The 55853-nt window shown below is 25.7% G+C and overlaps 4 protein-coding genes and 1 pseudogene across 6 annotated transcripts; 2 read left to right on the top strand and 3 right to left on the bottom strand.

The window, feature by feature from the left end:
- Positions 1–5398: 5398 nt before the first annotated feature.
- On the bottom strand, positions 5399–6965 carry LOC112690062 (neuferricin). The gene is made up of 4 exons (XM_025563972.1): positions 6479–6965; positions 6222–6362; positions 5934–6123; positions 5399–5867 (listed from the first exon to the last, which is right to left on the bottom strand). The coding sequence occupies exons 1-4, from the start codon at positions 6771–6773 to the stop codon at positions 5681–5683; spliced, it is 813 nt and encodes a 270-aa protein (XP_025419757.1). The 5' UTR covers positions 6774–6965; the 3' UTR covers positions 5399–5680.
- A 9296-nt stretch (positions 6966–16261) lies between these two features.
- Positions 16262–16837, bottom strand: LOC112690102 (annotated as a pseudogene).
- An 88-nt stretch (positions 16838–16925) lies between these two features.
- On the top strand, positions 16926–22684 carry LOC112690101 (amyloid protein-binding protein 2). 2 transcript variants are annotated; one of them, XM_025564024.1, is made up of 14 exons: positions 16926–17011; positions 17169–17326; positions 17415–17558; positions 17632–17823; positions 19613–19720; positions 19827–19953; positions 20020–20155; positions 20239–20410; positions 20483–20737; positions 20809–20933; positions 21612–21784; positions 21860–22044; positions 22145–22310; positions 22385–22684. In XM_025564024.1, exons 3-14 carry the CDS (start codon positions 17421–17423, stop codon positions 22630–22632), a joined length of 2025 nt encoding a protein of 674 aa, XP_025419809.1. In that variant the 5' UTR covers positions 16926–17011; positions 17169–17326; positions 17415–17420; the 3' UTR covers positions 22633–22684. The 2 variants fall into 2 exon arrangements, with proteins under 2 accessions (XP_025419809.1, XP_025419808.1); XM_025564023.1 differs by lacking the exon at positions 16926–17011 and having other exon boundaries at positions 17116–17326.
- Positions 22685–28424: 5740 nt separating this feature from the next.
- LOC112690050 (sodium-dependent dopamine transporter) lies at positions 28425–44851 on the bottom strand. The gene is made up of 12 exons (XM_025563949.1): positions 44708–44851; positions 42175–42413; positions 33563–33697; positions 33325–33479; positions 32765–32865; positions 32561–32699; positions 32353–32487; positions 30915–31018; positions 30065–30302; positions 29442–29670; positions 28641–28742; positions 28425–28554 (listed from the first exon to the last, which is right to left on the bottom strand). The coding sequence occupies exons 2-12, from the start codon at positions 42365–42367 to the stop codon at positions 28523–28525; spliced, it is 1563 nt and encodes a 520-aa protein (XP_025419734.1). The 5' UTR covers positions 42368–42413; positions 44708–44851; the 3' UTR covers positions 28425–28522.
- Positions 44852–44972: 121 nt separating this feature from the next.
- Positions 44973–52129, top strand: LOC112690051 (small integral membrane protein 14). Of its 2 annotated transcripts, none has more exons than XM_025563951.1 (5): positions 44973–45069; positions 48936–49036; positions 51059–51107; positions 51658–51833; positions 51903–52129. In XM_025563951.1, the coding sequence occupies exons 2-5, from the start codon at positions 48968–48970 to the stop codon at positions 51933–51935; spliced, it is 327 nt and encodes a 108-aa protein (XP_025419736.1). In that variant the 5' UTR covers positions 44973–45069; positions 48936–48967; the 3' UTR covers positions 51936–52129. The 2 variants fall into 2 exon arrangements, with proteins under 2 accessions (XP_025419736.1, XP_025419735.1); XM_025563950.1 differs by lacking the exon at positions 44973–45069 and adding an exon at positions 48668–48835.
- The last annotated feature ends 3724 nt before the right edge of the window (positions 52130–55853 follow it).

Genomic DNA, 55853 nt, shown 5'->3' with positions numbered 1-55853 from the left:
GTTCACGGTATAATTTACTCTACAGGTATCTGGGAAAATGTCCAAGAAATGAAACCGTCTATAAGTTATTAAATACTTGAATTGAGTGAGTTAATATTAGATAGTTATACTAACATTTCTGGTAAAATAATTTTACTTTTTCGTGTTCTATTGCTATAAATATAATAAGGTCTATTAAAAGTATAAGATATTCAAAAATGAGCATAATTAAATTTTTATACTAAAACAGAAATATTTATCATTAACATTTTTGTAATATTTTCTATAGCCAATATTAAATCAAAGTTTAAACAAAAAAATCTTTAATTTAATTTTCTTTCATTAATTGTTCTATATAGGTTAGATATGTTTACGTATAATAATATGTAAACGTTAACAAAATTCAATCAATTTACAAAATGAATACAATTAATTTGTCTTTTTAAGAAATATGTAATTTTAATGTTATAACTAATAAGAATTAACCTAAACATTTTTACACATTTAAACATACCTAAACGATTTATACACCGGTCATTAAACCGTATAGCTTTCTATAATTCTAAATTAAATTAATATACTTTTATAGTATAAATATATTTAAAATAGCCACACAGTATTTCTGTTTCATGAGATTAGTACCAAAGCTTGGAACCTTTATAATTTTTTCGGTTTCGGTTCTAGTTCTTAAAAATTATATAATTAAGGTTCTGGTTCTGATACCGGTTAATAACGGTATTTAAAGGGTTATTTTTTCAAAAATCATAAAAAAATCTATTATAAACATCATATATACTATCTAAAATTATAAAATCAAATTATAGCAGTCTTATTAGGTTAAAGGGCTTACCTAATAAGTTTAATATTTTGTTTTAAAAACATCCAAAACAAATTTTAAAAAATAGGATTGACTCATATTGTATGGAGTATTATTACTAACATATGACAAAATCGAATTATATTTTCTTACTATTACATATTATTATTTGTAATACTAATAATAAAAAATTATTACTGGATACTAAATTATAAGACATTATAGGAGTATTATCTTACTTGGTGTCGAAGCTCTTTAATAAGAAACTTTAACATGTAATATAATAGGAGATTGGAATATAATTTATTTTAATTTAGACTAAAAATAAAAAAAATAGTATTGTTGAAGGTTTAAAACAATAGTGCGCAATCTGGAGGTCCCAACATTTTAATAGGGGTCGCCAAAAATTAATCACCTAATTAAAAAGTGTTATACCAATATTTAAAATATTATATATTATACGTACCATGGAATGCTGGTTGGGATCGCCACATTGAAATAAATACATTTTGGAGTCATGGATCAAAAAAGGTTGCATACCATTAGTTTAAAAACTTTTAAGTCTTAACTCTAACAATTAAAGAAACTGTAGAATATTGTTCTATAAAGTTTTAAATCATAATATATTTTATAATAATTACAAATAAAACATAACATAAATTTTTTTCAATTTTTTCTCTTTTTTTAGACAACACAACTTATTGTTGTTCTTGTTCCTATTTGGATAACCTATATGTAATATCTAATGGATTTTAAATACTTGTTTTTCTACAAAAAAATTTATTTAAATAGTTAATATTATATTATATTAAATTACTAAGATATACTAAATAAATGAAAAAAAATAGTATACATATTTATTTTCATACAGCCTGTTAGTTCTAACCAGTAATTGATCTTTCAAATTTTTAGATGATACACTGGTTCGATAAGGTGACAATATGAATTTGAGCCCAGAAAACAATCTCTCCATACTTACTTGGGTAGAAGGAACAGAATAAATTATTTTTGCTAGTGTGGCAAGGTCTAGATATGTGGTTTCCATTTGTTTCCAAAACTTCAAAATATCCAGTTTTCACGAACTTCCGAATATGAATCAGTGACGTATCCAGGATTCATTTAACGGGGGTGTTTTAAAATTTAATAGACTTATGGTAAGTAGAGCCTCTGCTCCCTCCCCCATATTACATAAATAATTACCATGTATTTATATAAATGAAAATTATTACATTAAGACAGCATGTGAAAAATCTATAAGTTGTTTACAACGTTTATTCAAATAATCAAAATAAGTTTATAACTTGGTGAAATACCATAAAATAAGATCGATGGGGGTGTTCTAACACCCATATCACCCCCCCCCCCCCCCCCTAAATACGCCCCTGATAAAAAAACATCGAATAATTCTATAGCATTATACGAATGATTTTAGATATTAGTCCATGATAATAATTTATACATTATGGGTGTGTATTTTGATTGTTATAATAATTATTTTATTATTTATCTTTCTGCAACATTACAAGACGTCGTCGTCCAAAACTATTTATAATCATAATGACGGGTTTTTCCAACCGACGGCACCGTGCAAATAACAATTAACTATTATTATTTATTAGCTAAATATATAAAATAGAAATAAAACTGGAAGCGAAAAATTATCTTCAGAAAAATATCGGTTCCGGTTCACGTTTCAGTTCCTATAAAAATCAAAAAACGGTTCCGGTTCCAATATTTTCAAAAGGTTTGGATTAAAATACCGGTATTTTTAATTTCGGTTCCAAGCCCTGATTAGTACACATTTCTACACGAATATTTTTACCTAAATTTGCCACGGAAATTAAATAATTGATTGTTAAGGAATGTTTTGGTTAATAAATAAAAATACTGATGTTTAATTTAAGATTTATTAAAATCATCTTATAAATTTAAATGCAATGTATGGAAACTTTTTTGACTGAGTGTATGTATAAAACTGAAAACAAGCAAAAGTGGAAGAAATCTTTGTTACTGGTTGGATTTTAAACTACTTATTTAATCGTAATGCTGTTTTTTTTTTTTTTTTTAATTAAAGAGGGCATAATGGAGAGGATTTTAAGCATAAATATTAATTTTATCGAATAAAATTAATATTTAAATTGTTATTAATTAAATATATTGACGACCTATAATATTCTTCAGTATACTACATAGTAGCCGTGGCCGTCCTGGAATTTCTCGAAGTTTATAATATTTTTATAGAAAAAATAAGGTTATTGTTCGTACTCACCCGGCATGCAACCATATCATTACAAACCGTAATGTCTTCATTATCATACAGTTTATGATCGTCTTACGACGTCAACAGTGAAGTATGTTTGCTATCGATGTATTGCAATTATTTTTTGTTGCCAACAGCAGCGCTTTTTTATCTCCGTTATGGCATATCAGTTGTTGGTCTTAAGTTTCGCTCCATCGTGTTGATTGTTTTTCTATCGGTATTTTTGTTTTTAGGTTGATTTTTTTTAGTAATACATTTTGACTGATTTTATTATTGGTGGCGTAATGCCCATGTAGAAGAAATCGAACTATGGTCGTTCAACATAAAGTGCCAAGAATATGCACTTATTTAGCAATAATTATTCGCGAACGTATGATACAAATATAGTTAAAAATAAAAATAGTAATATACCATAACGTCAATATCAGTATTTAACAATTTTAATGCATTGAAATTATGCAATAGCACAAGGTAAAGGATAGTAACGATACAAAGAAACATAATTGGAGCTTAAACTCTTTCCGACTCAACCCAATGTCAAATTGTTTTTACTCCCAGGATACCTTAAGATGATTACTTATAAATACTCGTCTGAATTTAAAGGAGTCTAATTTTTTATACAGTTTTGTTTTGCCATATATACCAATAAGATACAGGGACAGACATTGAATGTAGTTTTTCAGCTTCCGTGTTGGCTCAGCAAAGAATCTATATTTACATGGGCGGACTGGGAAGAATCCAGCTCAGTTCATTCCAAGTTCATTAGTAACCCATATTACTTAATAGCTGACCCCTCTCCCATAACAAAAATAGTTTACTTTTATTCTATAACCAAGAGAATTAATCAGCCTACGTTAAACAAAATTTTAAAAAATCATAAGCAAACTATTGAATATGGATAACAACATTTTGTGAGAGAAAATCAATAAGTTGGAAAGTTGATCTAAAGCAGTGTTTTTAACATTTTTTGAAATCACGAAACAAAAAAGAATATTTTTTTATGTGGAACCCTTAAGAAAATTATCTTCAAAAAACTAAAGTACACATAACATGGCATTAAACTGTAACATTAGCGGTACACTAAATTACTAAATACAGAAAAATGGAATTTTATTATTTAGTAATGAGGTATCATAGTATTCAAGAAGTAACATTATATCTAAAGTCAATATCAGGAATAACAATAATAAAATTAGTGTATGGGGTGGAATGACAGCACACATTATTAATAACTAGAGTAAGATTTGTTAATGAAAGTCTTAGTGCCAGCATCAAATTTAAGTTATTTTGATATTTAGACTTGGTTACAGTGACTGCTGAGGTTTAACATGAGGAAGTAGAAAGGAAAGGAAGTAGGATTATTAATGATTTTTTATTAAACACCTCATATTTGTATTGAACTGTTAGGCACCGTGTTATCGCAAGTATAGAAAGGATAAAGGGTAAGGTCAATGGTCCAATTGAAACCAACCATACTTTTATCTGTAATAATTATATGGGCAGGTATTTTGTAAGTACTAATTTTTCGTGGTCATCAGTAGTTTTTTCTATCTTTATTATATTGTTTAAGTACAAAACACTATTATTAACTTTATATTATTATTTATTGTACATAGTACACTATAATTTCATATGTACTATTAAAATATTATAATATTTTTTTTATTAATGTGTACGCCTAACACGACTTTTTCCTCCTAGCCACCTCTGATCTTTAGTTACACTTTTTCAAATTAGTTTTTTTGAATATTATATGGTCTTAATCTAACAGTTTAAGAAACACTGATAAAGAGTAAAATTTAAAACAAATTAAAATTAGTTTTCAAAATCCTTAAAGAAAACCAATAGATACAAATAATATCATACTAAATACATAACAGATATTCATTCTTAAATAATTTAAATATTCTAAGTCTAGGTATTAGTAAATCATTTAAATAACTTCCACGAATTTGTAAATTTTGTGGTGTCATTAAAATCAGTCTATTGATTAAACAAATAACTATATATATGCATGTATGTATTAAAAATAATTATAATAAACTAATATTATCACCAATCAATGTTCAATAAGTTCAAATAATATGAATTGAACATTCTCATAAAATAATTAATAATAATTAATAACAATGATAACTAACTCAATAAAAAAATGCCTTAAGTATCTTATATGTATGAAAAAAAGATTAAAATTGCACAATTAATTAAATAGTATTATAATCTTATAGTTAAGTAAATAAAAAATGTTTATGTTAAACCTTATAAATATAATAGCACTCATATTTTATTAATTTATAATTTCATAGTTTTTTATGAAAACATTCTTATACTAAAATAATTAAAATTTTTTTTTTTTTATACTTAGACCATAACATTCAAATTAGATTAAAATAAGTAGTAAACTCATTCATGGAAAAGTCAGGATTATATACATATAAATATTAAGGAAACATTTAAAAAATATATTTCCTCTTATAACATATTGAAATAACCTTGAATTTAAAATATAATTCAAAATTGAAAATGGATCAGTAGATAGACCACAGAGTTAAAGTGTACCATGATCTACACAAGCTTACCTTTGAAACCACAACTTAATACAAAATAGCAATACACAAAGAAGATTAACTGATTTTTACAAAACAAACTGTTGAGCTAGCTTCACAATTATCATATTCTACAATATGCACTAATTCACTTTTACTTAATTCATCAAGTTGAACACATGCACAGCGAACAGATAAATTTCCATTTTCATCAAGAGTTTGTAATTTACGAGGTACTCCCGTCCATGTTCTTTTAACACCTCCACTATAAAAAATATAAACAAATTGTTATAATTTAAAATTTAAAAAAAATTAAAGCCACATTTTTTACCTTAATGTAGTACACCAGACTTTACTTCTTTGGTTTTCTTTAATATATTCTACATTACAACTTGGATATCGATTCATTTCTTTTTTTTTTGCCAATTTGGCCATTTTACTTACATTAATTCTTTCGTATACTATCTTACAATAGTCAGTTTTTTCACCAGATGAATCATAATATCGACCAATTAATTTTCCTTAAATAACATTATAAAGAAATAATAAATTAATAAAAATATAAATAAAATTATTTATATAGTATATATTACAGAAAAATTATATTTTATAAAAGTACCAATTTCTTTGTATTTTTTTTTATAAGTACTAAGCCAATTATCCAACCCTATTAAATCAGTTGGATCCATATCAATAACATGATCCGTTAAATTTTCTTCATCAAATAAACCAGTTATGAATGAACGACTGGCATCACGACCTATACATTTATCACATAATAATTAAAAGAAAAATATTTATTCTTAAAACAGATAATCAAGTTTTCAATAAAAATGCCTAAGAATAATATATTATAGTATTATTTCCATTATTTACCAGAGAATCCATGATAAGAACCACCAGGACCGTAGAACCGTCTACCTTCAGTTACATCAAATACAATACCCAGAATGGATAAATATATTTTACCTCCTCCAACACCTTTGTAACGACTTAAGCGGTAGGAATCAAAAAGAGAACAAACTTTGGGTGTGTTGAAAAAGAATCTTTCAAAAATCGCAAAACTGCACAACACATTTTGAGCAGGTTCGTAAAAACAGAGCATAGATATAACCAAAACTAAAATAGTTATAAAAGAGAAAAAAATATTTTTCAAATTGAAACTCTCCATAGTATCACAATTATTCAGTGATTGGCGTAGAAAGATGTTAAATTGCAATAGCAATAAAGGAAAAAAATTGTATTCAAAAATAATAACTTATGATTTGTGTTTTTAATATTTTAAATTTCGTTTTATATCTTGCAACCTGTTATCAATATCTAACGATATAAAACACGGAATAAGATATACAGGACGGGTCGGGTAATGATTTGACAGGAGAGTGATAGAGGACCGGCACAAAATGTTTTCAATAGGTACACGCAGGACACATAGCGCTATCTAGTAGCATTAGAGCTCTTCTAACATTTTTTTATAAATAAATTGGCACAGAAAAGTAAATTGCATTGTCTCATGTACCTATTTATATTCATTCCGTTAATAAATAGTAGATTATTTACTTACTATTTACTAGAATGTCTAGTAAATAGGTAGTATTATCTACTTGATTTATTTCAGCATTCGTATTTAAATAATAAAATTAAAATGCCTCGCCAATGTTCAATATTTTCATGTTCCAGTAAAAAAATATCCAGTGTTTAATTATTTAAATTTCATGAATCCAAATTCCATTGGTGGGAAGAAATTGTTAAGAAAACAAATGGTAATCATAAACGCAAAGTGACATACGTTTGTATAGAACATTTAGGAAAGAAGATTTGATTAACAGTTATAGTGGGTGTAATGACTTAGAAGTAAGAAAACATAATTATTTGTATTTAGCCATTTGGGTACTTTACGTACTTGGTCATTAAATATTATAAATTATAACTCAATAATTCTATATACAAGTTAAAATGAACACAATTAGACTAAAAAAAGGTGCTTTTCCATCAGTATTTAATGCACTATTTGATATTCATAACAATTATAATAAAAATTATATTGGCATTCATATTATTATTTTAATCCAATGCTGAGTATTGAGTTTTTAACTCAACTTAATAGATGACGCTGTTTGTCGGTGCTGTACCATATGAAAACATTTAAGTTCCACTGATAATACTCCGTTTCCAGTCCTGTGTATCTATCCGTGATATAAACCTAACACCTATAATATCGACCTTAGTATAGACACTAAACAATATATGTAGTATAGATAATATATTTACATAATAAAATTATGTCAATCAGTGACCAGGGGCAGTAGCGCTGAACCCTATTCTTAAGCTAACTCACGGCCAGACCACATTTTTAAAATAAGACCGGAAATCAGAGTGACCGATCTATGGTTTACACTATTCTGATCTCGCGATTATTCTCACAAGGAATGCCGAACGGACTCAGTCGGATTAATACATGTATTAACGGAATGGAAACGTTCAAATGTGAATTACCTAAATTAAAACACATAATAAAATATTTTGCGGAACGGTACAGTATGGTGTCTGTCGGTACGTAACTGACTATTATAAATCATGCTTAATAGATAGATTAAGTAATGTAAGAACACTTGTAATGTAATAGCACAAATTATTTTTCCATTTAAAGTAAAAATGTAGGCTTGTGGCTGCTGGAGTGCTTGAGACCGTTGCTCCGAGCTTTGCTTTTCTTCCAACTATTTGAGACCAGCCACCCTTGTCGTAAACCTTCACGGGTCTCAATTTTCTACATCTCCTACGCACACACCAACAGCTCTCACATAATTTTGAATCGTATCCAACCATCTCTTTTTTGGTCTTCATTTTCCTCTTTTTCCCTTCAACGTTCATTTTTATAACCACTCTTAATGCTTTTGTTTCTTCTTGTTTCATCACATGCCCAAACCATTGCACTCTATTTTTTCTCATCATGTCCACTATTGACGCTATACTAACACTACCTTCAATATACTCGTTCCTTATTCTATCTTTTCTTGTCATTCCACTCATCCATCTAATCATTCTCATTTCCGTAACACTCATACTCTTTTATTTTACAAAAAGATTTTTAAATATGATATTGCCGGCCATTAATGGTCCTCTTCAGTGACGTATACATAACTATTGTATGGGGGGGGGGACGATCATTTACAAACAAATCATTATTTTTATTTTATCATCATTTTTTTTTTTTACGTTTCTAACATCCTCAGAAGAAGAACATTATTTCATAACATTTAAAAAAAAACCTAGGGGGGATCTGACCCCCACATCCCCCCTTGTATACGCCACTGGTCCTCTCAATATATTATAAGTTATATAAAAAGTATAATACTCAATAATTTGTTTGTTTTGTAGCGGTTTCGCCTTATAAATTTATGGCAACCCTAACATATACACAACTCATAAGCTTTTTTGGTAAATTTTAATAGAAAAGCAGGAAAATTTTTCAAGAACAACTATTAAATATTTACAATTATATCTATTTAATGTTTAAATTTTAAGTGCTCTAGAGTCTAGATCAGCGGTCCTCACTAGAATTTTAGAAAGGGCAAAATGTAATTTTTGAAAATTACTTGCAGGCCGCATACATTTTTAATAATAATAACCGTAACATTGATTTTTTTTCAAAAAAAATTCCTTTTTTTTAATTCAACTAGTTTATCTTATCTTATTTTAGATGAGTGGGGATAATTTTTAGAAAATTCAATATGCTGAGTTGTGTAATGACGATTAATATTATAACGTTTTGGAATATTTATGATTTAACGATAAATTAAACATAAAGCAGTGTTTCTTACCAGAAATATAGAAAAATTCAATCTCCCAACTGTCTTGAAGTATTCTGTGTTCATCTTTGATTTTACGTTTCGCCATGATAGATAATTAAAATGTACGTGATAAAATACAAACGGACAATAAGCGATAATGGATAAACTTATCATACAAGACTACGCGGTGGAAATGAATAAACCCATAATCGTAGGTACCTGCTTATCTGTCCAACTGGTAATTCGATACAAGTTTAAAATAGAAAGATAAAATAAATAAAAATAATAAGATAAAAAAGCAACGTTCATTTTATTCTCTGTTTATAGAATTTTGGATTTAAAGTACAATTTAATTTTAGTGCGGGCCGCACTAAATTTGTTAAATGGCCGCGTAGTGAGGACCCCTAGTCTAGACCAGTGGTCTCCAACCGATGGTCCGTGGACCACTGGAGGTCCGCGAAAAAATTTAGATGGTCCGCAGAAAAATTTAAACGATACTTACAGAATCTTTTTGTCGTTATTTCCCCAAAAAATAAAACCTTAGACATGGTATTATGTGGATAATAGATCTATTTGCAGCAAAAAATTAAAATAACAAGTTAAATATGACCGAAAAAAAATACTTCATCGATTTATTTAACGGTATTTATGTATAAAGCTATTTGAAGCTAAAAGTGGTCCGTAGAATTTTGAGTATGTATTTAGTGGTCCGTGAGGTCCAGAAGGTTGGCGACCGCTGGTCTAGACGATTTAAGATTATTTTTATCGCATTCTAATTAATTATACCTGAAATAGTTAAGTACTTCAAACCAACGTAGTTAACAAACACAATAACTGATTTGTTATGAACAATTCATTTTTGTTACATAAGTCTTTGATTTCACTGGCTATTATTTTAACTCGTTCGTTTGTAGCAATAATAAATAATATTGGACTAATAAATTAATTATGAGTTGATATAATACATAAATGGGAATACGTTCAATAAAGTAATGATTTTATATTTTGAATATTGTCATATTGTTGGTTAGACAATAAAAATAAATACTCATTTTAATTTTTAAATTATGTAAAAAAAAAATTATATACTTAATTAACACTTGAAAAACTAAAAATATTTGCGTATTTGTCTTTACTTATCAAGCCCGTATTAAGGGTTTGGCACAGGTAGGTACATGCCCGAGGGCGTCAAGTCTCAGGGGCGGCAAAATATTTTAGCAAAATCAGTTTTAAAAATAATGTGTCTAATGAAAAAAAAAGTCTTATTATGTTATAATTTGTTTAATTTGTTAATTAAAAAAAGTATTAAAAGATTTTCATTTATGTTATATTTTAATATTAAAGAATCTTGTTTATGGACGAAATAAAAAGTGTTATATTATTATTATTAATTTTTTTTGGGGGGGGGGGATTAAATTATATGCCTGGAGGTGCCAAATTTTTAAATATGAGCCTGTTGCTTATCCAATAGATATTGTATAATGGTTAACAGTATTTAATTTATTCCAAAGTATATAAGCATAACGTGTGTGAAGTTGTAAGTTCACCGTTCGATTGACCATCGTTGTTCAATTCGAATGTAAATATATGACATCAGACATCGATTTCAACCTGGAAAATGTTTAAATTAATTTTTTTTTTTTTTAAACATAAAAGTTAATTAAATCTTACATTTTATGCATTGTGGTATTCAGCAAAACAATTCCGGGTTTTCCCTAAGCATAGGGGAACTTCACAAATTGAACATATCCAGTCGGTTCTTACTTCTTTTAGTTTTGAACTGCAATTATTGCATCTTCTCCTAGTTGATCTTTGCGGTTGATGTGCTGACTGCTCTAAGCGGACTTCTTTGGGTACTGCCGGACTTCCTTTTTTTAAATGCTTGGGTGTTATTGGTGAATCAGATGAACTACGGCGTTTTTCAATCAATGTTTTAGCTACCAGCTCCCTTGATGTCGAAATACTTTCATACACATATTTTCTTTTGTTGTATCATTGTATAGAATACGAGCATTAACAATTGTTGCATCGAAAAAAAAGAAAAATATACGGTGCCACCATTTTTGACTTTTACGATCAATTTGGTAGGTTTTTTTATTTTGATCAAATTTATCAATACAATTCTTTTAAGAATTATAATCCTGAAATACAAATGGGCATGGAACCATAGATATAGTTCCATCATTTGCCTTACGTTTTACTTGTGTTACATTTTTAGGATCATGGAAATTTGATAATAAATATACGATTCTTTTATCTTTTCACTTTATAATAGATACATTATTTAGATAACTTATTTCCCAATATAAATTGTTTGTTCTACTAGCATGTGGATTATTTCATCAGAAAATAAATAGTTAAAAATTGAATAAGGCGTATGACATTGAAATGTATCAACAGAATCACTGGGCCCTACTGAACTTTCAAACTCTGGCAATGGAGGCCAATTTGAAGAGAGGTTTTTTAACCAATTTGGAGGTGTAAATTCAAATTCTGGTGTATTTTCTACGATGGTATTGTCAATAGTCGATGGCGGTTCAAAAAGGGCACGAGATATAGTTTTGTTTTCTTTTATTTGTAATATTCACATTATTTGTTTCAGACGTTAGTGTAGCGTTTGAATTTCATTTTAATGCATTTCGAATTTTTTTTGGACTTGGTAATGTCAAAATATCACCATTATTCAAACAAAATTTCTACAAGCTCGTTACCTTCTTCGTTTTTGTCAGATGAACTACTTTCGACGACTTCAATTGCTTTTTGCTGAGATGGTAAATAATCATGGTCATCAAAATCATCAATATCAGTGAGATTGTTGTCATCGGAAGGTAAATCTTCAAAAAGATAGTCTACAATATTATCATCGTACAAATTATGATTCATTATTACACCAATAAATGTTCGAAACAAAAACTAAAAAGTGACAAAAATGAAACAAAAACGACCCAACCAGCACCACGGGTTAAAATTCGTACCACCACAAAAATCAATTTATCGAAAAAATTAATAATTATTTTTCATTTAATAGTTCACACACTTAAAATATATAGTATTATTTATATTATATAAAAACTCAGGAAAGATTCAACAAACAGAAACGACTGAAATGTACAAATTAATATTTTAGTCAGAAAAACGAACTGTAGGCTCAATCAAAATACCATTATCATATAAAATTCGTGGAAAAATAATGATATATCTTGATTTAATTTTAAATCCGATTAATAACAGTATACACATATACATAAGCGTGCACACGGGGTAGTCAGGGTAGGTACTTGACTATTCTGTGAAACTTCCCACCCTCACCAAAATATTCAATATGATCACAATAATAAATAAACATACTATTTTCAACCACTTCAAAACATTAGTTAACGTTAAAAAAAATGTAAGAATACTGGAGAAATATAGTTTTTAAGTTAAATGAAGTTACGAATGCAAATTTTTTGTTAATATTAAATGATAATGTATTATGTTTGACTACCCTGCCAGTTATGTCTGCACACGCTTATGCACATATATATTAATAGAACAGGGAAAATAATATCCATTTATAGTATAAAAAAAAATTAGTTTATAGGGTGGGTTATTTTTCTTACCGCCGTGCAGCAACGGTCGGTGTTTAGGTGGGATAAACATTGTCTCGCCATGCTGGAAAGAGTTAAAGGAAGTTCGCCTAGTGGCCGCAGCATATAAGCATACCATACATTGCTAGAAATCCATAGCCAAATCGCGAGCTCTGATTGGTTGTATATAACTGATGATAACAATTCAAATCTGGAGCACTGATAAGTGATAATTGATATACCAATTTAACATTTTTAAAATGTTTAACGATCTGTTGAATTTTAATTTTGAAAATATATATATATTATGTAACTTCTCTATAAACTAAGTATATTAAAATAATCACAAATTCACAAAACAAACATTTAATTCACATTTGTTTTCATTAAACTAAATTCTTCTAACATTCAAAGCATTTATCCATTGACGATGTAGTTAATCATTGATGAAGTATGAACAAGGACAGCAGTTTTGCAGTTTTGAAATAAAAAAAAATTAAAGAATGAGAAATATACTGATTCTGCAATAATTATCAAATAAGCATTATTGAGCAATAAGCATAGGAAAATAGATAATTTTGTAGAATTGTTGCGTGCCGGTATATGGGTACCGGTCAGTGCAACGAGAGATGAGTATACTCAACTATTCAGCTTCGTAATCAATGTAGAATAATAATTATGTTGAAATAAATAACTCAAGACTTTAAAAATATTAACTTTATTGAAATATTCTAAGTCCAAATAATTAATTTATAAAACAAACTGGCGTGAAGGTGTGTGCATTAACAAGACTGAAACACATCTGAATTAGGGCCTGTTCAGGATACCCTTTTATACCCCGATGTCATGGACATCTCTAATCGTTTGGTCATTTACTTGTGTGCACCACCGGATGTGATTACTCATACGCGAATTTCATACATGGAGTTTTCTCTGTTAGATAAGGATGTGGCCTATGTTTAATAATTCATGCGTATAACTTCTGATTATTTGTCGCATATATATATATTCTAATATATTATTCGTATGATTATTATTTTATACGTGATTTATGACTATCATTAACTCGTTCATTCGGTAAGTCATTATTTTAATATAGGTATTTGCTATTTTCCACTACTGTGTTTCCCATTTACATGCATTCAAGCATTAAAATATATGCATTAATTGTAACATCCTTATGTTGTGGTCAAGAGTGCATCCTGATTATTATATTCCTAAGTGTGTACCACAATGTGTAATAACTATACATGCCCACCATAGTGGAATCATTGTGCAATCATTGTGCAATCGATATAATATTTACATATATCTGTAACAATATGTGATAGAATGTATGCCCGTGACATTATAATGCAGGGACGGCACGAGGGGGTGGCAATAGGGGCAGTTGCCCAGGGCCCCGCGCCTTAAATTATAATTAAGGCCACGCGGTTCTGATTTAACTGAACTTAACATATTTTATTAATATAAATTGTAAGACCCAACATTAATTTTGCCCAGGGCCTCACAAACTCTAGCACCGTCACTGTTATAATGTGTATGCACATTACAGAATAATGATACTTAATTTATAATTATAATATAATTTATTCTTTTTTTTTTACAGAGACTTCAAAATTGAATATGATTTTTCAACGTTTCACGTGTGTTAACGGCATTTTTAAGTCCGTATAAATCTATTATTAAAATATAATGTTAATTAATTCGAAGAAAAATAAAATAAACGTGTTATATACTTGTTAATATAGTGTACCACATAAATATTATAATTATTATAATTTAATTTGTGAAACAGCTGTTCATTACAGATAGCAATCTGCCATTTATAGTTATAATATTCAAATAATACCTGTTCAAAGTTAAGTTTACCTCCGATTCATAAGAAATTGATGTTTTAATAATTATTTAATATTCATATGTACTAAGTACATATGTATCTCTCTTTTTTTTTTTCTTTTTTTTTTTTATTTACTAGTGTTATTATATTTCTCATTTTTTTTTATTGTTGTGCGACGTGCCAAGATATCCCGGCCCACAACAATAATATAAACGCCCTTTATTAACTTAATTTTTGGTCAAGTCAAGGAGTAAAAAAAATAAATAATTTTGTACATGCATCCCTTCTAAATATGCACATCTTATTCTCTCTGTTTTCACGAAACGTGCGAAAAATTTTCACATTATTTTTACATGACGACACAAATTTTCTGACGGTCAATGTTATGGTATGTGCAAATATCTCATATGTACGCATAGATCACAGAGTAAAGATTTTACATAAAATCGAAAATAAAATCTCGTATAGTCTATGCACGTCACGCTCTAATGGCTCAATGTTATCGCGTTGTTGCTGAGTTGGTATATTTTAGTAGAGCAATTCACATACTCGTATCAATGTACCACAGCTGTATAAAGAACAACACCATTGGTATGCAGCTATTGATTACGGATCAATGTGTAGTATTCTAAGACATTGAACACCATTATGTATGTGTGGATCGACATTCATAGTTTATCAATGTGGCTCTTAAATAATAATAATTTTAAAATCATATCCAATTCGCTACACTCAGGATTCAAAATGTTGTTTAAAATCATAATAGTTTTTAAATAGTAAAATAAAATGAGTTTCTTGTTACCGTTGATTATCAAATTATATTTCAAACATACCTAAATATTATAACAAAAAATGCAAATCTTCACTTTTAATTAGTAACTAGTTTTATGTGTAATTACTTATTTTTTAATTGAATTACTTTTTTAATCAATCGTGCAACCAAAAGTTTGGTATGTAGAATAAATTATAACTATTTTTACTTTTTACGATCGACTGAATCATCAATTTAATCAAATTTATCAACTATAAAAGTCAACATTTGTTATTTATGCCTTTCATTTATTCATTATTTTTTTTAAAAAAAAAAAAAAACGTTTTAACCATCAAAATACCTATCTTATTTCTTAGAAAAATAATCCGTATGAAATACCAATATTACTTAGCTTTAATAATTATTAAATATTTTTATCGTTAAATTTTAGCTTTTGGGTCAATAATTTTGTCCAAAGAAATTGTTTCTTTTCAACTATGGATTCGCATTTTTTGTTATTTTTCAGTTGCTTATTGATACTAAATGCATAGTGAAACACTTATAGTTCGATGATGACTAATAAAAAAAATATATGTATTATCTCAGTGGTCCGAACCATCACCATCTACACTTAATGTATGTAAAGAAATCTAAACGTATTAGGCCAAGCGTCTATCAAAGTCACGAGGCGTGTGGAATGGTAAATTATGTAGCAAGTGGCGTGCATCAATATATAATAATATATAATATATAATAAATTTATAATTATGGTTATTATAAAACATTTTAACATTAATAAATCAATATACTTAATTTTACTCAACCTTATTGAATGGATTCTATATTTCTTGTAGACATAATATTTATTTTTACTGTTGCTTGTATAGTTGCTGGGCAATCAGCATTTTTTGTTGTCATCTCTACTAGGCTTTTGAAATGCATTATGATGGTAAACAAATTTTTTTCTACAAACAATTATCATTTGAATATCTATACGATACGATACCATAAGATGCTATTATGTATGTATAATAATTTATTACTTACGAACCCACTATTCTTGTTCCATTTGGAACACTAGATCGGAAGTTCCAATGGGTATTATTTAACTTCCCAAACCCACCAACCCAAGTATTTATTTCACTTATTGATTTGGCATTATTACATCTTAATTCTACACGAGTACCATGAGTTTTGGTAATATCATAGTCAAATGATACTGGGAAAATAATGTTTTTAAAATTCAAATTCAACAGATCGTTAAACATTTTTAAAATGTTAAATTGGTATATCAATTATCACTTATCAGTGCTCCAAATTTAAATTGTTATCATCAGTTAAATACAATCAATCAGAGCTCGCGATTTGGCAATGGGTCTCTAGCAATGTATGGTATGCTTTTGTGCGTGGCCGCAGGTGTAAGGATATCGTTCAGACCACGGTTTAAGATATAACTTAGTAAGCCTATATAACTTATATATACCTTGTATACCTAAGTAAACCGAGGTTCAGATAACGGAGTTAGCATAGAATATGGTATAAAGGCAGCTGATGAGTGATAGCGAAGTGTCATGGTGATAACACAAGTGGCTCATAGTATTCAACAATTAAATAGTTTCAGATGGAAATGTTGTTTGGAATCCAGTGATAATTGAACCTAGTGTTGGAGTATTGTAGTATTTATAATTAGTGACAGTGAAATAATAAATCCCAAAATCAAATGAAGTCTTTGTCTGATTAACGTTACACATACTCGTTAGCATTCCACTGTCGGTAATGTTGAATACAGTGCATACATGTATTTGACAGCATGTATGTTTTTTTATTGAAATTTTTTTTTTGTTTTTGTTTTTCAATGTAGATCATTATGAGTAAAATAAGTCCTTGCATTGAGTCACTTTACAATTTGACATTAAATGAGTTATGTCATTCCATGAATGAAGAGATTTTGATCCACGTGTTGAAGTATTATCCACCATCAATAGTTTTGCAAATCATATGGAAGGTTGGAAATAAATTTTTACAAAATTTTAACTTTTTCTAATTATTTATGTAAAAAAAATTAATTATATTTATAGATTTTACATGTTAACAACGAGAATCCAGAATTTGTGTACGGTCATGTAAATCCCATGCATGGTATGCTCACTTCGATAAAACGAGGCCGTGAAATTGCTCAAATGTCAGTACGGCATCGAGGAAGTTTAGCTCATATGGCTTATAAACCAATAAGCTCTGGAACTCATGAAGAGTTTGCTAATAATCAACAAGTAAAAATAATAATCATAGCATTATTATTATATTATATTGCATATCTATATTTAATTGTGATAAATATGTGTTAGGCCTAAATTAGACCAATAATGTGTTCTTCATGTTTTTATAAACTTATTAATTTTACTTTAAAATTTTTATAAATTTTTATGACTTTTTATTATATTTATTAACTGGCTTTAAAGAAAATGTGGACAAAGAACCAGTTTAATTCATATACATTTAATTATTTTCTTATTGATAATGTAAAGTGCAAGGTGTATTGATTATGATAGATACTTGTTTTGCTCATATTAGCATGAATAAAATCTTATTGAAAACTTAAATTTATACTTACATTTAAACTTAATATAATTTAACATATTATAATAAATGATAATTGAAGAAAGGCAAAAAGAAAAAGGTATAATAAACTATCAAATTGAAATTTAACTGTACTTAATTATTATTCAAACCTTTAGTATCAATAATAAGTATTGTTTTTAAATTCAGTTAGATACAATATTATAAATATTAGTTTTCATTGATTAAAAATTGTTTTATCTTTTAAATTTAAATTTCAAAATATCAAAGTATAAATAAAGTGTTACAGTTAAAAACAGTTTATAATGATTTTTCATACTTTTAGATATTACTTTTTTAAAAATCTTATTAAATTATAAAGACAATATCTAATTATGTTATTTTATTATTATAGGTAGCATATTAATATTGTAGGTATTTAAACTGTTTTTACTATTATAGCCTTAGTGAGTATGTGACCAGTCATAGTTGTTTATAAATTAAATTAATGGAAAATATGAGTACCTCATTAAATCCTCTAATGTGTAAAATTTAATCTTGTGGTAAATGTATTTAAATTAAATACAAATATTTCTAAAATGGTCTCATAAAAAATACTGAGGAATTACAATAATTACTTTTCTGTACTACCATTTATCATCTATCTATTTAACAATTTATTAATATATTGCGTAAAACTATAATTAGGTCTAAATTAAAATTGTTGCAGTTATGATTAATTGTATATATACGTATAGTAGTAATAATATAATATTTATATCATAAACATTGATGTTACAATAGGTATTTGTAAATTGTCTTTTAGTTAGGAATTAATTTATTATCTTGGACCTAAATTCTTTAATTTAATTTAATTAAATAAAAAAATATACAATTCAAAATAAATAATTTAAAAATTAAAAAAATTGTCATTAAATAAACTCTTAGTACTTCTGAATAATTCTATTCTTAATAAGAAAAACTTCATATTTCTATATATTTTTTACATGTATTATCTTATATCTAAAAATTTGTTTTATATTTTCCCCATATTTAACTACTGCTCATAATTTACTATTTACATATTTATACAATAATATTTTTAAATTTAAATTGAATTATTTAATATTATATATTATATATATTATATATTATAATATTATATATGTTTGTTAAGCCAAGTTTAAATGAGGTATTCATAATTTTACTCTTATAAGTTAACATTTGTATAGTATGTTTATTGGAATAATTAAAAAAAAAAAAAAAAATTATAATTAATAATTTTTTTAAATTTGGAAAAGTTTAACAATACTTTTTAAAAAATACTACTCCAGTGAGTTTTAATTTATTGTAATAGATTTGTTATTATTATAAATAAATTTACAAATAAAAAAAATAAAATTTAACAACATTTATTTTAATAAAACTGTGAGTAAAATTAACCTGTAATTCCAATATTATTTATAGTAAATATTTATATGTATATGTATTTTTTTTTTTTAGACCAAATTTGTCGATGAATGCAATTTTTGTAATCATTTTGATTTAGATTTATTTTTCAAATTAGTAGAAATTACTGAATGTCGAAGTCAACTTTTTACTATATTTCAGGTAAAATATGAAGAAAACAATATTTAAATAGTCAGTTATTTTTGTCAGTTATTTGTTTGAATTTCATTATATTTACATAGTTACATGCATTAAATGTGCTGTTTAGATTTGTATTCAGATTAAAGGTTTTGAATTTCCAAAACAATTTGCTGAAAAATGGATTCAAACTGAAATACTAGAAGAAAACAATGATAATCTTCATTTTCATTATATTGAACAAGGTCTCAAATTAGGTTGGTAAAATAAAATGTTTATAGTTTTTTGAAAATGTATTAATGTTTAAATCTATTGATAAATAGGAATTTTTCTCGGTGATAGTGGTTGGCTCAGTGAAAGTGCTTTCGTTTTATCTCATACATACAATATAATATCTACAAAATGGGTGTGTCTTGATCGAAATTTAGAACTGATCAAAATTATCCAATGCTTGACAAAGTTAAAAAAAAATCTTGAATTACATTTCATTTAACTTCATTTAACAATTAATAATTTATTTAATAAGTTATTATTTTCCCTAGGTGGTTATTAGTTGTATCAAATTATCATAATTTTGATGAAGCTAAAATGGTTTTGCAACATATACTAAATACTATTAGTATCCTTGAGAAAATAGAAGGAAGAACATTGTGTATAGCTTATGCCTATATAGCTGTTTCACAGTATTACTATGTATTAATGGAATTTAATGAGGTTTGATTGTATTTGTTGAGTATTTTCTGGTTATGTTATATTTAATGATTTTTTTTAATTTTGACTATTTAGGCTTGGGTATGGGCTGTCAAAGCAGTTAATGAACTTCATGATAAAAGTGCAGATGTCCTAAAACTTTTGGTCATTAGTCATGTCATTAAAGTTTGTTCTGCTCTGAATAAATTGAGCATGGCAAAAAAATTGATTGATCAATTATACACTTATGAAAAAGATATTGATCAAAATATTCATGTAGATATGTTATTGAGCGAAGCATGCTACTCCTTGAAAGCAGATTTAGCAAAAGATAGTATTCACAGTTATTACGTAAGAATTTTTTGTAGTACATCTGTTCATGTTTTTAATTGAATTGACTAATTTGACTTTCTTAATTTTAGACTGCTTTAGACTCTAAACGAAATTTATTTGGTTACTACAATTTACACACTGCGGTTGTTTTTGTAGATTATGCATATGCTCGATATGTTTGTGACTATTCAACAACTGACTTTAGTGAAGCTATGTAAGAAAATCTTATCATTTAAATTATTACAAACTAAGACATGTCCAGTGGTAAGATTTAGTAAATTTAGTCCTACCCTATTATTTAAACTCTTAAACAATAAAACTGTTTTCTTACTGGTTTTAATTTAATTATATAACAACAATTTTAAATCAAAAACTTTTAGAATAATGTATTAAAAAAAAAAAAAAACTAAATATTTTATAGTTTCATAATATTTGTGCATTTATATTTTACCCATTAATCCATACATATAAAATTAAAATACTACTCATTCACTGATTGATTAATGTATTGCCAAAACTATCATATTGATTAATTTGAAATGTCGAGAAAATAATATTTGGAATTAATAATAATTGTTTTAATCTAAAATAGTAAAATATCCTAAATAAAGTCTTGTAATTCAATAAGTGTTTATATAATTTTTAATTACGAAGAGGATTAGTATATAATATTATTAACTTAAAATAAAATGATGTCGTGTCACATTATAAATTAATTATTATTAGTTCCTTAATAACTTCATCAAGTTAATTTAAAACTAATTTACCAGCCACTTGAAAAAATGAAGAAAAAATTTGTATGATTACAAATATATATATATATCTGTCCTAGATTCAATCCTGGGCATGTCGCTGTTTATTAAACATTATTTAATATTTGATTTTGTCCCAGGCGTAGCATATTACAGGGTATATTTATTATGAATAAAATTGGATTACCACATGACAATATGTTGTTTGTGAATGCTGGACGCATAAAAGCTTTAATACTTGAAGAAAAAGCATTAGATGTATTGGAAAGAGGTATTGAACATTATATTCATGGCAGTTTACATAGTATACATAGTATGTATAATATTTTCCTTAAATATTGTTGTTTATACTTTTTTTTTATTTTGACCTAACATTTTCATTGTAAAGGTTCTCGTGTTGAAGGAATAAAGCGAATGTTGGAAAAAATTAAAAAAGATATGTTAAATGAAGCTGAAGTTCTCCATCTTAAAGCATTAGAAGTTTCTTTAAATGCAGTTGGTGAGAAAGCACTGCTTACAGCAAAATCGTATTGCAACCTAGGTAGACTTTATCAAAGTCAAGAAAAATACATGGTAATAATTTCATACATTACTTAATTTCTTTTTATATTTTCTAAATTTTGAATCATTATAATCATTTGATAAAATTTATGAATTTCATTGTACATTCCAGCAATCTGAAAAAATGCACTTAAAAGCAATTGAAATCAAAGAATCAATTTTAGGTAAGAACAGTCCAGATGTTGCACTATCTCTGGGTCATTTAGCAAGTTTATATACATATCAGTTAAAAAAATTTCATGAGGCTGAACTTCTTTATCTTCGATCAATAACAATATGTAAATAAAATTAAATAATCTGTAATCATATCATTTTAATACAATTGACAGGAAATTTAATTATTATAATTCAGATGAAACTACTTATGGTCGCCAGTACACAGGGTTACTGTATGATTTTAAAGGACTGGTAGAAGTATATAGGGAATTGAAAGATATTGATAAGTATAATCAATATATGGAAAAAACTCAAAGGTTCCATGAAACACGTGAAGCTTGGCTACATTTGATACATACAGCTGTTGATGAAAACTGTACACAAGATAATTTAAGTTTGGAAAAGTTTAAATGCATACTGAATGACTGTGGCTGTGAAAAGTAGTTAATTTATAATATAATAATATACCAACTCAAAATTGTTCATAGATTATTAATTACAATAATTTTACTTAATTTTTCTATATATATTATTTTTATAAAACCATAGTATCTTAATTATATATATATATATATATATATATATATATATATATATATATATATATATTATATGTTTATCCTTTATTCATTAAGTATTCATTCATTATTTTCATTTTAATATTAGTTTAATACATCAAATATTTGTATAATTAATATTTTATCTAAACCGGTTTTTAATATTAAAATAGTTTAAATATGTTTATTGATAATTTATACAATTGCATTGTTAATTACATTTTTTATTGAATCCTTTGTCATACTTTATAATTATAATTATTATTTAAGATATTTACATATAAAGCTTTATAATAGTCTGACATATTTTATTATTCTCAAAATATAATATTTAAACAATTGTTCATGATAAACTAATAAGTTTCACTAACTATTAGATGATTTTATGTATTCCAGTCAATTTTTAGCTGTTAAATATCATTCTAACATAATAAGTTATAGCATTTTCATTAAGTAATTTATTGTTTAAAAGGTTGCTGCTCATTAATTTGTTATTGTTAGCTATACTTAGTTAATAAGTGTCGTTTAATATCAAAAATTATAATGATTTTGGGACTACTAGTTGAGTATTATACAAATTATTTATATCAATTGTCATATATAGATATTCGAGTTTTAATGTTAAATATGAAAATATAAATTACTTTTCTTCAATTCAATACTATTTTTTAGCTTTTAAAGACATTCAATACATTGTGACATAAAAGTTAACCTTATTTACCATGTTCTTTTTTTTTCTTATTGTGTATTTTTTTTATTGGTAATTTTACTGCAAAATATAATTTTTTGGTCGGTTTTAGAAGTAAATGACTATGTTGTTTGTCTTGATTTGATCCAAGTGAAGTGTCCAGATTTTCAGACGTGTTGAGATTGAATTGATCTTGCCTATAACATCAGCATTATATTAGTATATTTTTTATGGTAAGATCAGTGCTTAGAAATAAAAATAGTTGAGGTACTCTGATGACACATAAAAATGTTGAGTCCCCACCTAATTGAAAACTGAATATAACCATGTTCACTCCTAATGACACTCTCAAACATGTTACCACTAACAAACAAATATTCCATAACTTATACTCACTTTTAAAATCATTTTGTTGCAGAATGTAGTTTTTCAAGGGTTATAATATATAGTAGTAATTATAGCCAGACAATGTACAAATGAATTACAGTATACGCAACATGATTATATTCAAAGGTATTCAGGAAATCGATCAAGAAATGTTTTCGTTGAATATATTATGATTGTTATTAATCACGCTAATCAATAATTTTGTTTACAAAAATGTTTATTTTTAATTTCTATCCATCAATGCCGACGATAAATAACACTTAGAAAATCGTTAGTTCATTATTAAATAATCTACGCAGAAATTTTTCTTCAACCATTCTAGAAAGTATTATGTTAATCAAACATAATAAATAAATATTTTCTGCAAAAGAAGTAGTTTCTGAAACTTCAGAGAAATTTCCTTGAAACCATTCCTATCTGACAAAATTATGGTGTTCCTTGTCATGAGAATAAGAAAAAATAAAACCCATTACCCGAAACCTGAAAAAACATAAAACCCGGTTTTAATCCGGTAACCGGAACCCATGAAAAGTCAGTACATTTTCAGGGTCGGCATTAGCTCATTCACTGCTCAGTGAAAGAATTATTTTGGCAACCCTTTATTTTAAACGACTTAAACATATAACTTAAAAAGCAGAATTTTGGGATCTAGGGGGGCCACATTATACATATTATAACTTAAGCCTCATTCATAATCATAAATGTTCAAAATAACTTTTTAGACGTGCATATATGCCACATATTTGTAAATCATTCAGAGAACTAACATAACAATATTATAAAACAGTAATTGTACCTAAAAGTGCGGCAAATCCTTGCATGTCGATAGATTAATAAATAATGATAATTATAATAATAATCTAATTTATATTGAATCACACTATGAAACTTTTTTTTTTCATCTATAGAAGATAACTTGTGTCGCTAACCATTGATAAAATTTAACTACAATGTTAACGCCTCTTTTGCGCCATTCTGATTATGGTGCCTTGTGCCGTCGCACGCGTCGATTGTATCTAAAGCCAGTCCAGCCTACTTTGACTCCCTGGCATAAAGGTAGTATCTAATAAAGTTCTACATAAGTACACGATCAAGTTCGATATGTCTGAAAGGAATAGGTACTTGTATTAATACATATAAATCATAATGGACAATAAGTAAAACATTTCCAATTTGAATAAAAATAATAATAATAGTTTAAAATTTGTTTTTATTAATTTTGATTACCATAAATAAAGCACAATAAAACTTACAATTTATTATTATTAACTAATTTCACATTATTATGTACACGAATTTGTTAGGCTCATATCATGAACATTTTGTTGATTCAGACCGTATTATAAAATTTATAAGTAGTATAAATAAATACTAAATACACAAATTAATAAATAAAACCTTAATGATACGTGTATAATGATTAATATAATAATTTAAATTAATTAATATTATTTAATAACTGATCAATGGTAATATATAATTACTAATTAATACTATTTTTGTCACAAGACTTTGACCTAGGTACACTAAAACTCTAACAATACACATTTAATTTAAACACTATTAAAATGTTATGACTAACAATTGAATATAATTCAAATACTGATTACCTAAAAATAAGTTCTTCTCCACAAATTAATCAACTAACCAAATTTGAAATTGTATCCATGAACACATAATATGTAATGGATTAGAAGGTATTAAAAGTACCGGGTAAAATTCAAAATAATATGGAACAATTACAGAAATTACAGAGAGCAGATAAAATACACTTAAAATAGTAAATTATACATGGATATTATGTATTTTTTTTTTTCAAATATTTTCATCTAATAATTATATTTCCTAAGAATACAATATCGTGCTCATGGGTGCCGAATTTTCCGATTTTCATAGGGTGCCCAAAATCATAAATTATTTAACTTTTACCTAAATAATAATCCTAATTATATGATAAAAATAAATAAATAAATCAACAAAGCATTACTCGTTTATTGACATCACTTTTGTACGTTGGTTGACCGAACGCAGACTAATTACTACCAATTGCAAACTACTACACACACTATACATTATTATTAATTATTGCATTACTATTACGTAGGTACTTCATACGAGTATAATATCGTTATCGTCGCAGTCGTTGTCTACGGACGACACGACCAAAATAACAAGAAAATCAAAAACATATATCAATTAAAATAGGGTATTTGTAGGGTATTTCTACATGACGTATAATATTAACGTATTAAATAATTATATGTTTTATTTATTTCATCAGGTGCAGAGCATCCCATGAAATTAACTATGGGATGCTCGAGCACCGTAACACCCCAATAGTCGGCGCCCATGATCTTGCTTATGATTAATTATTTTTATTGACTGAAAAATGTACTCTAATATGGTATCTTTTTTTAATTTGAGATAATGTTTTTGTGTGTGGTTTTTTAAATGTATGTTTATTTCAATTTTGATACTACTGATTTGTATAAGAATACCTACTTTTGTATTGAAGAAAAATTATCTGATTTAAAAATGTAAGATTTATAAAAACTCAAATTAATGAAAAAAAAAAAATCTGGCCCCGATTCCAACCAATTTCATTCAACACACGTCGTATACTGTATATCATATTAATATTAGTAGGTACTTAGTAACAGTGCATTGCAGTGGTGTATTTCGGAATTGTTTATGGGTGGGGGACCAGATAATTTTTCGTGATAACGTAAAAAAATTAAATGTAACATAGTTATTTATTCTGGGGTTATAACTTAAATTAGATAGATAAGTATATTAATAGATAAATACCTAATAGCTTTTTAGCTAGTTTTGAAATATAGGTATTTTTATATACCTACTATATTAATGTTTGGGTGTGATTATGTGTTTTGGGAACATATTTAGAGTCAATTTATTTTTTAATATATTTTATAATACCTAGTCCCTAAAATTAGAAAAAAAAACTGTTCTAAAATATTAAAAATTGTTCATAATTATAATATCAATTTAAATTACATTAAATATCAAGCATTCAATTGTATGGATTTAATATTTATTATAAGATTTTTACTCCCCTAAAAATAGCTAGTAATCAGTGTTAAAAAAAGTCAAATTAGTATTTTTAATAGTAATAAATAATAGCAATTAATTTTATGGTTTAAAGAATGACATAAAAATACTAGGTACGTAAGGGATACAATAATATTATATGTTATGCAAACGCTGACACCTGCTTAATACGATCTCAGTTTAACGCTATTCTGTGTAATAGAAGGTGAGAAGTTTTATAAGTTTTTAGAAATTGTCAATCATACGAGTATATATCCCATTAAAAATATCAAGTTTAAAACGCGATTGTTCGTTATTGAATATGATGTAACAATTATTCCGTGATAAAAATTAAGTTTAATATGTTACTATTTTGGAATTACCATTTATCTTTACTATAGTATTTAAACATTTTAAAATTGTAGTATGAACAAATAGCTAAATTACAATAATGACATAAAAAAAAACATATATAAACACCAGTACAAAATAAAACATAAAAACAAATGTATTTAAACATTAAAAAAAAAATATATGATTATTTCATATAGTAAATAATATAAAAATGTATAGTTAGTTGGATTACTTGAAGAATAATTTAGAAAAAAATAATTAACTATTCACCAATTTTTTTTTTTTTTTTCATTAACAATGATTATACGATCTTGCTTCAAACGTGATAGTTTATAGTTTAAACTAAAAAACTTAAAACGCGTTATAACCAGCTTTTACTGTAGTACTTATATGTTATTATTGATATATCTAAATGTATCTTTATTTAAACTTACAATACTATTGATTATTTAAAACTTGATCAAATACAAACCAATGACGAATTGTTATTCTACTCAATAGGTTGAGATAATTGTTATAATTTGTATAATCATTGTCAATAACCATATAGTACAAGTATCTTCAATAAATATCAACTTTGTAACGTGGTTTTAAAAACTTATAATAACAAACTAACAATGATTAACTCTTATCATATTTAATATAATGCAATAATGAATGTTTTACTAAATATAATATGTAATTATGTAAGTTATAATAGCTATAAGTAGTTATTTCATAAAATTATTTAATCATATTTTCGTAATGATTTTCGATAAATTTTCACACACAAACTTTTTAAAATTTTAACACTTATTAGTAGACTAAATAAAACTATGTTTTACAACTATTTTAATTAAAACAACTAATTTGTCTATTTTTACTACTGTTCTGGTGATTATCAATATTTAATTATTTACTCTTGGTTGAGAAAGTATTAGATTTCAAATGTTCAAATTTATTATGCGATGAATTTCTATAAAAATTTAAACATCTACAGATGCAATAGGACTGGTTAATCTCACTTGTGCTGGATCAGTGAGAACGTGTAGTCCATTAATAGAAATCGGATCGTCATCGTGTTCGTCTCGCCAAGGTGTTGTTAGGGTTTTTAACCTCTGAAATTGTTATTATTATTTTTATTATAATAATACAAATTACAAAGTTTTAAGAAAAATAAATTACTTCTAAACCCGTTCCAGAAGTATTAAGATATTGGTATAATGCTACCGCTGGAATCATTGCGACACTACTGCCAGCTATTATCCATCCAAGTACGTTTGCCCACGCTGGATACACATAACCTTCATATGTTAATGGTTCATATCCCAAAAGTCCATACACTATGATAAACTTAAATAAAATAAAATATTTGTAATGTAATATTATCTCTTTTTTTTTTAGCTTTCTTCGCGATGTATATTTTCTCCCTCACTTACCACTAAAAAACAACGGAGCAGCAAAACGCCAACAGAATCTCCAATAAATGCCAGGCATATGACCCATCATGTCTTTAATGTCATCGCAAAACCGATCAACACCTATTTATTTTAGTTTTAAAACGAGAATGTTAATTATTACTCGTTAAGTATTAAGTATTATTAACACGTTTAGTATAATTATTAGTTCACATAATATAAATCTAAAAATATAAACAAAATAAAGATTTCGAAGTAAATTTACAACTCAAAAAAATGCTAATCGGAACTTAAAGAACGTATTTAATAATCAGAATAAAGATTTAAAATATTATTTATTTATCTATGCATAAATACAAAATAAATTAAAATGTATATATACATATTGAGACATATCAATGTAGATGTGCATAAGATAAGGTTTTTGACTATTTAGGAATAATATAGTAGCCTTCAGAATGCTGAAAATCCTATAAAATATTATGATTGAACAATGGGTAAGTAGGTAAAGTACAGCCAATTCGCCTCTCAATATAGCATGTAATCTAATTGAAAAACTAGTCATCCGTATTTCTATACTTTCATTCTTTATTGTGTAACTAACAAAACTACCCAATATATGCCAATGGTGTTAACACAAACAATGAAGAGTTTTATCGATGTTCCGATTCATGTACATCCAAAAGACTACCTATAATTCCTACTTAGTTTCACATTATATTCATCATTTTTTTTTTTTATCAATTTTTTCCCAAAACACTTTTTTGTGCGAATTCGGGTTTGTCAAAAAATGTCGCTTAGTTCAATAGTATAAATACAAACCATAGATCCATGAAACAGCAATAGTTTCAAATAATACAGCAATAAGCATAGAATATCCAGCGGCGTAGCGATCAAGTAAGTTAAAAAAGTAAAATCCACCTTGAGCACACGATGCAAGACCAACCACAAAGTACAGTAGAAACAATAATGCTACAAATACTTCTCGATTACGTCTGATTAATGGAAATTCGTCACTCATCGCAGTAATGATGGCTTCCGATCCACCAAACTATAATAAATCACACATCAATAAAAACACGTACAATATATACGAATTACAATAATATATGCTAAATATTTCGTAATTCAAATTTTAGTATGCAATTTTAGTTGATAAATGTACTACAATAATATGTAAATAATAATATACATCTAATATATTAATATGTTATTACGAATATTATTATATGTATTCTATAAGAAATATAAATTACAAAAAAATAATTATAAGAATAGTATAAGAATTATTGGTACAATACCATGTTAAGCTTTCGAAAGCAATTTTTAACAAAATATAAAAAAATATACCTGTAAAATATGACATTGTAATTTATTGTAATATTATATTATTATATTATTGTAATATAATATTTATTGTAATATATTAAAATTGCTTATCGTACCGAACTGTCGAGGCCCAAATTGAGTAACATCATGAAGAATATCAAGGCCCAAAATACAGATCCTGGCATAGCTGCTATTGCAGCAGGATATACGATGAACACCAAACCCGGTCCTTCAGTGGCCACGTGTTGGATTTGGCGACCAGAAACATGAGACATATAACCCAATACGGTGAAAATAACGAAACCCGATAAAAAACTAGTAATCGAATTGCACATTATCGCCAAATATGCATCCCTAAACGGTTAGATATAAATAATTATAAATTATACACACGAATTAAATAAATGTAAAGACATATTATTAAATGTGCAATATTATAAATTAGGTAGTTAAACCTTTTGATGATTAACAAAGTAATATTATATTATAATCCTATGAATTCTAAAATAAATAATTTCTCTATGTCCATCTGATCATTTTTGTTTTTATTTAATATCAGCGTTGTAATTTTGGAGAAAAGAATCTTAAAGATGTTTTCTTCAAGCTAATATTACAATCGAGTAGAAATAAAATGTAGGCATTTTTATTTATAATTAATGTACTTTATTCTACTTAATTTAAAACAAAAAGTAAAATTTAAGACAATTTATTCAAATTACATGATAGGAAACTCTTATCTAATTGAAAACACAATTTTTCTTATTACCTAGTTTGGAATAGCTGAAATTCATTTTTTTTTTATCTTTTTTTTTGTCTTTTTACTTTCAGTTGTGTACAATAAGATTATTGTTTCCATTTACAACTATTTGAATTTTAATTATAAATTTTACTAAATACCGTAAATACCGATGGACAAAAAATATTTTCAAGTAGGTACTAATTCTTTATTTATAATATCATTATTACCTTAAAACGTTGTTATGGTATTTGTTATACGAAGCATATGCTAATAACACTCCGAATCCTGGACCAAGTGAAAAAAAAACTTGTGTTGCTGCATCTACCCAAACCTAACAACATCGATAGTATAGAATGGAACTTTATATTACAAAAAACATGCAAACATAAAATTGATTAATATGTGAATTATTATAATTTTGTTTACTTTGTAACACTAAATTATTGATGAATGTACATCTATAATTATAAAAATATTGATTGTGCAAAAGAAAAAATAAATTATTTTATAAACAAAATACAAAATGGGCAAGCAAGTAGTTCTAAGGTATAATAAAAAATTATATAATATAACTTAAATTTCGTATAACTTGCAATTATAAAAAAAAAATTAGTTTAGTTATTCAAAATCAAATAAATTCTAAAATAATTCAGTACCTACATAAATATGAAATCAACTAATCAATTATTTTTTAAAGAAAACTAAATTGTGAGTATTATTTAAAACATTATAACGATCTAAAAAAAAAAAAAGAATAAAATATTCTATATCACCATTATATATTATACTATAAATTACATATCCAAATTACATTTTTTAACTTAACTTAAAAATAAACATTGTATTTTTTTATTTCAGTTTTTAAATTAGCTCAACTGTCAAAAATATAAAATATTTGAGTGTTAACTCTGCTTATACACACAACACATATAGGATTATCCATAAGTGGTATATATCTATAGGTGAATAGTAATGTGTGTAAGCATTAATATTTTAGTATCAAATTTATTCTGAAGGCGGTTGTTCACGATATAACTCAGGAAGTTAGAAAGTATTAGCTATATATTTCGAATTTTTGAGATGATAGTATATCTGTATACGCATATACTTAGGCTACTTATAGTGGTCAATATGAAATTCAACAGGAAAATGAAATCTCATTTCGACACGACAATCCCATTTCCACGATGGTTGTTCATAATGGACACTGCTTTATCCGACGCAATGTTAGTGGAATACATAAACAGCTGTATAATATTAACAATAAAAATATGCGGTGAATATAATACTTAATATTTGGAGGGTGGGTTAGGTGGTAAACTTGTTTTTTACGTTTGTCTGTAAACTGGTGGAGAAAAGAGGTTATTAAATTAGCAATAGTTTTGAAAAACTTTTTTGTATTAATATTAAAAAAAATACTATTTTATATTTTATACATACTTGATGTATAAGTGATAAGTTATTGTTCAATAAACACAACATTTTTTATTAGATAGGTACTCTGAATTTAAACGTATTACATAGAAAGTTTCATTTTTTATTTTGATTTATTAAAATATTTATCACCTGTATAATTTTAATTTTTTTTTTAAGTATTTTTTAAAGTTTTATATAATATGTATTGTAAGTATAACATATTTTATATTATAAATTAAATAATCTTACCTCGGGTTTAGCGATCATTGAAAAATTTGGATATAAATAATAACGCACTCCTTGTGCTGAACCAGGTAAAGTAATTCCTCTTATGAGTAAGAAAATTAAGACTACGTATGGAAATAATGCAGTAAACCATACAACCTAAGGTAAAAATATTTTTAAGAATTATTTAATAATAATTGTATATTATGTAAATTATAAATGAAATTCCAACTTTTCCTGATGTAGATATTCCTTTCCACAAACTGAAGTAGCATATTAGATAAACCAAAAATAAACACCCTGCCATATCCCACTTAATATAACCCAAATCATGAATACCTTCGCTATGATTTAATTCAAGTACTTTACGTCTGAAAAAAATAGAAGTAATTTTTTAATATTTGTTTTATATATTAAATAAGACTAAACAACTTACAGCCAGTATTCCGAAGAAGCAGACGCTAAACGAGAATCATTTGCTAATAATGTAACATTATCTACAGAGTTTAAGCTTGAATCATTTGACCATATCGTTAGCTGCATAATTTAAAAATTAAGATATTAATCGAAACAAATTTAAAAAATGAAAAATTAACTAAAAATGTTTTGACTAAAGTATAAGTAACACTAAAGCAATAAAAGAAAAAGAGAATTAAAACAACTATTATTACAAAATTGGTTTTTAAATATACTTTTTAATTAATTATTAAAAGTCTACTAAAAGTCAGAGAAAGGATAAAGCCATTTATTTATATACCTATAATATACTTTTATGGTTTATTGTATTTATATACTTAGATCAATTTATAGTTAAAATTTAATAAATAGTAATTTCGTGCACTTATAAAATTTTAAAAGAATAATAATAATAATTATTATAAATTAATAAATTATTATATTATTAATTTCTTGATAAAAGTATATTATTTTACCTTAGTCTTAATTACTAAATTTTATGTATAAATGTAAAAGATTAAATATTAAAATTAAATTTACTGGTTGGCAAAAAATTGTATTCCAGTCGTTATCGCAGGTTGTCCAAGGTAAAATGTCCGTAAATGAAGCCAAAAAAAATCGCAACGCCCAAGCAATAATGACATTGTAATAAAAATCCACGTAAAACGCGATTAAAACAACAGAATATCCAATGCCTAAATAAAATCAAAGTATTAAAAGTAATCAAAGTATAAATCAGTCTTAAAGTTCAATAAACCATAAAAAAATCATTGCTTACCTTTGAACAATGGAACTAGCCTACCCCAGCATGTTATTGCTCCAGTTTGATAAAATTGCCCAAGGGCTAATTCCATGTAGAACAAAGGAATTCCTCCAACCAACAACATGGTACAATATGGTATTAAAAATGCCCCTAAAATGTAACAAAAATACTATACACAATATAAAGTAAAATAATATTAAAACGTTTTCGTTGAATTAATTTTTATCAAACTAACAGATATTTCAGGTACACAATATTATTAAATACACACATATGTATTGAAAATATTATATAGTTACATAGATATCAGCATTATGATTTTCGAAGAATTAATCAACAATTAAAATAATATTGTTTTAAAAGAATTCTATTTTCCGAAACTGCAGGTTAAGTTTTCTTTATTGTTTTTCACTCATAATTGAGTAGTAATAATCAAGTAAAGCTTATGATTACTATGTTTATTAACAAATAAGAATTTCAACTTATATTGTATATTTTTTGTCAAATTAGTTAAGAATGATAGTTACCACTTTATACACAACTATTATCTACAATTATTTTTTTTTCTAATTTTATGTGCGATTGAACAATCTGTAAAAATAAGTTTTACAATAAGTTCAACTGTTGTAAAATAAACATAAAATATAAAATAATATATAATAGTAAATAGATTAAATTATAATTTTAAAAACTAAGGAATTGGAGAAAAAGCCATCAATTGATGGAAATATATAATTAATTATCATTTAAATTAATACATAAATAAATAAACAAATACTTCATATGTAGAAATAAATATATAAATAAATGCTTAGCCTGGAGTATTATTATATTTGTAAAATACATATATTATATATTAAATTTGTACTTTATTTCTATGTACAAACTATTTATTTACTTATTTATATATTAATTTACGAATAGTAACCATTTCCTAATTTTAACCCTTAATTAAATTTTTTATTATTTTAAAATTTAAATGTTTGAATTCCTGTACTGATATTGGTATTTACAATAAGAAATCCTTAAAATGCTTCACTTTTTTGTTTCAAGCAATTTATAAATATTGTATAATAATTTTATTTATATTGTATTTGTGTTTATTTTATTTTAAATTAGAATAATATTCAATTTATAGCTATAATAATTTATAGCATAATAAGTGTATAATATTAGTATATAACTATAATAAGTATGTATAATTTTTATTTTTCTAAAAAAAAGTTACCCAAGACGAATTTTTTTTTAAAAATTTAGATTAATTAATTTAATTAAAACAGTAAACTATTATAAACTGTTATATCATTTTATGAAAAAAATGCTAATATTATAACGTTAACAGAAATCATATGATATCAGTAGGGAACGGATTTATATGTAATAAAAATACAGAAATATTTACATATATATGTAAGTATAATTTATAAAATATGTGTTAAAAACATCCAAATATGTGGGGAAAAAAAGTGATTATTATTATTAAATTATCAAAATGATTTGTTGTATTGAATTATTACAATATCTTTTAAATTATCATATATTAAATGTCACCTATTAGGTATCAAAATATTTTCAAAACGGCTAAATTATCGTTTCATATCAACCGACGTATTAAAAGCATATTTCAAGTGCGTACTATCAGAAGGCGATAATTCCAAATTTTTAGAAGGGTGTCTGCCACTCATTATGTCATTGATTGTTTTAAAATGAATATTGTCTGGAATTTTTTTCTGTAACAGCATGAATTTTCTTTTTTACATCTATTGGTCCGCTTACGAGTTTTAATCGCTGATTCAACAATTTGCATACTATCATTTGGGGACATATTTTTTATTAATATTTTTGTTAAATTATTTTTAATTAAAATTAAATTATTTTCAATGTTTTATTTAGCATAATATTTTGAGCTTTTTCAACAGCGATAGAAGTTTCTGGATCTAATTTTGAAATAATTTCTTGTATTTTCGTACGAAGAAGACGTATGAATGATGAAATGATAAAAATATGTTTAAAAATATTTAAAAATTAGTGAAATATGTAAAAATATGTAATTATACCAAAATATGTAAAAATAAAAGTATCATCATTTTAATAGGAATGATTTAAATCATAAACATTTCTTATCAAATCTTAAATATCTCGTTTTAATAAAAATATGCATTTACATATAAATCCGTTCCCTCGATATCACTATTCGTATAAATAATGCAATCAGTGAATATTTTAGAAAGTTACCCTATTAGAATTAGCACCATAGACAGAAATAAAAATATATTTACATTAATAATATTTAATAATTATTATTAATTTAATATTTAATTTTTGTCTTTTTTATATAGTAAGTATGAATTCAATGCATGAATCCATATTGTTCTCTTTGATTCCATTCTATATGACAAAGTGGTTTGAAGTTTAATATAATTAGTTACATCATACATTATTATAAAAGATATCTTGAGTGTAAAACGAGTTATAGAAATAAAGGAGAATTTCAAATAATTAATAGTAAATCAGTAACACAACGGAAGACGTCAAAGAGTAAGTGAATATTGCATTATAATTATGGACTATATTGACATTATAATATCATCATCCGGTTTAGTAGTATAATTTATCGAATCAATTATATCACCTTAAATCTAATTTATTATATTGTATACAGGCATGGAATTTAATTATTATAACTTTTATTTTAAACAAAATAGTATATTAATGCAGAAAAAATATGAAACATTTTACAGGTACCAATCAAAAACTTAAGCTATTACATTTTTGATTAAACGTTTCTTGCAATAAAATTAATCATCACAATTTTATTATTTCACACTTATAAATAAAAAAATAATAATAATGATATTAAAAGTTAACACTATACGATTGAAATAGTTTACTGCATTCCTAATGTAAATAGTTATACTTAAAAAATTATTTTGAACTAATCCAAAAAAAATAAAAGCAATTATTTTCTCGGATTAATTCAATCATGATTTGATAAAATAAAATGTTACGTTAAATTTGTTTGTATTTCTAACCAGATTTGTGCAAATTAATTTTTTAAGACTATTACTCTTAAAGCAGCATTATCTGCCGACTTCCGGAATTTCATCTATATAATAAATGAATTTCAAGTAAGAGGTTTATCGTATCAAGAGTTGATCGGGTAAAACGTCAATGGAATCACTAAAAGGTAAAATACGAACAATAATTGCCCGATGGATTATTTTTCATTTCAGGCCCAGAAAAAAAATCAAATAGAGGATTTTATTCATGTATCATAATATTGTAGAATATAATTTAGACGATTCGTAGTAGGTCTTGCACGAATATAATTCCAATAATTTACGATTTAAAGTATAATACATTACTTTTATGTAATACTTTCTTAAAATACTTTTAATATTACTTAACTTTCAATAAGTCTTACACAGATGATATTTGACTACTATCTTTGTAAACCCAGCGACTCCCTTGTTCTAATCAAATACTAAAACAATATGAATATCAAATGTTGTCAATATAATTTCTTTTAAAATACCATAATAGGTATACTATACTTAAATAATGTGTAAAATATGCTTGGTATATTAATTAAAAATTGTATTATCAAAATGTTACTATTAAGTTTAAATTTATTAGTATGAATTATAATTTACTTAGAGTTCCATGCTCAATATGATTATTATTTTTAATATAATTGCAACATTGTAGAATGCGTAAAATTAAATAGTTATTTTCATAAAATCGAAAATCGAGGTATTTATTAAAATTTCTTAGACAATAATACTACAATTTTTAATAATCACTAAATACTTTAATCTAATTTCTAGTCAAGTTAATATATTACACAAACCAATTAAAGTTTAAATTCAAAAATCATAAAACTCTTATGCTATATATTGATATTATTAGGGTTTTATTTTTTATTCGAGTATATTTTTTATATATTTTATATTATAATAATTCATACTTATTAAGGCTCTCGGATGTGTGTTAAAAACCTTTTTTTAAATACAATAATTTTTTATATGTATATTTGTTATAAATTAATATAAATATTTTATTTATTCAATACTTAAATAATATAAGAAACACAAAAAAATTCTTAGATTTAAGAAATCATCGATAATCTCAAATAAATAAATGTTTAAAAAGTTTTAATTATTTTATAGGAAAATCTAAACTCAGGATATCCGTAGAATTCGATGTTTAATATAGTACCTACTAAATTTAATCTATAGACCAATGATTTAAGTTTACACCTTTTGATTTTCGATATGCCTAAAGGTATATGTATGCATATATAGTCTGTACGCTTTATCAATAATGAACCATTTCCGTATGTTCGAACATTATTTCCGGCCGCTAACAAAATTTTCTCATTTCCCGTAGGAAACCCCTTTGATCAGGTTCGATGAGTGCGAACTACTGATCTATACGAATTACAATCTAGAAGAGTTTTACATATACGCTTCTCGTATCCTTCATACACAAATTCTTCATATTTATTTATTTAAATTTTTAAACGGGCCAAACTCAATTAGATACGTAATAGTATGTTAAATAATTTTATAGTTTTTTTTTAAAAAAATGTGACAAATCAGTTATGCGTGCACACATATATTGACAATCATATTCGGTGAGAAATCAAAATATCGATAACTATATTAAGTTCCAAAGTGTCTCACCGCTTGTTATGAAATCCCGCGCACGCTATTTAACTCTTCGTGATTCTAGTGCAAGCAAAATGCATTTGCTGTGGACCAAAAGTACATTATGGATATGTCATGTACCACTGTTCATAAATCATTTTTGTCACATAAAATATTACTCAATCTATTGTTTTAAAATTCTCCGGTGTGCCCAGCACCTTACTCACTTCGGGTTATTAGTTATTTTTGAGGGGAAAAATGAAAATGATACAACATCTAATTAGCATGTATTCGTCTGAAAAGTAAAAATGTGCTGTGTAACACTATCGTTCGGCGACCCTTTGAAAAGTGAAAAAACCAGTATATGCTTCTAGTCAAATTACGTACACACATGTATATGATATATTTATATATATATATATATATATATATATATATATATATATATATATACATAGTAAGAGACTGTAAATCGATCATTATTTAGACAAAAAGATTGTATATTGAATAAATTGAAAACAGACGTGTGGTAGTCGACTATAATATAAACCAAAGAGGCGACAACTATTATGTTCTGAGTAGACTAAAATATCTCAAATATACAATACAAACCTGTAAATAAATCATATTATTATAATATACGTTACGAAAATTATTATCTCTTACACACATGAATGATTAAAATATGAGATTGGTTAGTAAAACCAACAATAATTTAACAATATTGAATAAACAACATAATAGATAATGAAAACATAAGGTGCAATAATGACGAATGAATTTGGTTAGTAAACATTGATTATTAATAAAAAAAATGTACGTTCACAATTAAATAAAATATGACAAAATAACAATTTATATTTTATACAACAGTGATGCATTCGATTACTTTTTATTTGATACAAAAAAAAAACTTAACACTATATGAGTATAACAGTGAAAAAGTTTGTAATTAGGTTTTACTAATTATTGAAATAATTTTATTGTATTAAAAAAATGAATTGATGTCAGTAAAATGCTATACAAATACAATGTATCTTCTACATTGTTATAGGCACCTGGTGAATCATAAATGTATTTTGTGTTTATAGTTTATACAATATCAGTATTTAAATTGTTGTTTTCCGAGTCCAAGAAAACCTACTAAATCTAATACTCATTAACCAATACATTGTTTACAGTTTCAATAATAATTATGATAGAGTGATTCTTTGCGAAAGAGGATAAATTAGAAAATAATGTATCCTAGTTGGTGGGTTGAGGTGTACAAACAAATAAGTCATAAATCATATATTTATCTCAAAAACAACGTATAACTTTCCTAATTTTTAATCATGTCATACCTGCAATATATATATATATATATATATATATAACTAATATAAGTTAAAATTTCTTGCTTATAATTATTTAACTTTAGAATAGATATTTATTTTTTAATATTAAATCATTAATTTAATTTTTATAAAATAAAATAAGTACACGATACAGTAGTTTCACCATAATATCCTGTTAGAAATATCTCTGTAAATATTAATTTATTTTTATTTAAGTACAGTTTAATAAAAAGAAGTCATATTATAAAAGTATAACTAAATTCATATTTCCATCCTTTAACTGTCTAGAAATAAACTTTTGAAATGTTTATTTAATAAAATTACAAAATAGTTATTATTTGGTACAAGTTGTTGTGAAAATCTCATAGTATCGAAATTGAAAATTAATTAATTAGTTTCATAATCATAGGTAGGTAATGCAAGTTTTAAAAAAGGGGTAAGCGTATCCGGTAGATTTATTGATTAATTAGGTAGGTATTAAATTAGTATAAATGAGATAACTTTTTCAACAACAATAACATTAAAGTCGTCATTTATCACTAAAATAGTAGTGTAGTATCTAAACGTAGTGTAGCTGTATAAATATATGGTATAAGATAAGATTATCTAATATATTCAAATTAGAAATTTATTTCAATAGGTAGACAATATAACCTGAAAAACCAAAAAAACCTGATATAGTTTTCTTAAAAAATTATATTTGCTGCAATTATTCAAATTCTAAATATTCAATTTTCAATTGCGATATTTTTAAATGTTTATTACTTTTATTAAGGGTTTGTAATTTTATAGAAATGAAAATTTCAAATGATTTTTCCCAGGCAAATGAGGGATCAAAATATAAGCGTGGCAATAAGTGATATGAACTCATATTCAATTAAACTTTAAGACAGTAAAAAAATAAAAAATAAATTTAATATCAACATAATTCAATCGAAAAATCCCTGAGAACCATTCTATATAATGACATTTTCACCTTCATATTGACTCAAAAAAATAAAAAACGATTTTATTTAACAATTTTCAATAATTTCATATTTTTTTTAGGAATTATAAAAGGCACGTTAAAATCCATTTTAACTTTATAAAACCTCTTTTTATAAAAATGTGTTCGTCAATGAAATACGCGCTGAAAAAGGCGATCGAGCAAGAAAATTGTCAACAGTTCCGGAGCACTTACCCTTCTGATATTCATTCTTTTTTTTTTTTAATACATCTTAAACGGTTAGGTTTTTTCGATCCTTATTTTATACTTAACCGTAATAAGAACCTCAGAAAGAAATTCACAATAAAACCTCTCTTTTCACCCGGTTCACAAAAAAAGTATCTACCCAATTTTTATTCTATTTTAAAAAGAAAAATGTCTTTTATTATTTTTATTGATTAATTAAGTATTGGTCTAAGAGAGTTTTACTGAGAGTTTTACTTTTTATAACTATTATCAATGACATTTGATTTTATTTGCATTAGAATTTTAAAATGTATTAATATATACTAAAATAAAAAAAAAAATTGATAAAAATTAGAATTTAAATTTAATAGAATCAATTTTGAAATAAGATACAAGTTTAACTTTAACTTTGCTGTTATATAACCACTGCAACACACATCGTTAAATGAATTTTTTAATTTAAAATTAAAAACTATTCAAATATTTATATAAATAAAAACAAATTTAATCATTTGATATTATTTTTCTGTAAATATGTAATATATAGTACAGCTATCTTAAAAAAGATATTATATTATCTTTAGAAATACTTAAATTTTAATCATTACCTAATCAAATTATTTTGATTTGAATACAATAATATACCAGAAATAATAATTGCACATACTTTATTTTTATTACATTAATGTTAAAATTTATCTTAATATTATATTGATTATATTATTTTTGTAAGATTAAAATTAAAAACTATGTAAGACTAATGTGAAATTTACTAGTCATATTATTTCATTAACGTTGATTTAATGTTTTATTGACATATAAGGTGTGATATCTCACAATTTAACCAATGTCCATTACATTTATTTAAAATCACAATACATGGGTATATTATAAGTAAAATTGTATTTTTACTTGTCCAGTGTTAATATACTGAGTTATCACTCAACTTTTGTCAGTAAAATAATGATGCAGTGGAGTAAGCAAACAAAACAGAAGGAAACTTGAGGGGGCATATATTTGAATGATCGACTAATGATGAGAATAAGTTTAACTCTCACCCCTACTACCATTTGTTTTTTGTTTTAATTTTGCCTATTTAAGAGACCTAATCCTGATAAGTCAATAAAAATATACACGAGTACGCTCAGTATATAAATACAGATATTAATAATTATTATAGATAGAAATAATATTTCTATCATTATAATTAATGAAGATTCTTTATATTATATAGAATCTTTAAACAGAATGTTAGTAAATTTTATCATTACTAAAACTATTGATCTTCGCATATACTAAACCTATTTTACGAAATTAATATATGTTATAACCTAGTCCCTTGATCAATAACCATTGAAAATTAAAACCTAAAATCGTGTCAATGTTCAATCACGATTATGTACACAGTTTAAATCATATTAAGATTAAGGATTCACGTATGTTAAAACGGCCTAACGTAGATAAACTCACCACCACCATTTTTATAGCACAAGTAAGGAAACCGCCATACATTAGCCAAGTCCACGGCAAATCCTATGACCGACATCAGAAAATCCGTTTTGTTTGACCATTGTTCTCTGCCAGGTCGCCGACGCCGCTCCATCATAACCTCCACCGGTGGCGTATCGCTTCCGCCACCACCGTCCTCATCTTCCATGGCCATCGCGACCGCCCCCCCAACAGCAACGTTGAACTATCCACCCGCTCTCCTGAAACACACAAGTGTACACGAGTTTTAATATTTATTAATATTTTATTGACTCGTTTTTAACACACTTTTATCATGTAAAACTGTGACTTCTCTAAATATGGTATAAAGTAATACGTTATAACGGATTATTTTTCTTTCATTATTGTTATTTATTTTAATCGTTTTGTTTTCAACAATGAGATGAATGTAAAATACGTGGGGGGAGGCATAGTTTAAACCACGGCCCTGCAGTGTGATTAAACTGTCGTAGACACATTTTAGTAGGTACTGGTACTGGATGTGGTGCACATCGATTTTAATTAACCGGCAATTATCAAACAACAATGCCCACGAATAAAGTAGGAAAACATAAAGCCTTTTATGCGTAAACACGTTAGTTCATTTGTTAATTCATTAAATATAGTATAGTACTCATCTAATACACAATACACATGTGGGATGAAAACATCTAACTAAATCTGTTATTGAGAGGTAAAGCAACCTTATATCACCACGAACAAAAATATAATGCACAGATCAGATATGAAATGTTGTAGAAACTCATAGAAATGTAAGTACATATAGATATTAGGTAAACATAGTTATATTTGAACCAATGAATGACTGAATGAATGATACTAAAATAACTGTTTCTTCTGAAATGTTGTATGTATGAAATATGTAAACATAAGTATGATATTTTATATACATGGCAATCGTGTAAATAAATATGGCTAGCTGTAAAGAAAATGTTCAATGCTTATATATATATTCAAAATCCTTTTTAAAAATGATTTTTACTTCAGTAAATCCAAAATCCGTGTTACCGTTTTAGAGCTATTGGATCGAAAGCGACTACTATACTCTTTTGTCAACAAATTTCTTATATTATGTATTAATAACTTAATACAAATGTCACGTTTAAAAATTTAATATTACAATACTTTCAAATGATTTTCTCTATAATTCCTAATGAATAAAAAACAGTTAATACATAAGCTATAACCTTACTTTAAAATTAAATCATTTTGATTAATATATTACTTAAAAATGGGTTTGTAATGTATACCTACTTATAAATTATTAGATTTGTGGTTTAATGTACATAAATTCATTGAATAAATTTACAAAAATATGGGACACATTTTTTAATTGATTCTTGAGTTATGTTATTATAATTGTGAAATGTTTAAAACTACAATAATATATATACGACGAAACCACAATATTTAACAAAAATATTATATCCCAGTCTCAAGAACACTCTTCAGAATTTTTATAAAATATTGTCTAACAAAAAGGTTAAAATTACTAAATTACTTACAAATTTCGTATTTTAAAACGCATTAGTTCATACTTAATTGTTTTAATAGTGGAATTATTTTAAACAAAAAACTATTTGGAATTACTGAATATATTAACACAATTATTAGTAAATAATATTTTAGTTTGTTAATAGATGTCCATTTTTTTTTTTTCAATCAAATACTATAATAGTTCTACGTATGTAGCATAATGTAATACTTTTACAATAGAATCAATGGCTATATAACACAGTAATTTTCTTTTAAAGACATTGAAAATTTTTTTGAACTATTAATGCAACAAACGTATATTATTTTTGTTTCTTCAATAATTTAATATACACTAAACATTTTTATCGGGCTGTAACAATGTCGATAATATTAACAAAATTATTATTTTTTAGTTAATTAAGATCGAAACATAAACAAATAAAAATTCAAAATAACTACTACAAAAAAAATATCAAATTGATTTAATTAAGATTATTTTATTAATTTTTAAACGCATGTTCAATTTAAAATCGACACGATTAAAATATATTAGTTCAAAAATTAAAACTGGTAACACAACATTTTAACATTTTAAGTTATATCGTCCATATCCAGATTATTATAATATTTTTGTCGCAAATGAATGAAAATCTACTGAATCTATGAGACTAATTACTTTTTTAAAACTCATTCTGTATCGGTTACTTTTAATTCAAACAATATTTTTTCTTTTTTTTTTTTTTTTTTGATTAATTCAAAACGAATCCATCAAGAATATACGTTTGAATGTCTTAAATGTCCTGTTTAGCCGAGGAAAATACAAATCAATCACCACTTCATATTTTCCCAATAAAAATGTATCGGGTATCAACACGACGAATAAAATATGAATTTTTGCTATCAGATACAAAAAAAGAAAATAAAATAAAATATTAAGTTCGAACATGTGGCAATAAAGTAGTTCAACTACATAGGTACTCGTGATTAAGTATAGGTAAACGTAAACGTGAGTACATACCTTGTGCCTTTCGGCTCGTTGGATACCCGTCCCCGATGCATCAGCACACCCACGTAAATCGGACGCCGTAAGCGTGTGAAGATTAAATAAGGCGCGCGATCTGACGATATTGTGTTGTCGGTGGTTTGGTGCGTTTTCAAGTCACTCCGACCAATCAAAACTGCGCAAATCATCTTCGGCGCTTGCGTACTATTTCGGCAATAATTTAGGGCCACAAGCTGTTTTTTTACATTTTCAAACGAAATTACACGTATACAAAACACTGTACAGATTAAACATAGCATTGAATTCCTTCAGTTTCCAGATATTTCCCGACACATTCAAGCCCGTCAAGTTCTAAAAACGAACATTTCAACTTTAAGGTAATTTTCTATTTTATCATCTACTAAATAAAAACATATAAACTTATTATACACATCATTAGAGCAATAATAATTATTTTAAATACATTTGAATATTAATTAATTAATTAATAATATTGTTAAATTCCAAAACCTCAATTGTACTATCTGTGTAGTCGATACCTTAAAATATATAACGTTAAAACTTAATTATTTGTTAGCGTACCTAACTCTAAAAAGGTTTACATAGGTCATATTTACTTTATTTAAGTCTGTCATTAATGCTAAACAAAAAAATTATAATAATATTTCAATGATTTTTATTATTTTTTTTTTTTTTGTAAATTTAAACAATTATACAATAATCATCAAAATTGATTTTGATATTTATTTTTGTAATTAAATCATTAAGCACCTAAACAAAAGCTCACAGAATATGTTGAATGCAAGTATATAGATATATAGACAGCTCAATTAAGTTTTACAATCTAAAATGTATAAACGATACACAATCAAACAACGACACAAATTATTTTAATATTTTAATATATTTTATTTAAATAATTTAACTATAATAATTCATTGCATTATACGAGTACTTAATACTTAGTAACCATTGTTTACCTTTCATTTTAGTTAAATTCCTAAATATCCAAGTTGTCTCATAAATTCTTACAATAATTTTGTATTTCATTCTTCATGTCATTAATCCTTTTGACTAAACATCTTCGTGATTTAATTTCGTAAACAAACCATCTAACATAATTTCAAACATTTCATCTAATAAATTGACTTCAATAATAAAAAAAACCATTTTATGTATTTGAATGCATATTTTGAAACTATACTCGTAATTTAATATAATGTGAATATATACCTAAAAATAGGTTTAGGTAATATTAATGTCTTTAATGTTTTCATATACCTTAATATGATGCCCAATGATGCCGACGTATTGTCATTTTACTACTTATACTTTTTTAGTAGTTTAAAATTATTAAATTTATTCTAATTAATTAATTAATTTCTAAGCGGAAATAAACATTGTAAGTATATTTATATAAATTATATATTTATTCGAAATATTAATAAACAAGTAAAATTATGTATTAAAACAAGGTTAGATTTTAGTTCTCATATTTAGATTTCATCTAACTTGGATCAAGTTGGCTAAGTATAAAATATAATTTAAAGAACCATGTTTAGAAATAACGGCGTTTAAGTTTAATACGCACACATTAATAAGTAAGAACTATTTTAATACAGTGATTTACGTATATTATTATTAATAAATGTATAATTAATGATGATTTATTTTTGTGTAACAAGTGTTGATAGTGCTTTTGTTGCATTGTTAAAATATTTTCATGTTCTACGTTAAAATGCATAACTTTTATGTACGTTAATAAAAACTACGTAATTTATCTGTTCCTCTTGGAACGTACAGGCTAAAATTAAAGAAAAATAACATAGTATATGCGTTTACAACTAATTGTGACATTGAGTTATGTTATTCAGTTAGATTTGTAAGAAAGCTGATCAGTTTCATACAGTACAAGATAATATATTAGGTACATCTGAAAGACAGTTAATCAATATAATCATCAAAAATTTTTAAATTCTTAACAAACATAATAGTATTTATAAAATCGTGTTCATTTTTAAATCCACAAAGCTGAATAATTTAAATTATAAGCACCCATTACGAGAACGTATATGTATGTATGAATAGGTACACCTGTGTTGCTCTGTCCGACATAAACAGTCGTTTGCAATATGTTAAATCATTTAGGCTATAGATTATAATAACTATAAGGGAAATTAAAATCGTACACCATAGAAAAAAATTTAAATTTTGGTCTCATAATACTCCTACTTTTTCGATGTTGCTTTATTTTACAATTTGTTTCGCTTATAGTAATATAATTCATGTGTACAGAGATATTTACATCTTTGAATAAATAATAAAAATTACACTTTTTATTCAATGTTTGATAGATATTGTTCTCATTAAATCAACAAAATTCTAAAACCATATAAGACCGCGATTACTCTTTTTTACTTAGACATACTTAAACGTAGAAAATTACGTGCACCGCGGGCAGAGAAAAAAATCTTAATACTAAATAATATTTCAACTATTAAATAACACTTATAGTGATCTAAATAATGGTCTGTTGGAATATCAAGGCCATAAGAAGTTCAATATTATAGCGCTTAAATATGTATTTTAATTTTATTTGTTTGGTTGTAGTTGAAAACAGCGTTTTTGTTCTTTGTTTGCACGTTATGTGGACAACGTAATATATTAAAAGCGTTTCAGTTTTCGAATTGTTCACGCTAAATGCCAAGACAGCAAGTATCGTAGATACTAGATAGTACTCGAGAGTAATAGTAGAGTGAATTTATAAATAAGTATCTCTTTGTTTTTATAATATGATGGTGGTCATTACGTTTACAGCATATGAAAATGATGTTTATCGATGGAAATAACATTATTAACATCAGAAAAATAGCTTTAAACATGCTATTTGTAGTTTTAAATTTTTAATAAAAAAAATAATATAATAAATGAACAATAAACGATTTATATTATTATTAATCTCGAGCAGGGCCGACGTGCGGATAAGGCGACTCAGGCGGTCGCTTATGGCACCATTTTCAGAGGGGGCACCTAAATTGCTTTTTACAATTTTGCACATACGTCAGCAATAATTTTTTTTTTTTTAAATGTAAAATACCCATAACTTTGTTTTGAAATATTGATAATAAATAATGGTTATATCGTTTAGCCGTATATTAAAATAATATAAGTATATTTTAAGTATATGGTCCATCATATAAGTTGCTATAATTTTCAAATATTTGTTATCATTCCATCGGGATCGCGTCGAGTCGTCGTGACTCGTGACCAAAAAATTTAACGATACTAAATTATGTTCAAGTTGAGCAGGGTTCTTGTATGAAAAATACGCTAATTGACATTTTTGCCTCGAGCGTCATTTAGCCTTACGCCGGCCCTGATCTCGAGAATACGCGATGAATCTCGGACCAATTTTCATTCCAATTCTTAAGTAACATAATATTATCTTGGTCACCTATATTTGATTTTCTTTTGAATAAATTTGCTTTTGTTGCGTAAATTTAAAAACAACGAGTACGCCGTATGTTCTGGCTCGCACAAACAGCAGTCTAAATACCTATATGTTGTACTCTGTTACGACGGGTCCCCCGAAAGTAGTAAACATTTATGACAAAATAGTACAAAGAACTGTAATCGGAAGATTTTCACGGCTTTCAGTTGGTAGCCTACCCGTTGCCCAATATATATAAATAAATATTTATATTTATATTAAACGGAAATAAATTCCATTATCTGCGTGAATAGGAAGTAGACTGCAAGTGAACGGTGTACACGTACTCAATTTTTTGTTCACGAACATATCGTTGCTTCTACCAATGTTTTATCAGCTGGCATACATGGTTCGTGAAACAACCGCTAGGATGATGATAAAAGTAATTTTATGAACGTTATCACTGTGTGTACTGAGTACAACAGCTTTCAACAATTTCACTCCTTCCTGCAGAATAACAATAATAATATTATTATTATTATTATTTGTTATTATTAACATAAGTTGTGTTTATGTTGGATGTTTCCAAGTCAGATCTAGTCTTGAACTCTTGACACCACGACAGTTCGTTTTGTTATCAATTATTGTACACTTACAGTAATAGTACTCTGCATTTTTTGATCATTTTATCCATTGCAATTATTGAATAACAGGTAACGTTTTCAAAGTGCAGAACATATGCATACTTTTTCACTGACCTGTAAATTAAAACTTAACAGTTTAGGGTTGCTAATATTTTTTATGTTTTTACAGATTATATAATTTTTCTGACCGGTTATTTTATCATGAGCGAAAACGATCCATGTGAATGCTATTGGAATCATGAGTTATCCATGCAGCGTCTACTGTCACTGGTAAGAAAAAATAAAATATTATACCGAGTCCAATTTTATCTATTTTACTAATAACTACAGATAAATAGCACAGTTTGATATAATAGGTGCAATTGAATGGTTTCTTATTGCAATTGAGAATTTTTTTTAATAAATAGATTTACTTCATACACAAAAATCTTTTTTCACTTGCAGTATGTTAAAAAAACAAAATCTCTTGTTTATAATTATTATCTTTATCGTGAATAGAAAACATTTTATTAGTAGCTACCAATATTGGTCAATATTTTAAGAATCTCAATTTAACATTCTTTAAATCAATAAAATTATGTTTTATTTGTTCCTAATCAGCTTATAGCCATACAATATAGTCTTTTTTTATCCATAAACAATGTTTGATGTAATTTAGTCTACTATATTAAGTATAATGATCAACCAAACTCAGTAAATTTTCATAATTATTTATTGTGTGACCTATTACAGACTATTTTTTTATATGTTAAAATTATCCAAACATTACAGTGATTTTTTTAATTTATAATAATAGGAATACCCACAGTGAAATAATTCATTATTCAACCATACAGTGTACAAGTCGGTGACACACTTTATGTTTTATTTATCTTGAATATCAAACATTGAGTAAAAATGAAATTTTTTAGTTTTTATTTTGTTTTGGTATACTATGCACAGTGTCTGTTTTAATACCTTCATATTATCTATGTTCATTTTTCAAACTGTACCAAATACTTTTAATGAATAAATAAAACCTTAGTATGTTATCAACATATAAGTAAATTAAGTAAAATCTATTTAAAAAAATTCAATATTTGATGATATTTTACTATTTATTATTTAAAAATTATAATAAAGTATAAGTAGCATATTCTTAGTGTTAACTATTAATCACAAGTTTAAACTGACTAATAAAAACTAAATTACTACTTTGATTATAATAATTAGTATGAAATAAAATGTAATAATATCAGTTTATGATTAAAAAATAAAAACGAGATTTTTCAAAATATTTAATGTAGGTATTTACTAAGTCAGGGTTGAATTAACATACATTTATTTCATGATTTTAATATTTTGAAGTAAATATATTATTGAGTATCAGTAGAAACTAATAACAATTTTAGTTTAATATTATTAGAAAAGAAAGAGTATGATATGAGTACTAAAATAAATTGATAAAATTGGTCATTTGATTATTGAAATCAGCTTTCTGTTATGTATTTTCCTATTAAAATTGGCTATATATCAAATTAATTTGATTGAACATGTAAAACTATTTTATTAAAATAAAGTCTTATCTAAATAATTATTGTAGTTCTGTGACATAACCATTGTTAAAAATTATTTTAATTACATTTTTATTGAGTGATTGTTACTAAAATAATAATAGTTTTCAGACTAAATATTATTTTCAAAAATGTTAAAAGATGCAATCTATATAAAAAAATATTGAATAATTATACATGACATTTAAATGTTAGTACTTAATCTTTAATCTAGCGTTGATCGGGAACACGATATAACTTGATTATATTAAAAAATTAAATAATTATACTTACACCCTATCTAAAATAAAATTTAATTAATTTTAATAATTTTAATAATTTTTACTTTACTTCTCCTATCCCTTTTATTTTATAAAAAATATTTTATTAATTAATTGTTACATAAAATTAAAGAATTTTAATTACATTTAAAATGGATCATATTTAAAACTTCTAAAGCTTATTTTATGAAAAATGTGAATTAAATTATGTTTCAAAAACCAATTTTTTTAATGGTAAAAGTTTCATCTCTTTTATTATTTTTAATTTTAATTCTTAAGAGCAAAGTACTATTGGTAAATTTAAAATATTAGTAATCAATAATGATAAATTTTGTAATAGACAAATTAATTATAAAATTAATGAATATCAATGTTAATAAAAATTACATTTATAACTCTTAAATAAAGTTTTAATATATATATTACTATTATAAATTTGGTAATTATCAATGAATAAGTTATATAACTATGTGTTGTAGCTACGTCAGTCACAGTCAGCATGCACCGATATTGATTGCTTGGAACCAGGTAAATTTAACGATTAAGGTCTGTAGGGTTCTATTAATATTTAAATAACTTTCTATACATTTATATTATTATAAAATACATTTTTTTATATCTGATTAGCACTATTTTTATTAAATTCATTTTTAAGTTATTAAAAAATACTTTATATTTATTAGTTACCTTAAAGAATTGAATTATATTAGAAATTATTTATAACATTAATATTTAGCATATTTGTTCCAGGAAATTATGAGAATATTAATTTAAACAATTTAAGTTGCTTTACCAATTTTAATTTTGATCTGCATTATTATAAGAATGTTGTATAATAAACAATATCAAACCATTTTTAAAAGTTTTAATATATTACCCATTATCAAATTAGTTTACAAGTTCATCAGCTAAAAGTAGTTTATAGCAAATAAGTTAATCAATTTAGTTTTTTAAATAATATTTATATGAAAAAGAGACCAATTACAATTTTTATATTTTTCATTATTTAATTATGATTTATTATGAAATTGTTTAATAAATGTTGACCCAATTTTAAAGTATAATTATATTTTTATAGTGCCAAGATTGGATGGACCATTAGCTTCAAATGGTGAAGAAACTAACTTTATTTTATTAACTGGTATTTGGGTTGTTGTTGCTTTGGCTTTGTATTTTATGCGTCCTAATCCGGCGCGTACACATGATGAAGCTGTAAAAAATCTACCAGGTGGTTCTGGTAATAGTGGATCAGATGTGAGGATTAAATTTAAATTAATTTTAACTTTATTTAGTGTATAAATCAAATCATGTTTTTATTTTCAGGACCCACCTCCTCCGTCAATGGGAGCTCAGTGATGACCAGATTTTAAGTTTTTAACAATACATTCTACAAGTATTTTGAGCTTGCTCAATCTCAAATTCCCTTCCATTATTCCACAGATAATCATTATAACCAAATAGATTTAAGAACATTACATTTAAATTGCAGTTTCTCACTTGACTGACTAAAGCCACTGCACTAATGGGAAAGATTTATTCATTTTTATTTTTTCTTTAAAATCATACATAACTTATCTATAAATAATAATAGATCATAATTTAATTAAATAAGCACTCAAGATGGGAATAATTATAATAATATCATTTTTTGTTTCTTCATTATTGATTGATAATGAAAAATGCAGTGGTGATGGTAACTTATGTTAGTTGAGTGGAAAATACTATTATACATAAATAATAATATTCTCTACAAATTATATGCAATAATGAGGAAAAAATTTGTACAGAAATGTATTTAGTATTTGAGTGTGAATTTATTGATTTATTGTAGTTGTTTGAATATTTTTTTCTTTCAATTTAGACCTCATTTTATTGTTATTTTGTTAAATTGATATTTTAATATATTTAAACAAACCATTGAAGCATAAAAATGTTAATATTTTATCGGAACGAATTATAATTTTCCAAATTTATTCATTATTGATTGTTTTTCTATGCTAAGCTTATTTTTCCTTGTATGAGAATTTTTTTTTAAAGCCAAGTGCACAGTGAAATAGTAAAATTGATTAGAGCTGTTTGGAGTAAATTATAACATGTGTAAAGTAATTGATGCATTCATACTTATCAGTCAACATCAAAACATGATCAGTCTATTTCTAATCTTACTTTGAGTAAAAAATGAAAAACAAAAGTCACTGGTTTATTTTTATAAATAGTATTCAGTATTGATTAGCTTCTTGACTAGTGCGGACTTATGTGTAATTAAATTATCGAGTCGTTTATCATTTTATTTTTCACATAATAAACTAGTAATTATCAAAACTGTAGTTATTTTCAATCATTGTTAGGTAAGATTTAACACTCAAGTAGCCTATATTTCAAATAAATTTATACTTTATAGAAATGTAATTATACAATTTTTAGAGAAAATTTTTCTATCTAAAAAAAGACATATAATTAAAAATTAAGACTACATACAACAGATACATCATTCAATAAAAATTACAAAATGTACATTTTTTTAATGTACCAAAAGATTTAACTCTGGTTACACTACATTTTCTACATAAAATAAAACTCCAATCATGATCGACAATATGTACATAATAAAACCAGCACAATTCTATAATGTTACTTTAGCCATATTCTAGACAGTATTTTCTTAATCAAACAGTACCTAAAATTAATATGTATTTCAAGAATTATTAATAATACGTTTGATTTTAAGAATTGGGTAGTTTTCAACTAGAATGTTTAAAAATGAATACCAGTGAATATACACAGTGGCACAGAATACTAAACTTTAAGGTTGACTGCGACGAAAACCATTATCCACAATTATCATCAAAGGTTGGCAGAACTATAGAGTAAAAACTGATAACTAGGACAAAGTAGGTAGGTACAATAGCAATTGTTAAGAACAAATACGTTTTATGTTTAACACAAAACTAGTATTATTTTTTTTACAAAAAAATGCATATTTTACTTTTAGGAAAAATATCTCGAGATTTTCAGTAGAATAAAGATAACTGTATTGGATTTACTATTATGTGTACATTTTTTGGTTAGTGAGCACAATTTCAATCTTAAGGAATAATAATCAGAACTAAAATTAATATAGTCTTGGAGATTTGAAATGTTCAATAAATGCTTTTATCTTTTAATCTTTTTCCTATGCTTATATACAGCGCGTTTCTAAAATAGTTTAAGAAACTAATATACGCGTACTCTTTGGAGCGAACTAGTGAAGATTCTTTTGAAAATGTTTATCTATTTACAAAACCTGGGTTTTATCTCTAGAACATATATATATATATATATATATCTCAAAGAGCCATAGCTACCTCTACTCTGTATAATATCTTTTCCGCCGATCAACCAATTTCTCCAAGCATTGGCGTATCCAGGGGTGGGGTTAGGGGGTTATAACCCCCCTCGAAAATGTTTAATGTATGTATATTGTCTATTGATTATAATAAAAACACATAAAATTCAAAAAAAATTGAATGTTACATTTTTTATAACCCCTCCCAAAAAAAAATTCTGGATACGCCACTGTCTCCAAGTACTATAGTTCCAGAATACGCCAATGACAAAGTAGTTCTCTTAACTCATGAAAACCTTACTTTAGCTTCTTATTATCTCCAAACAGTTACAAATATGGTACATAAAATGGAAAGTGAAAATAAATTGAAGTAAGTCAAAGCATGTCTTAAAACGTGGCCTCTGTCTTCATATACATTTAAACAACATTTAAATCCCTTCTTTTCAAAACACAAAATATCTCGGCATTCATTTTGATCGATATCTCACATGTTTATATGTTATGTGAATAATACTAAAATTACCTTTGATAAAAGATTATGCATTCTTCAGGGGCGTCATTTGGGGGGGGGGGGGGGGCAAACTATGGCAAATGCCCTACTCTAAGAAATTTTAAAAAGTCGGCAATTCTTTGTCCGATAATCAAATGCTAAAATCGGTAAATAGTAAATTTTTATTTATTGTTTTGTACTCAGAAATCAGATAATATTCTCTTTTAAATACACGTTCACGGTTTATTAAAAGTTGGGAAATACTGGCTCCTCCCCAGTTTATGACAATCATTATTACGCGAACCTTATAAACTTTATTTTTGGTATATTATATATTTCTATATATATGATCTTTATAAAACAGTTTTCGTGATATCGATACCATAGAAATTGAGCTCATAATCTATAAAAAAAAAAAAACCGTTAAAATCGTTCCTATTCACCCCAAATTACGGTACATTATATTTGAGATACAATTTTATGTTTTTATAAATAATTTCTGTAAAGTATCAAATATACAAATAATTAAATTATAAGTATTTATTTAATTAGATTTATATTATTATTCCATTAAACCTATTGTTAGGTAACTTATAGCTTATAGGATAAGTAAATAAATTAATGTCTTACTATGTTTAATGTTATTATTAAATTGGGTAAATTGAAACGTTTCATGTTCTTTGTTTGTTATCATGATATCATTATACAATACTAACCCTTACATGTTTTGTTCCGAAAAAATGTTTTATTGATTAAGTCTATCGTCCATAAATATTAAATATTTAAATATATAGGTAACCATAATTTTTTTAAATATTATGAAGTCGGCAAATTTAATCAGTTGTCCCACGCTTTCAAAAGTTAAAATGACGCTCCTGGCATTTTTAAAAGATTTCTTATATCGTAGACATATCGATGTGTACGAGAATTCTGTGAGATAAACAATGGTGACATTTTTTGTTGTTAGTTAACATACTTGATTAATTGCAAAGAAAAAAGAATAAAAGAACTAAAAGAAAACATGAATAATTCAAAAACAGTATTTTTTTTTCAACTGACACGTGCTAACAGATTTTATTATGTTTCGAGGAGTGCTAATAATAACAAAAACAAAAAATTTAAAAATGGTCTATAAAACAGTTCCTTAATATGTTCCAATTTTATCAATCCAAGTAAAAAAAAAAAAGTTCATACATATAAAACTAAATCTCAATGTATAAACGACAGTAACCAATATTTTTATGTTATACTGCAATTTGTGTTTATTCAATTAAAACTAAGCTAAAGCACTGCCCCTATAATCTTCCTTACTACTACGGACTGTTTTTTTTTTAAAAACATACCTTTATCTATATAGTCCTTTCAGAGGTGTAGGTGCCTATTGCTTTTTAGGCAATTGGTGAAAAAATGTTATTTAAAGATATATACTAACGTGTAACGATGGGTTCAATTTTTAATC

The sequence above is a fragment of the Sipha flava genome, unplaced genomic scaffold (assembly GCF_003268045.1).
Source record: "Sipha flava isolate LNK unplaced genomic scaffold, YSA_version1 48_pilon_pilon, whole genome shotgun sequence".
In the NCBI taxonomy this organism is placed as follows: Eukaryota; Metazoa; Arthropoda; class Insecta; order Hemiptera; family Aphididae; genus Sipha; species Sipha flava.
This window is presented reverse-complemented; position numbering and strand designations above follow the sequence as displayed.

Excerpts from the sequence above, each read along its gene's own strand:
- LOC112690062 (XM_025563972.1), bottom strand. The coding sequence starts at position 6,773 with ATGGAGAGTTTCAATTTGAAAAATATTTTTTTCTCTTTTATAACTATT. Across the intron at positions 6,363-6,478 it reads TTCTTATCATGGATTCTCTG|GTCGTGATGCCAGTCGTTCA; the intron begins GTAAATAATGGA and ends ATAAATGTATAG. Across the intron at positions 6,124-6,221 it reads AAAAAAATACAAAGAAATTG|GAAAATTAATTGGTCGATAT; the intron begins GTACTTTTATAA and ends ATGTTATTTAAG.
- LOC112690051 (XM_025563951.1), top strand. The coding sequence starts at position 48,968 with ATGAGCGAAAACGATCCATGTGAATGCTATTGGAATCATGAGTTATCC. Across the intron at positions 49,037-51,058 it reads TGCAGCGTCTACTGTCACTG|CTACGTCAGTCACAGTCAGC; the intron begins GTAAGAAAAAAT and ends TATGTGTTGTAG. Across the intron at positions 51,108-51,657 it reads TATTGATTGCTTGGAACCAG|TGCCAAGATTGGATGGACCA; the intron begins GTAAATTTAACG and ends ATATTTTTATAG.
- LOC112690050 (XM_025563949.1), bottom strand. The coding sequence starts at position 42,367 with ATGGCCATGGAAGATGAGGACGGTGGTGGCGGAAGCGATACGCCACCG. Across the intron at positions 32,700-32,764 it reads GCTTCTTCGGAATACTGGCT|ACGTAAAGTACTTGAATTAA; the intron begins GTAAGTTGTTTA and ends TATTTTTTTCAG. Across the intron at positions 30,303-30,914 it reads TACCATAACAACGTTTTAAG|GGATGCATATTTGGCGATAA; the intron begins GTAATAATGATA and ends CTAACCGTTTAG.
- LOC112690101 (XM_025564024.1), top strand. The coding sequence starts at position 17,421 with ATGAGTAAAATAAGTCCTTGCATTGAGTCACTTTACAATTTGACATTA. Across the intron at positions 19,721-19,826 it reads AACTTTTTACTATATTTCAG|ATTTGTATTCAGATTAAAGG; the intron begins GTAAAATATGAA and ends TGTGCTGTTTAG. Across the intron at positions 20,738-20,808 it reads ATAGTATTCACAGTTATTAC|ACTGCTTTAGACTCTAAACG; the intron begins GTAAGAATTTTT and ends TCTTAATTTTAG.